This window comes from Notamacropus eugenii, chromosome 6, assembly GCF_028372415.1.
Source record: "Notamacropus eugenii isolate mMacEug1 chromosome 6, mMacEug1.pri_v2, whole genome shotgun sequence".
Lineage (NCBI taxonomy): Eukaryota > Metazoa > Chordata > Mammalia > Diprotodontia > Macropodidae > Notamacropus > Notamacropus eugenii.
The window spans coordinates 195339390-195411478 of record NC_092877.1 but is presented as its reverse complement, the minus strand read 5'-3'; the positions used below and the strand labels follow the sequence as shown (position 1 = coordinate 195411478).

At 39.6% G+C, this 72089-nt stretch overlaps 1 long non-coding RNA gene and 1 pseudogene across 1 annotated transcript; both read left to right on the top strand.

Moving 5' to 3' along the window:
* Positions 1 to 21220: 21220 nt before the first annotated feature.
* Positions 21221 to 46994, top strand: LOC140512543 (uncharacterized). Its single transcript, XR_011969801.1, has 4 exons — positions 21221 to 21563; positions 26033 to 26197; positions 44554 to 44799; positions 46284 to 46994. It is a non-coding gene; the product is annotated as an uncharacterized lncRNA (long non-coding RNA).
* A 3457-nt stretch (positions 46995 to 50451) lies between these two features.
* LOC140512236 (protein RCC2 pseudogene) lies at positions 50452 to 61840 on the top strand (annotated as a pseudogene).
* Positions 61841 to 72089: the final 10249 nt, after the last annotated feature.

Sequence of the window (72089 nt, the reverse complement as noted above, 5' to 3'; positions counted from 1 at the left end):
GCCTAGGAGTAGTCTACAATAAGGAGAAATATGGATATAGGGAAGGGAAGGGAAGGGAAGGGAGGGAAGTGAAGGAATCTAAGGCAATGTACTCCAGGTTAACTTAAGCAGCTCAGACGGCTCACAGTGAGTAAGAATAATATACATACTTAGATGCATATATATGTATATATATATATATGTGTATATATATGTATATATATATACATATATGTATACATATATATGTACATATATGTATACATATATGTATATATATACATATATGTGTGTATATATATATATAATGGTATGGGTATTGATACTTTTGATTCCTTTATCTGAAAACTTTTGTATCTTATGTCACTTCTCACACTTCAGTACTGCCTCTTATTTTAATAAATTTAATACAGTTCTCTGTATGTTATAGAAAGGAGGCCTTTATCAGATAAACATGCTTCACTTTTTTAATTTTACTATTGTTAACTGTATTATTTTCCATCTTGTCCTCCCACCTTTTATACTATTCTCTCCCTCATTTCACTCTGTCACTGAAATAACTTTCTTTCACCAAATTTTTATAAATGGAAAAATTGTTAAAACAATACCAAATAATGAAATTAAGTTCCATGGAGTAACTGAAAATACCAAAATGATTAGAACTGGTCAGTACAGAAGAAGATGTCCAGTATAGCCAGCCTTTCAATACAAGGAATGGTGCTGATGAAGAATACTTCTGCAATCTTTGTAGCAGTACCCTTTAAGATTTTAATGGTAGTTGCTGAGACTTGTGTTTGAGGTCACATGGAAAGATGATTTTCAAGAGATAGTTTTCTACACATTATTTTCATTATAATTTTGTACACTTTCTGAAATGACCCCATTCAGATTATCATGGTGAAATTTACTAGACGTATTCTAAGAAAGTGATGGGCAAAAATCGAAGGTTGCCTTCTTTGCTGAAAAGAGGTTTTCCTCTCTTCCTTTGCGTTCATAGTGGAGTTTCTCCACCATATCCCTCTGTCATCTCTTAATATAGGGATTCAAATGTGTACACACAAAGTATTAAACACGACGATAAAAATCCAGACAATTCTCTAAGGCCGCCGATTGCTCATGATTTGCCAATCTAATGATTAAGTGATGAAGGTTTCATATCTGGGTTTTCCTTCCACTGATGCACGGACAGCATTTTATAACCCTTCACCACCATGCTTGCCTGCGCCTACCAATAAATTTTATCATGAACTCATTTGTTCATATGGTCCCTGCGTTTGCTGGCAAATACACTCCCAAATATCTTACAGTGTCTACCCTGGCTTTAAATGGGATTTCTCTTTCTGTCTCTTGCTGTTGGGCTTTGTTACTAACAGATAAACATACATACATATATATGTATATATATATATATATACATATATATATATATATATATATATATATACACATATATATACATATATAGACAAATAAAGAAGATTTGTGTGGGTTTATTTTGTAACCTGCAACTTTGCCAAGGTTGTTCATTTTTTCAGTTAGTTTTTTACTTGAATCTCCGGAATTTTCCAAGTATATCATCATATCATCTGCAAAGAGTGATAACTTAGTTTCTTCTTTGCTTGTTCTAATTCCTTGAAATTCTTTATCTTGTCCAATTGCTATACTTAACATTTCTTGTTTTTTAATTTTAATTTCCTGATTCCTTTTTTTAAAATTTAAATTAATTAATTTATTTCAGTTTTTGACATTCCACAAAGTTTTCGGTTCCAAATTTTCTCCCCATTTCTCCCATCCTCCCACCCCAAAATGCCAAGCATTCTAATTGCCCCTATCTCCAATCTGCCCTCCCTTCTAACATTCCTTCCTTCCCTTATCCCCATCTTCTCTTCTGTCCTATAGGGCAAGATAAACTTGTATACTCCATTACCTATATTTCTTATTTCCTAGTTGCAAGAACAATACTCAGCAGTTGTTCCTAAAACTTTTGAGTTCCAACTTCTCTTCATCCCTCCCTCCCCACCCATTCACTTTGGGAAGAGAAGCAATTCAATATCAGCCATATCTATGTAGTTTTGCAAATGACTTCCATAATAGTTGATTTGTGTAAGACTGACTATATATCCCTCCATCCTATCCTGCCCCCTATTGCTTCTATTGATCCTATCCCTTCCCAAGAGTGCTCACTCATCCCACTGCCTTCCCTTCCATTATCCCCTCCACTCTGCTTATCCCTTTTCCCCCCAGTATTCTGTATTGTGAGATAGGATTTCATACCAAAATAAGTGTGCATTTTATTCCTTCCTTTAGTCGAATGTGGTGAGGGTAAGCTTCATGTTTTTTCTCTAACCTCCCCCTTTTCCCCTCCACTGGAAAGTGTTTTACTTGCCTCTTTTAGGAGAGATAATTTGCCCCATTCCATTTCTCCCTTTCTCCTCCCAATATATTTCTCTCTCACTGCTTAATTTCATTATTTTAAGGTATTATCCCATCCTGTTCAATTCACCTTGTGCTCTGTGTGTGTGTGTGTGTGTGTAATCCCACCAACTACCCAGATGCTGAAAAAAGTTTCAAGAGTTACAAATATTGTCTTTCCCTGTAGGAATGTAAATAGTTCTACTTTACTAAGTCCCTTATGACTTCTCTTTGCTGTTTACCATTTCATGCTTCTCTTCATTCTTGTGTTTGAAAGTCAGATTTTCTTTTCAGTTCTGGTCTTTTCATCAAGAATGCTGCAAAGTCCTAGATTGCATTGAAAGACCATTTTTTCGCCTGAAGTATTATACTCAGTTTTGCTGGGTCCTTGGTTATAGTCCTAGTTCCTTTGACTACTGAAATAACATGTTCCACGCCTTTAGATTCCTTAAGGCAGAAGCTGCTAGATCTTGTGTTATCCTGATTGTATTTCCACATTACTTGAATTGTTTCTCATAGCTGCTTGCAATATTTTTTCCAGCTGTTAGTATAAACTTCTTAATAATACTCCAAGTCAAACCGTATGATTGTCCTCTGGATTGCCTTGAAACATAAAAGAGCAGTTTCACACCTTAATAAAAGTTAGTTTGCTCCATAATCTAGCTCTTGTGTACCTCTCCAAGTTAACTTCATACTTTCCCCTTGATATCTTCTTATGTCCCTGTTATGCTGGACTAGTAAGTTTCTCTGATCTCATTATGTACACTGCTACCTCAGTGTATTTCTTTTGGCCATTCTCCCATCATACTACACCTCTTCTCTTCTTTCAGAACCAAAGTCAGGCACCAAGTCCTCCATAAAGCCTTTTCTGATTCTCACTGTTCCCCACGCAAAGGTACTGTCAAATTTTCCTAGAACGTTGACTGGATTTTTCCCTTTTTCTCGAACACAGTCTGCACTGCATCATGCAATAATGATTAGGAAGCATTGAAAAGAAGGGTCCTTGGCATAGTGTCAGGAAATACCTGCATTTGAAACCTATTTCTCACTCTGACTGGTTGTGTGACCATGGTAAAATATCTGTAATATTCATGAACGTCATTTTTCTTACCTGGGAAATGCAAATTGTAACTGTAGTAAATTGCTGTGAGGCTCAAATGAGATAATACTCATCCAATCTTAACCTGTTATGTCAATCAACAAGCAGTTATTAAAAGCCAATATCCTGGTTAAGAAATATATGGCAACTATTTATGTCTATCAGTGTATGTCATAGTCACTGTCCCCCACAATTACCCTCTCCCCACACACAATTTCATGTTTCCTGGGACTAGGATTGGTGTGAAGTGTCATGTCTGCATCTTCAGTACTTAACATGCTGTCTGGTACTTAGTCATTTTTAAATAATTTACTCTAGTTCAGTCAACATGTATTGATCCTGAAGCTGTTGCTTGAAGACAAACATGTTACTGAGCAGAGACTTTTATGGACATTCTGAAAGGCACTTCTGAGTATTCTCAAGAGCGTCAGAGCTTAATGACACTGAACCTTTATTAGGTGTGATTCTACTTCAAAACTTTCCTTTTTCTTGGTGCAGACGTAATACTACATCCGTGCTTACCAAGACTGAGACTGTTTTCTAGTTCAGAAATGGAATGATGAGAGGAACAGAAGGAGAAACAGAATTTCCTGAGGTGGCTCAGAAGGATTTGAAAGACAGAGGCAAAAAGCAGTAATGGATGCTTGTGCACAAGTGAGATAAAGCTTATCTTAAGTGAAATTGACTGATCTCTCAGAGGTGAAAGATAGAGGGAAAATAAAGAGTAGGGGAAGAAACATTGTGTATGTATTATTATCCAGGAGAGGGAACAATTAAAGTGGTTGGGAAATGGAGACGGAGCTAGATGGTACTCACCCTGGCCACCAAGTGGTGCCACTAGCCTGGGAAAGCTTAGTTGTAGATTGTCTTGGGGGTGGTAGAGAAGTGAGGGGGACAAGATGGAGGGGAGTGGGAGACCTTATACAACTGTGGGCTTTCAAAAGGATGGGAAATTCACAAATTAAGTAGGAGCACATAGAAACAAATAGCAACGGGCAGAATTCAGCTCAGAGGTTCAAAATTTAGCATTCTCCCAGGAATTCCTTTATAGCAGTCATTGTTTAGCTTGGCTGCTAATATGACCCTAGTCGAGTTGAAATTTCTGCCTCTGTGTTGCTTACCTCTGCTTGGCTTTAACTATCTCATTAATTTAATTTTGTGCGTACTCCTCATTTGGGTTTTCAATTTTGTAGCTGTTTCTTTTTGGTTTTTTTTGTAATATTTCGTTAGAGTTCTTATGAGTAATATTAAGGGTCACAGAAAACAAAATTATGCACCAGTAGTTTTCCATTTACTATCCTATAGCTGATTCAGACTTTTCTATACTTTTGTCAGTACATTTTTTATTTTTCATTTGCTCATGTTCTCTGTTAGAGGCAATTAAAAAAAATAGACCCTCATCGACATCCTGTTCCACAAGGATTTCATCTTTCACACCTTCTTACAAAGATGATTTTTCTATCAATTTGTCACAAAATTTCGTTATCCTCACCAAATGTAAAAATGCATAAAATGAACATTGTATTTGATTTGTTGTGCAATTTGGAAACCTGGTCATTTTTAAAATTTTCCTATCATTAAACAAACCTACACTTCCCGATAACAATGGGGATATCACTTCACTGCATCTGATATAAACAAAACATAGATAATGAAATTAGAATCTTAAACCTCACTTTACACTAATCCCAACTTGAGTCTCTAGAACATAAAATTAATATTGCCTTTGATGCCATTTCTTGCAGTTTCAAAAAATGACATTCCAGATAAACTGGAGGATATTCACAAAATGTAACTATATCCATTAATTTCAAAGCAGAATATAAATATTAGTCCACACAACCAAGTTGAATGTTAGCCAAACGCATCTAAAAGAGATCATCCTTTGATAGGTTCATGATAACACCTCTGAAGTCTTCAGATAAGTGTGAATGTATTTTCTAATTAGAAATGTTAAGCAACCTTTTCTCACAATTAATCAAAAATTCCCATATTTATGGCATTTTATTTTCTCCTTATTGATGAATGTTCAAAGTCATTTTTAAATGAACACTTTTTAAAATACGAACTCTGATGAATAAAAAAATTAGTTTCAGTAGTCTGTTATGTAATAAATATGGTTTATTTTCTTCGTGGACCGTTAATTTCTCCCTTTTATCCCATGTGCATAGGACTTCATGTGATACCTTGAAAAGCTCACTTTTTCTGGAGAAGGGGTTCACCTCTTTTCTTTATTGTTCACTACATCTGGGGCATTAAGCAGATCACTTAACCACCTTGGGCTTCATTTTTGGGTCTCAGTTTTCTCATCTGGGAATAATGAAGGTGTAGGACAACATGACATCTCTTTCCCCTCATGCCTCTACACCCCAGTGTATGTAAGGTATTTTGTAAACTTTAGAGAATTAGATAAACATCAATTATTTATATGATCGTATTTCTAATGTGTAGCATACTTCATGTATGCCTGAAGCATGGCCAGAGATCCACGTTCACAAGCACATTAAAGTCATCAATTATTAGCAAAACAGCATTCCTATAAGATATTTGACTATACTGACGTATGTTATACTCAGCATTCTTATGAAAGGACAAAATATCATTTTTAACCTTAAGAATATTTCAAAACCAACAAGAATAAATTCTCCACATAGACAGGAAAACATACTTCTAGTATACTTTGACTTAAAAATTACTTTTACATGGGTGAATAAGTAAAATTTTTGCCTTAACATTAGATTCAAAACATTGTTAACAAAACAGTACAAAAACCAAGACTACAGGAAAACTCTCAGGCTTTGAAACTTACCTGATTCTCAGTGTCCCTATATTCCATTCACTTGAGCAAGAAAATGAAGAAAGCAAGCAGACAAGCTTTCTTTTGTTTCAGAAATGCAAAATAATTCATCATTTTTGTTGTATCTCTACAAGTAGTTTGTTTTCTTCTTCCTTAAAATTAATATTAATATTCTTTACCCACATAGCATCCTTATTATGTTCTGCATGTACAGCACAGTATATTTCATTATGAACACTTATTTCACATCTCATTCAAAAACTTTACCCACAAGTATACCATAAAGTAATTGACCTTTAAGGATAAACTTACTCATCAATAAATCTTTATATCTGCCTTTTTTACCTTCCTATAAGATGAGTCAAAATGAAAACATGTGATTACTAAACAGCAAAAATAAGTATTCACCTTTTCAAAGCAATGTTAATTAAGGAAAATGCACGTCACCAAGAATAGATGACAATAACGATGAAATTAAGTTCCTCTACGTAAGATTCCAAAGGAACTTTCCTTTTCACTACAAAATGCCACAAAAACATTACGGAAATGTCAACTCACTTGTTTTCTCTTTGCTGCCAGGTATTCCTTCTACACAAATGTCGTAGAAATTCCTCAGCAGTTTACAGAGTGGTCTGATGGGAAAGTCAGGATAGTATTTAGACTAAATCAACGTTCAGCCAAACAAACCAAAGACATATCTTTGTAAAGGAGATATCTATGTAGCTCTGAGCCCATTCGCTAGCTCATTTCTCAAAGTGTTATCATTCCAAGACCTGCCCCCCCCCCCCCAAAAAAAAAAACGACAAAAAAGCAAATGAAAATAAGCTGCCTGAACTACATTTCAAAATACCTCAAGGGATGAGAGTGATTAATAGCCTTGGGGCAGGGGGAAAGGAAACAGCTGCAAGCAGAGGTGAAGGACAGACTTTGAAGATGGGGTTTGGAAAGGAGGTTGGGCAGGGAGTGGTGGAGGGATGCTTCTTAGGGGTTGTTGGGGAAACTTGGAGACAGGTAGTTTGGTGGGAGGCGGGTGTTGTGCAAAGGTGGCAGGCAGTGAGGAAAGGTCAGGTCTGGGAGAGGAAGGAGGAGTCAAGGGGTGGAGGGAGGAGGTAGACAGCCGCTGTTCTGTTTATCTGAAGCACTCACTTCTCGGGGACCTGGAGCGAAATCATTCCCTGCATCTGGCTTCATTCCAGATGGGACCAGAGCAGAACTGGGCTGCGCAAAACTTCATCCAGTGCCCTTTCCGCACCTGGCTTCTCCATCACGGGCTCCCGCCTCCCCTAGAGGAGCCCCAGTTCCCCACTCAGCCACCAAGAAAACCGCTCCAGTTCTCAGCTCCGTGAGAGACATTCCGGTCCCGGCGTGGCAGCTCCCCAGTCTCAGCTCCCCACGAGCCCCTACAGCTTTGGGGCGCACCTGTGGGGAGGGTTAGAGGATCCTTCGCGGAAGTTGGGAGAGCCCCCGGGACAGGCACGCTGAGAGCGGCTCAGTGTGGTTCTAGAGCCTCCCGCCCTTCCTAGGCGGGAGCTCCGCCAGCTGGACTGACACCTGTGCCCACAGACGCTAGTATCCGCGGGTTCTGTCCCCAGCTGCGTGGAGCACTCCCATCTCCATGTACTACCCCTGTACCTGTTGCGAGCAGGACCTCCTGCAGCCACCCAGTAGCCACTTTTTCCAGGGACACCTGGCTCCACCAACCTTTCACGCCCTGTAGCCATCACGCATGTTGCTGTTCCCTCTCCCATTCCAGCCTTTGCCCCAATGCCTATACACACATGCATACACACAAGCGCGCGCACACGCACACGCACACGCACAAGCACACACCGTGCCCTAGTTTTCTCTTTCTGTGACCTGGCCTTTGCACTTTTTGTTCTGTCCCTTAGCTGCTGAAGAGTCAATCCTTGGTTCAAGCCATGATCCCCCACAGTCCTTCACTCAGGCCAAATTGCTCCACAGCTAGGCACAGTCTCTTTTCCCTTTCAGGTCCTGATCTTGGGTAGTAGTGGCACACTACATTTTACTGTACTGTGCAATTTTACCGTTTGTGTGGGTCCTACATTCTTCTGGTGGTCTCTTTTAGAGTGTGGAGCTAAACCTATTCCCAAGAACCTTTCTCAAGCAGCTTTTAGGTTCCTTATTCAGTTTTCTTAAAATTAGGAACAGCATCCTGCCACCAGGAGTCAGCCCACCCATTTGCAGGAGCCTCCAGGCATCATTGGCTCTGGTACACAGCCAGTGGCTTTAGCAGAAGATAGGACATGTCTTCAGATTCAATCAAAATTCATTCCTCTTAATTGGATCATGTTTGCAAGCTACTTTATTACTACTTTTGAGTAGTGGTAAAAGCCCCATTAGCTTTTTATTTTATTTTTATTTTAGGTCTAGGCCTCAGATGACTATCCAGCTCTAGAGAACTAAACAGAGAAAACTTTTCTCTCAAAATCTTAATACTGAATTTTACAATTAGTTTTGAGTAAATCAGTGGGGTATCATGGCCGTTAGCTACATTCTCAAATCCTAGGAAACAGTGTTCCTCTAAAAGAATCTCTTTGAAAAGGTAGGTCAGAAAGGGAGAGGAAATCAAAATAATAATAATAAAAAAAGTGCCCTGGAAGAACCAGATAAAAAGAGTCATTAAATATTGGACTACCTTCAAAGAAGTTACAGGGACTTTACAAACGGATTTCACTTGCTCTCAATGGATTTCCAAAGACAGGTACCACTGAATGGGTCAATATCTAGGACACAAAGAACATGTTTTTCTGTCTGTGTCCTAAGTAGGATAAAAGTAATTATGATTTGTCAGGTTAAGCAAATATGTATTCCTAATAATCATCATGATGATATGGTAACAATGTATCAATCTAGAACATTAATTTAAGAAAATTCGTTCTTCCTGTTAACCACGGTTTAAATCCAAGACTCATAAGAAGCATTACTTTTGCTTTGATGGACTCAGGAGGAAAGACAGGCAAATGCATCATTTGTAGGCATAGCAAGAAAGGATTGATTATTGGCCATAATAATTGAGTATGCACAAGATAGTCTTGTTTTTTTTTTTTTTAACAGCACCCTGGTTGTGTTCAAAATAATGAAAATCCTTGCCAAGTAGCAGATGTATTGCAGGAAAGCATTTAATACTCTAAGGCCTTTCTTCCTTCTCCAAGAACCAGTCCCCCCATTCTGAATAGCCTGTCCTTTGCTGGAGGGTCAGTTGTGTTAACTTGTTCTTTTTCAATCGTATCCAATTCTTCGTGACCCCATTTGGGATTTTCATGGCAAAGATACTGAGTGATTTGCCATTTCCTTCTGCCCCTCATTTAATAGATGAGGAACTGAGGCAAACATGGGTCAGTCACTTGTCCATGGTCAAACAGCTAGGAAGTGTTTGAGGCCACATTTGAATTCAGGAAGATGAGTCTTCCTCACTCCAGGACCTTTACTCTATCCACTGGGCCATCTCCTATCTCTGGAATGAGGGTATCTGAGTCCAACGTTCAACTCTTTCACTGCATGACATCATATAACCTTTCTGGGATTCAGTTTCTATATCTGAAAGAGGAGGGAATGGGACTAGTTGATTTTTAAGGTCTTTCTTAAATCTATAGATAAAATCCTAAGGTGCTCGATTCTTAATAAGTGTATGTTGAATCTACAATGGGGTCATCGCTGAAATTCTGGCATGAGACTATGTAAAATCCAATATTCTGTAAATGTTCTGTTACTCAGACATTCTATTATTTGCACATTACACTAATTTCAAGAAAAGCGCTAACTGGTGGAGCCAAGATGGCGGAGTAGAGAAAGACGCATATACACATAGCTCCGAACCCACAACCCATATACCATGGGTAAAAAGGAACTCACGGCAAATTCTGGAGTAGTAGAGGCCACAGCACAGTGGAGCAAAGGAGAGTTCTGTTCCAGAGGGACCTGCAAACCTCTCGCAAAATGTCCGTTGTGCTGTGGACGCGGAGCCCAGCCCAGCCCTGCCGCGGCCACAGCACGGAGAGGAGCGGATCTGAGAGGGCTTCAGGGACGGGATCTCCAGTGGCCACGCGGGTCCTTCCACCCACAGGTGATGGGGGTCAGTGAGAGGGTCTTCTTGGAAGGTCTAGAGGGGAGTGGGGTGCCCCCATAACTCAGGCCCCCTCGGGAGGCAGTAGCTGATGCAGTGGCAGACCAGGGCTCCCCAAGCAGGCAGGAGCCTGGATCCATTGTGGAAGGTCTCTGCATAAACCCCCTGAGGGAACTGGGCCCATGAGGCGGCCCTGCCCCCACCTGAGCACCTGAATTTCATCTCACACTGAATAGCAACCCCGCCCCTGCGGAAGCCATGAGGCTGGGAAGCAGCATTTGAATCTCAGACCCCCAAGCTCTGGCTGGGAGGATCAGGAGGCGAGGTGGGTATGAGGAGAATATTCAGAGGTCAAGTCACTGACTGGGAAAACGCCCAGAAAAGGGAAAAGAAGTAAGACTAGAGAAGGTTACTTTCTTGGTGAACAGGCATCTCCTCCCTTCCCTTCTGATGAGGAAGAACAATGCTTACCATCAGGCAAAGACATAGAAGTCAAGGCCTCTGTATCCCAAACATCCAGACTAAATATTCTGTGGGCTCAGGCCATGGAAGAGCTCAAAAAGGATTTTGAAAATCAACTTAGAGAGGTGGAGGAAAAGCCGGGAAGAGAAATGAGAGATATGCAGTCAAAGCATGAACAGCAGGTCAGCACCCTGCTAAAGGAGACCCAAAAAAATGCTGAAGAAAATAACACCTTGAAAAATAGGCTAACTCAATTGGCAAAAGAGGTTCAAAAAGCCAATGAGGAGAAGAATGCTTTCAAAAGCAGAATTAGCCAAATGGAAAAGGAGATTCAAAAGCTCACTGAAGAAAATAGTTCTTTCAAAATTAGAGTGGAACAGATGGAGGCTAATGACTTTATGAGAAACCAAGAAATCACAAAACAAAACCAAAAGAATGACAAAATGGAAGATAATGTTAAATATCTCATTGGAAAAACAACTGACCTGGAAAATAGATCCAGGAGAGACCATTTAAAAATTATGGGACTACCTGAAAGCCATGATCAAAAAAAGAGCCTAGACATCACCTTTCATGAAATTATCAAGGAAAACTGCCCTGAGATTCTAGAACCAGAGGGCAAAATAAATATTCAAGGAATCCACAGAACACTGCCTGAAAGAGATCCAAAAAGAGAAACTCCAAGGTACATTGTGGCCAAGTTCCAGAGTTCCCAGGTCAGGGAGAAAATATTGCAAGCAGCTAGAAAGAAACAATTCAAGTACTGTGGAAATACAAGCAGAATAACACAAGATCTAGCAGCTTCTACGTTAAGGGATCGAAGGGCATGGAATAGGATATTCCAGAACTCAAAGGAACTAGGACTAAAACCAAGAATCACCTACCCAGCAAAACTGAATATAGTACTTCAGGGGAAAAAAATAGTCTTTCAATGAAATTGAGGATTTTCAAGCATTCTTCATGAAAAGACCAGAGCTGAAAAGAAAATTTGACTTTCAAACACAAGAATGAGGAGAAGCATGAAAAAGTGAACAGCAAAGAGAGGTCATAAAGAACTTATTAAAGTTGAACTGTTTACATTCCTACATGGAAAGACAATATTTGTAACTTGAAACTTTTCAGTATCTGGGTACTGGGTGGGATTACACACGCACACATGCACGCACACACACACACACACAGAGTGCAAAGAGTGAACTGAAGAGAATGGGATCATATCTTTAAAAAATGAAATCAAGCAGTGAGAGAGAAATATATTGGGAGGAGAAATGGAGAAATGAAATGGGGCAAATTGTCTCTCATAAAAGAGGCAAGCAAAAGACTTATTAGTGGAGGGATAAAGAGGGGAGGTGAGAGAAAAACATGAAGTTTACTCTCATCACATCCCACTAAAGGAAGGAATAAAATGCACGCTCATTTTGGTATGAAAACCTATCTTACAATACAGGAAAGTGGGAGATAAGGGGATAAGCAGGGTGGGGGGGATGATGAAAGGGAGGGCATGGGTAGGAGGGAGATATTTGAGGTCGACACTCATGGGAAGGGACAGGATCAAAAGAGAGAATAGAAGTAATTGGGGGCAGGATAGGATGGAGGGAAATATAGTTAGTCTTATACAACACGACTATTTTGGAAGTCATTTGCAAAACTACACAGATTTGGACTATATTGAATTGCTTGCCTTCCAAAGGGAAGGGGTGGGGAGGGAGGGAGGTAAAGAAGTTGGAACTCAAAGTGTTAGGAACAACTGTCGAGTAATGTTCTTGCCACTAGGAAATAAGAAATACAGGTAAAGGGGTATAGAAAGTTATCTGGCCCTACAGGACAAAAGAGAAGATGGAGACAAGGGCAGAGAGGGATGATAGAAGAGAGGGCAGATTGGTGATAGGGGCAATTAGAATGCTCGGTGTTTGGGGGCGAGGGGACAAAAGGGGAGAAAATTTGGAACCCAAAATTTTGTTAAAATGAATATCAAATAAATAAATGAAAAAAAAAAAAAGAAAAGCGCTAACCCTGAAGAGTTGTAGTATTCAAGTCCTCTCATGGTGAGGACTTATTTGTCCTGTGCCACTTTCAGTGATCCTGACTCACCAAAGATACTTCCCCAAGCCCAAATCACTATAACATTAAAAAAATCAAGCTGCCGCTCAGCATTTGACAATCCTATCCAAGAATGTTTTCAGGCCCCAATGGGCAGTAATTAATCCCTACTTAATGTTTCCATCCCCCAGTGGAGTCTTATGCTGCCTTCAGGAGTATCTTTTTCAACCATGTCTAGACTGGCGTCTGAGCATGTACCCGAATACAGGAGTAATGGCCTCAGAAGTGTCTAAGTGGAAAATGACAAGAGTCTTCACCATCATCACAATAATAGGAAACATTTATGTAGCACTTTCATTTTCAAAGTACTTGACATATCCAATAACCCCCAAGGTTTCAACTATCAAAATCTGCCTTGCTTTTGGCAGAACACCCTCAGGTAAGAGCATGATACCCAATGTGCAGAAAAGAGAGGAGAGGAGGATGAGCTGAGTTGCCCAACTGGAACTAGTCAACAGGATCCCCACTGGATAGCTTAGACTGCTCACAGGTTGTGGTTATCCTTCATTCTTGAAGAGCACCATGGCATCAGGAAGATGATGAGGTGACTTGAAATTGAATTGAATTGAGTGAGGGTGGGCTCTACACAGTCACAAGTCTCACTTTCTCCTGCAGAGTCATCTGAGTCCAGTGGCCTGATAGAGATCAGGACAACTGGAGATAGCCCTGGATACTGTTGGAGACTTGGCCTTTTAAAGCTATGATCTTTCCAAGTTCTCACTTTGAATGAGTTAGAGCCCATTCAGTGATTAGGTCTATTTAAGAAGTGAGTCAAGGGATGACCCCTTGAACTGAAAAAATAAAATAAAATTGGAACCCATTTGATCCTTACAAAACAGGGTCTATCATTCTACCCTTTCTACAGATGTGATGTGTGTGAGGTAGGACCTGAATTCAGGTGTTCCTGATTCACCTGATTGCACCACCTACGTGTCTAAAGCATTATTTTCAGAAATTTTAGTTCGGGATCAAAGTGTACTGGAAAGGTTTTCAGAAAACCTGCCATTCCTACTCTGCTGCAAACTAGCTATAAGAGCTTCAGTGATTTCTTGAAATTTGGAAGACTTCTGTTTCCTCATGTATAAAATGCGGGCTGGACCAGACTAAAGTCAACCAGGGTATTTTTAAAAATAATGTCTCATATTTCCCTAGTCCACCTACAGTGGAATGCTAGATTTGCTTATCTCATCTTTGCCTTTTCATGTCTCTGAAGAGTGCCTCCAAACTGGAATATTCTCCCCAAAAGCTTTTACTATAGAAATCATCCTTTTCCAAACCAAGTGTACTTCTTCTATGAAGCCTTTTCTCGTTTTCTCAGTTATGAGTGATCGATTTCTTCAAGTGTTCTTGTTAGACCTTGTGATTTGCTCTTATTATGTTCAAAAATTTATTTTAAATTTGATTAAACTAGATTTCTAAAATTTATATAATTCATCTTTTCTCCTCTCCTCATCCCCCATTATGAAAGAAACCCAAACCAAACAACAAGCTTATAACAAATATTTATAGTGGAAGAAAACATTTTTTCTGCATTTTTTTTAGTTTGTTATTTTCAAGTCAAAAGTTTTTTGGTTAATCTATTTTCCCCACTATCCAGTTCCACATTTAATGACAACAGCAACAACAGAAAAAACCCAGTCATATATATTTCTGCTATTCAGGATAACAAATTCCCACAATAGTGATATCCAGAAATATATGTATCTTTCTGTATTTTAAATTCATTTTCTTTCTGACAGCTGTTGAGTAGTATCTTTCATCTTCCTTCCTTTGGGCTCATATTTTATAATTTAGTTGATTAGAGTTTAAAAGTCTTTCAAACTTGATTTTCTCTACTATGTTAGTATTGTACACATTTTTATCTTCACTTTTCTCTGTATTGGGTCATAAAGTTGTTCTGAAGTTTTCCACATCATTATTTTTATAGAAACAAAATATTTCCCTACATTATCATATAACCATTTGTTTAAATATTCCCTGTTAGGAAGACATCCCTTCATGTTCAAATTCTTTGACATACATATGCATATTTGTATATATATATGTATATGTATATGTATATATGTATGTATGTGTGCATGTATATGTATAGTATTCTAAGTATACATATATATCTGATTAATATTCTGTTTAACTTTATATTGTATTGATATATTAGAAATATTTTATACATTATACACACAAACAAATATATACAAACTTTGGTGATACCCTGGTGATAGTTTCAAATTTCTGTCCAGAATGACTGGGCCAATACAGTCATTTAACAATAGCACGTTAATCTTTCTATTACCTCACAACTCCTCTAACATTTGGAATTTTCATCTTTTTTCATTTTTGTCAGTCTGATAGATGTGAAGTTACTTTAATTGGTTTTTCTCTAATAGGTAGTGTTTTAAAGTAAATTGAAATTCACAAATTTCATAAATCGTAATAATGATTGTTGATACCTTGGATTTCTTGCTTTGAAAGCTGCTTGTTCATATCTTTGACCATTTGTTTCCTGGAGAATGACTTACACTTACTTATTTGAATTGGGTCTTTGTTTATCTTGGAAGTAAGGTAGGTTGTTCCTAGAAAGAACTTATTGTGTAGACTGTTGACCAAATACTTGTTTCCCTTACATTATTTTTGCGACATTTAATTTATTTTTGGCAAAAACTTTTTAAGTTCACATTTTAAAAATTGTTCATTTTTTCCTATATGATCTCCTCTAACAATTGTTTGATAAAGCCCTCTTGCCCTGCCTATAGGTAAGAAAAATAATTTCTTCCTTGCTCTTCTCATTTTTATGATGTGACCTTTTCTACTTTACTTGCATTATTTGGAGTTTATGTTGGTGAATGTTGTGAGAAGATGGCATAAACCTAATTTCTACCAGACTGCTATTCAGTTTTCCCAGAAGAATTTGTTAAATAGTAACGGTAACATCCTTTTCCCCCCAATAAGCACTTGACTTCAAGAATGCTTCAGTTATGCATAAAGAGCCCTACAGGAAAGTAAACTTTCATGAATATTTTGTTCTTCCCAATCCCAGAGGGAAAAGGAACACTTACAACTGAATGAATCATGTCACAAAAGGCACAACAAAGGCTGAACGCATTTATGGTGAAGTACGGGACAGAATTTCCACTTTGTCCTCTGTCTGTATCCTTCGACTTGCCAGATTCATAAGTTCAGAGCTGATCAATGGAGCATTTCTCCTCAAAGGTGTGAGGGGCTAAGCAATTGAATAAATCTGGGTCATTTTAGAAATTGTCAAGCTGGTAAACTTTCCTCAAGTAGCTCAGAATCTTCTTCAAACATGATTCTGCATGTGTGTTTGTGTGTGACATACTGAAACAAATATTTCAAAGGAATGGATTTTGGAATGGGCCAAAATTCCCTACAATACTTAAGAATGCCTTGAGTTTCTTTCACTGTCATTTACAATTAGTGATGCTGGAAAGGGAGGGAGCTTTGGGGCTGGAGAGAAAGAACTTCAACCAATGAGAGTATTTGGCATGACCTTCACGACCACATATCTCCTTAAAGCTTTAAATGGAAATCAGAATAATTCAGCCTAAGGAGGAAGGTTTTACAAGCTGTAAATTGCCATTGGAAGAATTTGGCTATGTTAGGATAAGATCTTGTATGAACAAAACTTGAGTATGTAGAAAAATGATGCACTTCCTCTATTTTTGAAAAGGACAGAAGAAATATTTTATGGGTGATTTTTCTCTCTAAAGTGTCAACAGATTCCTACACACACACACACACACACACACACACACACACACACACACACACACACACACAACTGCCCCTCCCATGGATTCCTTATTTTCATTCATCAGTTGGGGTTTCTTCGGGGATTTTGATTGCTTTGGTTTAGCATACACTAGAAACAAGCACCTTCCTTCATATTTGGATGAAAATCTTTTTGAAATGTTGAGCAGGAAGAAAATTTCCAATGCTCAGTGCTGTAAGTGGCCTTTGACGCCATTTCACTGAAACAGTAGTGAAAACATATTCAGTCCACAAAATGCATGACAAATAGACATTCAGAATTCAAATGAGCACCTCCAGATATGATGTGATTTTTTTTTAAATCTCCACACCTTCCCCTAGTACTCCTACACCACATTTCAATAGAGAGGAAATCCACCTACACAAGCAATACTATAAAAGAAAAAATGGAGGAAAAAATCAGCAAAGTTGATCAATGCATCAGAAAATTCTCACAATTTGTGCAATATAACATACTTCTGGCCTTCCACCACTATTTTGCAAAGGAGTTGATGGGGGTATCTTTTTATATATCTTCTTTAAAGGCATGCTTGATGTTATAGCATTCACTTTTGATTTATTTGGGTCATTGTTTTCATTTATATTACATTAATCATGCACATAGATGATACATATAAAACATACACACACACACACATATAGATAAATAAATGTACCAATACATAAATTCTTTCACACTTCCCATAGATCTTTCCATACATCTCTGCATGCATGACACCGATCTTTTGTTATAGATTAGTGTGTGTCTGTGTGTTCACCCTTCCTTGGCAAAGAAGACACTAAATGCCATCAGGGAAATAATGACATGACTTGCACTTGAAGTTGTTTTGAGTGAGGGAGGGCTGTGCAGGTCACCAGCTTCACTTCTCCTCCATAGTCATCTGAATTCAGTGACCAGATATTCATCAGGATGACTGTAGATGAGACAGGATGAGGCAATTGGGAATAAGTGACTTGCCCAAGGTCACACAGCTAGTGAGTGTCAAGTGTCTGAGGTGATATTTGAACTCAGGTCCACCTGACTCCTGCAGTGCTGCTCTATCCACTGCATCACTTAGCTGCCCTACAGAACAGTAATAATCGATTAAGGACATATTCTCACGTTTGAATAGGCATTCCCTAGTTAACAGGTCACACGCATTTTTAATTGCATGATTGGATTTTCAGAAGGTTCACTTACCATAAATACATTCTCTCCTAACTTTGGTTCCCACTGATAGTACCAATGCAATATTCATACCACCAACAGCAGTTGTGAATATACTAGCACAGTTCTGAAGCACAAAATATAAAAAAGAGACTCTCCACATGGAAGACAACACCAAAACATTTATTCAAATGCCAGAAAACAGAATCCCAACCCCAGAAAAGCAAATCCTTCACAGAAAAAAAGAAATCTGTAAGCAAATTTTGGAAAACATAGCATTTCAATTGGCTTCCCTTCTACTTTCATCTCTGCTCCTCATGATGTTCTGTATTGTCCAAAGAAGGTACAATTGTTTAAGCTGAGTAATTTGAATTGTAGCAGATTCTTGGTGACCTATTTGGAGATCTCTTGGCAAAGATAATGGGCTACTTTGCCATTTACGCCTCTAAGTCATTTTACTGATAAGGAAACTGACGAATAGGGTGAAATAACTTACCAGGTGTCCCCAAGAAAATAGGTGACTTTAAGTTTCCCTTAGGGGGGACTTTTAATGAATTATTGTCAATATCAGTATAGGTGTTTGCGGTGGCAATTCAAAAAATCCAAAGGACCTTTTTGGAGTGCTATCCCCAGAATATAAGACAGTGCATGTGCAGATGTGAATATGCTTGTGAAGAATTTTGTTTTAGTCCTGTCTAATTCTGTCAAGATGTCTGGAGCTTTCTTGTCAGAGGTACTAGATGGTTTTGACTCATTTGACAGAAGAGGAAATTCTTGAGGGCTTTCAATCTTGATTTTTAGGCTTGTCTCCCTGCATTTAATTCAATGAAAGCCTGTAAGGCTGTGGATGTTAAATTTTTTTCTGCCATTTGAAACTCTCTCACCGTGTCTGGGGATTTCAAAGCAGTGATTCTGGAGGGGTTTTTCATATTATTCTTCAGATCATTAAATATATGATGAAACTGAGCCAAAGAGAGTGAAGTGCCTGCCCAGGTTCTCACTTCTAGTAAGAATTTGAGGCTAGATCGGAACGCTAGAAGATAGCTCTTCCTGAAACTAGATGCAGCACTGGATGCACAGTGTCATGCAGCTAAGAAGAACACCAGAAATCCTCCTTTTTCAGGATAGTCCTTGAGATATCATGTCACCCTAAGTCTCTATTTCCAAGAAAACAGTTTTCCTCCAGTGAACATCGTATGGCATGGTTTTTCATCCACTCTCCATCCTGGTCAACCTTCTAGAAACATGCTGACCAGAGGCAAACCTAACACAAGGAACTCATGTGGTGCCTATTCCATAATGCAGGGCCTCACTTAGCAAATGTAAACACATAAAATGTTTTTCTGACATACTGATATGGACTCAGTGAGCTTCTAGCTCGGAGAACTTTTGCGATATTTTTCATAGTATATATTTTGTAATCCTATTATCGTCATTTCCTCCTGAATCAATAAAATATAGGTGATTTTGGGTTCACATAGAAACTCTGTCAGGGCATTATTGTGGATAGAAGTGTCAGTGTTTGTCGTGGCATTTAAATAAAGCCACAGGTATATTCTGGGTTCTTTCAGTTTTACTTTGAGTGGAGAATCTTCCTCCTCTGCTTCCACTTGATCTTTGCAGAATGGATTTTTTTTTTTTTACTTCAAGTCAAAATTCAGGAATAAAATAACGAATTCTGAAATTTTAGATTTTTAAAGTTTGTCCTAGTTACATTTAGTAACTGGGATGTTTTTGATAGTTTAAAGTTCAGAAAGCTAATTGAAAACAATAAAATGAAGTTCTTGAGTGTTCTCAATCTTGATTTTTTGGGGTGGTATCCCTGCACTTAATGCAATGCAAGTGCACATGTTTTTGTGGTTGTTAATATTTTTTCAGCCATGTCTGCCTATGTCATCCTATCTGCGGCTTTATTGGAAGGTATACTGGAGATGTTTATCTTTATGTTCTCCTGCTCATTTTACATGTGACAAAACTGAGGCGAATAGAGAGAATTGATTTCCTCAGGTCTTTACAGCCAATAAGAGACTGAGGCAATATTTGAAGTTTGAAAGGAGGGTGTTCCTGACTCCAGGGCAAGTAATATAGGCCCAGTGCAATGCAGTAAAGGAGAACACAAGAAATCCTTCTTCCTCAGGATAACCTTTGAGATAGCATCTATCCCTAAGTCTCCATTTAAAGGAAAAGATCTTCCTTCCAATGAAGTTCATACGGCATGATTTCTCATCCCCTCGCCATCCTGCTCACCCTTCCAGAAGAAAACTCAGCAGAGAGTATTCATGGGGTGCCTATTGTAGAATGAGGGCCTCACCTAGCAAAGGTCAACACACAAACTGGTTTTTGGTCAAGATGGTATCTACTCATTGAGCTCAGAGAACTTTGGAGTTATTACTCATAGTCAGTACTGTGTCATACTATTTTCTTCATTTCTTCGTGCATCATTGAAATCCAGGCGAGTTTTGAGTTCATTTAGACTGACTTGGGGGTCAGTGTTTGTCGTGGCTTTTAAAAAAGGCCTCAGGACCATTTTGAGGTCCTTTCCATTGTACTATGAGTGGGGATACTCCCCCCTGTGGTTCTACTTGATCTTTTGAATATGGACAGTTGTCTTTCCTTCAAGTCAAAACTAAAGAACAAAACAACGAATTTGGAATGGTGAGATTTATTTAAATTTTGCCTCAGTTAAGTTCAGTGACTGGGATACTCTTGAGAGTTTAATGTACAGAAAGGTTAATGAATAAAACAAATAAATGAATAAATGATGAATAATAAATAAATAAGGGCAGTTCTTGAGAATGCAAAAGCTTGATTTTTGGTTTGGTATCCCTGCATTTCATTCAATGCAAGTGCCCAGGTTATTGTGGATGTTATGTTTCTTTTTCTGCCATTTGTAACTCTGTCATCATGTGTGGGAATTTCATGGCAGGGATACTGGCGGGGCTTGGCATTTCATGCAGCTGATTCTTGGACAGAAGAGGAAACTGAGGCAAATAGAATGAAGCGACTTGCCCAGGGACTCTCAAGTAAGATTCTGAGGCCAGATTTCAGCTCAGGAAGATGGGTCTTCCTGACTCGAAGCCCAGTGTTGGATGCACAGTGTCATTCAGTCAGGACAAACCACATCCTTCTTCATTATGTTCCTTCAGATATCATAAATTTCCCTTTCACAGAAAGGATCTCCCTTTCAGTGAAGGTCATATTACATGATTTCTCATGCCCTCACCATCCTGTTCAACCTTCCAGGAATATGCAGCCCAGAAGAAAACCTAGCCCAGAGTACCCATGGGAGAGGGTGGGGACTATTCTAGAATGCTAGGTGTCACCTAGCAACTGTAAACACTCAGACAGTTTGTCAGCCATTTCGGTTTGGACTCACTGTATTTCTCGCTAACAGAACTTTTTAAAAATTGTCACAGTAAATATTGCATAACCCTATTTTCCTCATTTTCCCCTGAATCATTGAAATCCACTTGACTGTTTCGTTCAATGAGTGGGACATTTGTGGAATTATTGTGGATATCGGTATAGGTGTTTGTCCTGGCAGTTCAAAAAAACCACAGGACAATTTTCGAATAATTTCTCTATTACGTTGAGTGGGGACACTTCTCCCTTCTGTCCTACTTGATTTCTTGAGTATGGAATGTTGTCATTTCTTCAAGTCAAAACTCAGGAACAAAACATTGAATTTGGAATGGTGAGTTTTCTTTAAATTTTACCTCATTTATGTTTAGTAACTGAGATACTGTTGAGGATTTAATGTCCAGAAAGGAAATGAAATCAATAAAAGATATGTCTTGAGAGTACTCAGATTTGATTTGGGACTGGTATACCTGCATTTAGTTCATTGCAAGTGCACTGGTTCTGATGGATGTTAAGTTTTTTCTGTCATTTCTTACTCTCTCACCATTTCTGGGGATTCCATGGTGGTGATACTGGAGGGAATTGTCAATTCATTCAGCAATTCATTTGACAGAGGAGGAAACTGAAGCCATTGGAGTGAAGTGACTTGCCCAGGGTCTATCCAGTAAGATTCTGAGGAAAATGGTTCTTCCTGACTCCAAGCCTTGAAGTGTATGAAGTGTCCTTCCATCAAGGAGAACAAAACAAATTCTTATTCCTCATTATATTCCTTCAGATATCATGTACTCCTAGGTCTCTATTTCACAGAAAGGATCGTCCTTCCAGGGAAGGTCATATTGCATGTTTTCTCTTCTGCTCACCATCCTGGTCCCCCTTCTAGAAAGACGTTGCTCAGAAGAAAACCTAGCACAGAGTACCCATGTGGTGGCTATTCCAGAAGGCAGGGCCTCACTTAGCAACGGTAAACATACAAACTGTTTGTTTCCCTGGATGTTATATACTCACTGAACTTCAGGCGTAGAGAACTGTTGAGATATTTCTTACAGTCAATATTTTACTCTACTGTTTTCCACATTTCCTCTTGGTTTATTGCAATCCAGGTGAATTTTTGGTTCATTTCGAGGAACTTGGTAGAATTGGTGTCCATATATATGTCAGTGTTTGTCCTGCAATTTCAATAAAGCCACAGGTCCATTTTGGGGTCCCTTTGAGGGACCCCATTACTTTGCGTTGGGGTCCTTTAACCTAGGTTTCGATGGATCTTTTGAATGGGAACTATTATTTTTCTTTAAATCAAAATTGAGGAATAAAACAATGAATTTGTAATGATGCGTTTTTGAAAGTGTACCTTGATTAACTTAAATTTTCCCAAATTAAATTGAAATCAATAACACACAACACTGAGGGTTCCCAGTATGGGTTTTTGTGATGGTATGCTAAGCATCTAAGACAGTGTATGTGCACATGCTGTTGTGGCTATTAAGTTTTCTTTTTCAGCCATGTCTCTGTTATAATTTCTGTGATTTTCTTGGCAGAGTTCTAGTGGGGTTTGTCATTTTGCTCTCCAGTTAATTTGACACATGAGGAAATGATGGCAAATAGGATAGAATGACTTGCCCAGGTTCCCAAAGCTGTAAGGGACTATGGCCAGATTTGAACTCAGGATGATGGGTCTTCCTTATTTCAGTTCCATGCAGTCAATTAGAACACATCGAATACTTGTTTCTCAGAATATTCCTTTCAGTTTTTTTCTCATATGACAAGTACCCCTAAATCCATTTTTCATAGAAAAGATCTCAGTTCTAGAGAAGGTGACATGTCATGTTTTGGAATCTACTCGCCATTCCAGTCACCCTTTCAGAAATGTAATGCCCAAAAGAAAAGTTAACACAGTGTACACATGGACTCCCTGTTCTGAAATGCCAAGCCTCTTCTAGCAGAGATTAATAGACACACTAACTCTCAGTCATGTATTGGTGGACTCACTGAGTTTCCAGTTCAGGGAAATTTCTAGACATTTTTCATAGGAACTATTGTCTAATTCTATCTTGCTCACTTTTACTTGAATCACTGTAATATAGTTAACGTTTGGGCTCCCTTTGGGGGATGCTGTTTTAAGAAGTGAGTCATGAATTCTAGCTGTGCCAAGTCCTGCCAAGCGGATACTGTTTCAGCCGTTTATATCATTTGAGATTTCTTGCAGCTGATTAGATAGATTACCTTGCCTGTCTCCTGACTCAAGAGAAGACAGAATTTCCAAGTTAGTTTTGGGTTCTTGGCAAAGATATGCTTACTACTAATCCTGCAGCAGAGCATCTTCTAAAATGTTTGTGTATGAAAGTAGATTGTTTTCTCTTAACCATTATTCCTATCCCCTTTTATGTTTGGATTTTGGATACTTAGTCATACATACATGATTGTTTTCACACAAAATGCATGTAAACTATATATGGTAAAGAGCAAGGAGAGAGTGTGGTGGAGTAGTAGGGAAGGGAATGGGACAGGGAAAGTCTTGAAGAAGAAAGAATTAGACTTTTGTCCAAGAAACATGATAATGTTGACAAGGGGAGAGTGTTCCAGGCATAAGACAGCCAGTAAATAGAAGAGTGACAAAGCAAAAAGGAGTCAGGTTATGAAAAGGTAGTTAAGGGGGACAGTGGATGGAGATCTGAACCTGGAATCAACAACACAAAGGTTCAGTTCCTGGTTAGGACTCTTACTGGCTGTGTGACTTAACTTTTGTTTACTTATGGGTTCTGATCTGTGCAATGAGGAAAATAATAGTACCTATCTCACCACGGTTCATAGCACAGCATAATGAAATGATTTTTAATGCATTTTTCAAATTCTAAATAATTGTTAGCTTTTCCAAAAGCTTAAAAGGTCAAGAAAAGATATTTTCTATTTGATCTATTTAAGCAGGTAGAAGGTATAACATGGTCAGAACTGCACTTTACTTAAGAAATCTCTGGCTCCCGAGTGAAGGAAGGACTGGAGTGGAGAAAGAATTGAGGCAGGAATAGGAATCAGTAACCTGTTAGAATAGTCCAGCTGTATTGGGAAGAGGACATGCAGAGGGTGACCAATACAGTGGCTGCCTTTTGAGGCATTACCAATGGAATGCAAATTTTCTGAGCTTTATATGCCTCATTTCTAAAAGGAAAACAAGACCACCTGCTCCTTCTTACTAGTCTCCCATGGATGCTGAGGATAATAACAATGACATACCGTGATTCACCTAAGCAGTGTGCTATATAGCTGTCATGTTTGTGGTCTTTTCCTCCATTGGAGGTCTCTATGGATCATGGCGTTGACATTAGGATTTTGAAAGCTATACCCACAGAACACAAGTCATACAGGCTTGGTGATGGTACTGATGGCACTCTTCATATCAAAGGCCAACCTAACTAAATTCCTGGAAGCTCATAACTCCATAAATAGAGCTGGTTACTATTGATTTATTGATTGTTTGAGGGAGCTGCAATACATTAAAGCATCACCTAGGGAGTAGAAAGATTAAGATCTGCATTGATGGCTGCATTACTTAGGAGGGCTGTGAGTACATTGAACTCTTGCCTCTGTTGCTCACTCTCTATGCAACCTTGGACAAATCACTTCAGTTCTCTGGGACTCAGTTTCCTAACCTGTAAAATGGAGTCATTGAACCAAATAGCCCATCTTACAGCTTGTATGGTATGATCAGTTCATACTCAGTGGTGAGCTCACGTATGTCCTGATCTCTGCGTTTAAGACTTAATGCTTACAGGTTGTGAGATCTGAAGATCTACGCCAGCAGAGGGCTTTGATTCTGTTGAACAAAATGTCTCTAATTTAGTATGCGCATATTTTAGTTTACATGTATATGAAAGACAAATTACTTTCTATTCCCTTTCCAACATTCAAAAAAACATTATTTACCACTGAAAGCCCTTGGAGGGCAATGACTGTGTCCTGTTTGTCTTCACTTTCTAAACAACTCGTCCAACATCTTGCACATAGAGGTCCGTAGCAAAAACTTATTGAATTGAATTGAGTTGAATTGAATCAGACTGTCAGTCATTTGACAAGTAGGGGGGATTGGTAACGTTCCATTATAGCATGTAATGTAACAAGGATTGCAAAATGATGACCACACTGGGGTGATAAATTTATGGTATTGTGTCACTTTGTTCATTAGCATGTAAGCTTCTTATATTTAACTGTAAACTCGTTCCTTAGATTGTCGTTTTCTCATTTTGCAGCCCCAGCACTTCACATGGGGCACGTTCTCTATAAATAATAACAATAAATGTTCATGATCAATAGAATCAAGGAATCTTATTCGCCATGATGCTGTTCCATATGCACTAGCTCACGGTCCATTTCTTCAAGTGGCCTCCGTGATAGAAGCCATTGACCATGACGTTTCTCACAGCATCTTGGTTCTGCCATCCAGCAATTCCAGTTCCCCATAATCCACCTGCCATTTTCAGAATCATTCACTCAGATTTGTACTGTCAAGAAAAAGAACATCATGTAAAAGGTATAAGTGATTGGTAAAGGAAAAAGAGGTCAGAGTAAGAAGAGATAGAAGCTTATTCAGCCGAAATTCTGCCTTTAGAACGAATGGTCACCTGGGTGGAATTTGTGGGGCAGGAGCCAGCCTCTATTTCTTTGACAACCTTAGGATCTCTTTCAGTGTTTCCAGTACTGAGGATACTCAGGTAATTTTGACTGCTAGATTTGGCTTGGTTTGTGCTATCAAGTTCCATCCCACTCTGGACCATTTTGCTAAATATTACAACATTGTTGCTTCTTTTACAGGCAGAGTCCATCAACCAACTTGGACCCATGTGTATTTCTTCCTTCTAGCATGGACCCCAGAAGGACACTGCTGATTGAGGGTCCTGTTGAACTGAGAAGAGGCCTGAAGTATCAAGAAAGACATCTGTTTCCGTTTAATGATTTGTTCGTAGTGGCTAAAGTCAAGTAAGTATATGAGCAAATGTCTTTATTAACATGCAATGGGATCTTCTCCTCAAATAGTATTTTGAGCATTTGGGCCTTTGACCGTGGGGACAATGTGACCCCAGAGAAGATTGTTCCACTAAGCAACCCTTCTTTATCATGAGCCTGACACTTTGGTGATGAGAGGCACTTTGTTTTGTTTTGTATTCCTGCATTTTTCTTCTTCAAGTGTGCTCCTTTGTAAGAACAGTTAAGTGAAGGTGTGTTCATTTGTGTTGAGCTTGATTTTGAAATGAACTAGACTTGTTGCCTTGGAGAAGACATTGATCTTCTTGGACCTTGGATTCCTTATCCATAAAATGTGGATACTGTCCAAAGTGACCTGCATTGTTCTTTCAAAGTTTGGAAGGAGACTATAACTGAGCATGACCCCTGGTTTCACTCCTGACCTAATTGGGTTTCTATAACAACAATGCTTCATAAAGCCTTAAAGGATTATTGTTGAGAGCAACATTATGCCTGAAATTCGTCCATGGAAACCTCTTGAAAGACATGTCCCTTTAGTAAAGGGATTACACTGACCATAATTAGATCTTTCTTTGATGATTCTTCAACCTTGCAGGGAATGCCCCTCAAGGTCAGTACTTTCAATATCAATCTTGTATCATGTGTTTGTGGATTGGTGTGAGAGACAGGGCTACATCCTTCCTGACCCCAGGAAAATTTTTTGGAATTCATTATAAAAATTGACCGTTAAAACACTCCCCGTTTTCTCGTCATGTTGCGTATGGTACCGTAGTAAGAAATTTACTTCAGTTACTATTAAGGATGTCTTTGAGAAAGCTCCTGGAATTCCATGGAATCAGAGAAGTGAACTACGAATGCAATTCTTCTTGATATCTAATTATTCACCCTGTGATTCCAACATAAATCAGTTTTCTTTGTTAAGGAAAGCTCCAGTGCCAGTCTCCTTCAGGAGTTTGTAAAGCAATTCTTTCTAGAAATGACTACAGAAGAGGAACACTTTTCTTTTTCTTCACTCTAGCCACCCCCACGAAACAAACAAAAGTGCTTTACTCGCTGTGTTAGTAAGGAGAAATAAAAAATTGGGAAGAGGGGAAGGGAAAGAAAATCTCGACTTAAGCCTAGTAATAAAAACCATAGACCTGAACTGCTTACCTCTTTCTGGTGACATGTGATACTTACTTCCCTTCTGTCTAAACTTCAGAGAAAGTATTAGGTTTATAGAGTGCCAAAAAAAAAAAAAAAACAAAAACTAGATAAAAGTAAAGGTTTTTCCTTTCTCATGTTTGTCTTCAAGTGGTTTCACAGCATAGTAACACTTCAGTGGTGCGGAAAAATAGTGCATCCAGTACAAACCATCTGTAAAATCCTCAAAGTGAATCATGTGTCCTCTCCTTGAAAATTCCAGAGAGAGAGAAAGCTCCCTATTTCTCTAGGCAGGCCATTTTACTCTTGCATAAATTGAGCCTTTTCTTAGAAAGCTTTTTCATACAGAAAAAACAAAATCTACCTTTCTCTTATCTCCAATGGTTCCTCTTAGTTCTGCCCTCTGATGCCAAGGAAAACAAGTCAAAATCCCCTTACACAGAAAGAATCCTTCACATAGCTTTCCACAGTCTTTGTACTGCTCATTAGTCTTCTTGCCTTCTTCAGGTTAAGCCAGGTCAGTTCCTTCAATGATGATTCTTGTAGAATTCCTTTGCATCCTCTTATCATCTTGCCTACCTGAAAGTTTGTTAGCCAGCATTGTACCTGTACAGTTGGGTTTTGGTAACAAAACTATTCAATTTTACAGTAATTCTCACTAGATTCTATTTTATTACATTTGGTTCTTGGTTTTATACTATGAAGCTTCATGATAATTCCATCACCTATCCTGTGCTTTGTGTGTTTTTTTTTATCATTTCATAAGTACAATAACTCACTTATGTTGCTACTAAACTGTTTTATCTCCAAGCATTTATCCAGGCACTGTGCTAAGCCCAGGGAAGGAAAGGCCAGAGTTGGTCCTCTTTATCAATGAACTGATAGACTAATAGTAGAGCCAATAAGGAAAAAAACATGTACAAACAAAATAACGATGGCTTGATGGGAGACAATCTACAAGGGAAGTCAGTAACCTTTAGTATGTACTAGGAGAGACTTCCTGTAGGAATTAGGACTTGATCAGAGATTTACAAGAAGTCAGAAGTCAAGAGCTCCAGATGACAACGAATAGAGACCACATTTGCCTGTGTTCAGCAGGTGGTGTGTCCGGTAGCAACAAGAGATTTTTGTGACTGAATGGTTATAACCACACTCTGCCTCTCTATGCCCTTTGTTATTATGTGATTTGAGTCAAACAGGATGAAGTCCTGATTTTGTGAGATATTTTAGAAAACAACATTAGTCTTGAATCACCAGGTCTTTTTCTTACTGTGACGTCTCACACAAACTTTCAACTATTAACTTGAGCATACTGGTATCCTGTGTGCCTAGAAATACACTGTAGTTGTTCCCCTATGTTCACAAAGTATCCATTTCCCATCTCCATTTGTTGGAAATGTTTAAAATGGCACAGGGAATGATGGGAAATATATCTATACCTTGTCCAGAGAATGTGCATTGATCCAGTGCCCCAGAGGAATCAGACGACCCCACTTTTAAATCTCAACTTTTCCTTTTACTCTCGGTTTGAACATGAAACAAGTTATTTAGGTCCTTTGGGCCTCCATTTCCTCATCTGGAAAATGAGGGTGTTGGACGAAGTGACTGTAATGGGAACCATTCGAGCTCTGAACTCATGATCTTATAATCTTTGTGAAGCCACCACAAAGATCATATGTGGCAGCATTTCATTTGGACAGTACTAGAATGCCTACCCATGTGGATGGAGATGTTATTACAATGTTAGGAGGAATACAGAGGCAGAGAAGAGTATGTGTATGGACTTTTTAGTGATTTCCAGCTTAAACTGGAGAGAATGCATGCATTCCTTACATTGGAATATGTCAGGAATGTGAGTGTTAGTGGAAAAAGCATTTACACATAACAAAGGACAAAGGAATAAATATCAATTTTTTAATTTACTCATTCATTTAACAAGCATTCCTTGATATTTGCTTAAGTCATTTATTATGTCTGTCAACAATTCAGGGCACTAAGAGGGGATTCAAAGAAAACAGAACAAAATATGTGGTCTTCAGCGGTCTCTAATCTAATTGAAACACATTCATTTTTCATTCTTGGAAACGAATGTTCACCTTCAGTTTTCAGGTTTTTCTCCCCCTTTATTATTACCAGGATAGTCAGTTATTTTTTCTTCATATTGCTATTATCCAAATGGTTCTCCCATAGTAGAGACTGGCATTTTATATTTTTCCCACTGGAAAAAGTGCTGTTTTTAAGAAAGGTGATCCCTTCAGAAAAGCACTGCCCCCCTCAAATTATTATCATTTTCTTGTTATTTAAATAGTATTTTACCTTTTCAAAGTATATGTAAAAACATTTTTAACGTTCTTTTATTTTTTTCCTTTTGATTTTCCAATTCTCTCCCCCCCTCCCCCCGCTCCACAAGCACTTTGGTTGTGGACATACATATGCCATTGTGCAAAACATTTTCATACTGCTCATCCTGTCCCATTCAGACTATTGCTGTACTTCCACACTGGACTTCTTCCTTCTAGTCTTTCCTTTTTCTAATCCATCTAATAATGATAATGATTATAACAACTAACACTGAGGTAGTGCTTACTATATATTAGGTACTGTGCTAAGTATTTGAATCTTATTTTCTCATCTGATTCTTATAAAAACCCCCATAACCAAACATAGTTACTCACATTACCCCTATTTTCCACTTGAGGAAACTAAGACAAACAGAGGTTAGGTGATTTGCCAAAGTCACACAGCTGGAGTTCTTCATACGAAAAAAAACAATAAAACTGATAACCCTTTTGTCAATTTGGTTTAAGAAAAGAAAGAAGAAACCCAAATAACCAGTATCAAAAATGAAAAAGGGTGACCTCATCTCCAATGGGGAGGATATTAAAACAATAATTAGAAATTCTTTTGGCCTACTCTATGCCCATAAATTTGACAGACTAAATGAGACAGATGATTATTTTTTTAAAATATAAATTGCAGAGATTAACAGAAGAGAGAGATGAATACTGAACTAATTACCTCCCAGGAAAAAAAATTGAACAAGAAATCCATGAACTCCCTAGGGAAAAATCTTTAGGGTCAGATGAATTTACAAGTGAATTCTATGAAATGTTTAGAGAACAGATAATTCCAAAAATGTACAGAGTATGTGGGAAAATTGGGGAAGAAAGAGTGCTCCCAAATTCTTTTTATGATACAAATTTGGTTTTGATACCTAAACAGGAAGAGCCAAAGCAGAGATAAAAATTAGACACCAATTTCTCTAATGAACATAGATGCAAAACTTTTAAATAAGATTTTAGCAAAAGCAATACAGCAACTTATCACGAGAATAATGCATTATGATCAGGAAGCCTTAGTACCAGGAATTCAGGGCTGGGTCATTATTAGGAAAAGTATCAGCATTATTGACCATATCAACAAATAGCCTAACAGAAACCATTTGATTACTTTGACAGATGCAAAAAAAAAAGCTTTTGACAAAATACAACACCCATTCCTACCGATAACACTGGAGAGCATAGGAAGAATTGGTGCTTTCCATAAAATAATAACCAGTGTCTAAGTAAAACCTTCAGCAAGCATTATATGCAACAGAGGTAAGGTAGATGCATTCCCAATAGGATCAAGGGAGAAACAAGGATGTCCATTATCACCACTATTAATCAATATGTTACCAGAAACGTTAGCTGCAGCAATAAGAGAAGAAAAAGAAATGGAAGAAATTAGAATACACCAAGAAGAAACTAAGTTATCACACTTTGCAAATGATATGATGATATACTTAGAGAATTCCAGAAATTCTAGTTAAAAACTACTCGGAATAATAAACAAATTTGGCAAAGTTGCAGGTTGCAAAATAAACCCACATAAATCTTCTGCATTTCTATATGTTACTAACAAATCCCAACAGCAAGAGGTAGAAAGAGAAATCTCATTTAAAGGTATGGTAGACAATATAAAATATTTGTGAGTCTACCCGCCAAAACAATCCGAGGACTATATGAATACCATTACAAAACACTTTTCATACAAATAAAGTCAGATCTAAGTAAGTGGAAAACCATTAGTTGCTTGTGGGCAGGCCTACCAAATATAACAAAAATAACAATTAATTTAGTTATTCCATGCCATACCAACCAAACTATCACATAATTATTTTCTAGAGCTAGAAAAAAATGATTTAAAAATTCACCTGGAAGAACAAAAGGTCCAGTATATCAAGGAATCTAATGAAAAGAAATACTAAGGAAGGTGGCCTAGCTCTACAAGATCTCAAATTGTATTTTAAAGCACTAATTACCAAAACCACTTGCTACTGGCTAAGAAACAGAAAGGTAGACTAGTACAATAGGTTAGGTACTCAAGACACAGTTGTCAATGCATATAGCAATCTATTGTTTGATAAACTCAAGGACCCCAACTTCTGGGACAAGAAGTCACTGTTCGACAAAAATTGCTGGGAAAACTGGATAACAGTGTGGCAGAAAGTGGGCATACACCAATGCCTGCCACCATACACCAGAATAAAGTGCAAATGGGTACATGATCTAGGTATAAAGATTGACACTGCAAAAAATTAGTGGAGCAAGGAAGAGTGTATTTATCAGATTTAGGGAGAACAGAAGAATGTTTGACTAAACAAGATATTGAAAGCATAATGAAGTGCAAAATGGATGATTTTCATTACATTAAACTGAGAAGTTTTTGCACAACCACACCCAATGCAACAAAAATTAAAAGGAGACAGAAAACTGGGAAAGAATTTTTACAAGCACCATCTGTGATAAAGGCTTCATTTCTAAAATATATAGAGAATTGAGTCAAATGTACAAGAATACCAGTCATTCTCCAACTGATAAATGGTCAAAGGATAAGAATGGGCATCTTTCCGAGGAAGAAATTACAACTATCTACAGTCATATGAAAAAATGCTCTAAATCACTATTGATTAGAGAGAGGCAAATCAAAAGAACTCTGAGATATTACATCACACCTATAAGATTGGCTAAAATGAAAAAACAGGAAGATGATAAATATTGAAGAAGATGTGGGAGAGCTGGAACACTAATTCATTGTTGGTGGATCTGTGAGCTCGTCCAAACATTTTTCAGAGCAATTTGGTACTATGCCCAAAAGATTACAAAAATATGCACACCCTTTGACGTAGCAATATCGTTTCTAGGACTATATCCTCACAAAAATCATGAAAATGGGGAAGGGTCCCACAGGTGCAAAAATATTTATAGCAACACTCTTCTTGGTGGCCAAAAAGTAGAAATCAAGGAGATGACCAACAATTGGGGAATGGCTGAATAAATGGTGGTATATGAATGTAATGGAATACTATTGTGCTATAAGAAATGATGAGCAGGAAGACGTCAGGGAGGCCTGGAAAGACTTAAATGAACTGATAGTGAGCAAAAGGAGCAGAACCAGGAGAACTTTGTACACAGCAACAACCACACTGTGTGAGGAGTTTTTCTGGAAGACTTAGAACTTCATTGCAATGGAAGGACTTAAAAAATTCCCAATGGTCTCTTAAGGCAAAATACCTTCCACATCCAGAGAAAGGATTATGGAATTCGCTCACAGAATGTAGCAGATCATTTTCTTTTGAAAAACGTTTCGGTTTCTTTTATGATTTCTCGCATTTATTTTAATTCTTTGATGCAACATGACTAAGGTGAAAATGTATTTAATAGGAATGTATGAGGAGAACCTATATAAAACTCTATGCCGTCTGAGGGAGAGAGGAGGTAAGGGGTTAGGGTTAGGGGAGGGAGGGGAAAAAAATGTAAGCTACGTGGAAAGGATTGTAGAACACTGAAAACAAATAAAATAGTAATTTAAAAAAACGAAGATTACCTTGTGGAAAGAGCAGTATTATCGTGGCTGTAGATGAGAGCACCATCAGCTGGGGCCCATACCCAAACTTCCTGTGAATAGGGCTATGGTGATCGCAAGCACAAGTCTTCCACCATGGCCCCAAGAAGTGAAAATCCTGGATGGCATTTATACAGAGTAGGTTGCCCTAGGCTACTCACACTCTTTGGTGATTGTGAGGGACCAGAGCGAGACTGAAAATGAAAAGGAAAAAAACAAAACCACACAAAACAAAAAACTCCCTGAGTACAATCCCTGCATCCTTCCCTGATGCTGCAGGCAGCAAGGCTGCCAGCAATCTCTCCAGGCCCCTGAAGGCAACCAACGTTGCCAATGTACCCTGGAACACAAAGAAGGCAGATGAGAAGAGAATATCCTGTGAAAAGGTGGCCAGAAGCTCGTATTTGTTCTAATACCTATTTACTGTACCATTTCCAAAGCTTTTCTGGCTCCCTTTGTCTCATTTCTCCCTTCCCTGACCTCAAATGTTTAATTAAACATTTCATCTTAGTTGACCAGCTAGCATTCCTAAAAAATAAACAAACAAGCAAACATTTCCAAGAATGTCATTATTAAAAACACTCCCTCTTCCAAAATCATCCTCCTCATCCAAGTGGAAAGAGATTCCAGAGAGGCTCTTTGCAACTAAATACACCTGTTCATGCAAGTTTTCCTTTCATATTGACTCCAACATATTACAGGGCTAGCTATTGTGCTAATACCCTAACCATCGAATTTTTATGTATTTTCCTAAGTAGTAAGTTTTATTTAGAACTGACATTTAACCACAGAACTAATATAACCTTTTATGTTTCCAGAGTCACAGAATCAATATTGGAAGGAAAACCCAAAATTCCTCCCAACTACTTCATATAACTCAGCAGCTAACACACTCTTAAACAATACCCTCAATCAATAGTTATCTCAAACTTTTGAAGATCATCACTATGGTGAAAATCACCCATGATGACATGAGGAATCCCACTGCCTTTTGGACAGCCCTCATTATTAGAAAATGTTTTCTTTGCATGAAGCTGAAGACTCTCTCCAATTTATTCCCTAAGGTAAGTGGATTTTGTTTCTGGAAGACCCTGTTTATATGCAAATATGTCTGGGGAAGGGGTGAGTACATTAACACTTGGAGCTAAGTTGAGTTTCTCTGCTTTCTGGATGTCCTCTAAGGGTACATGGTAGGCTGTGGGACATGGGACATAGATCTGGTAAATTTTGATGCCATAAGGCTAGGTCAGAGGCAGGCAAGAGGGGAAGAAAAAGGGAGTAAAGAGGACAAATAACATCTGAGGATACTGTGAAAATCCAGAGCTGCTCATTTGGAAATGAAGTCATGGAAGCTAGGTGGCCTAGTCAGTAAGGGTGCAGAGCCTAGAGTCAGGAAGATCTGAGTTCAAATCCTACCTCTGACATTTACTTGTTGGGTTATCCTGCACAAATCACATAACTTCAGTTTCCTTGTATGTAAAATAGGGACAATAAATGCACTGACCTGACAGGGCTGCAATGAACATCGAATGCAATAATATGTACAATGCACTTGGCAAAAGTTTAAGCTCTACTTAAATGGTAACTTTTTATTTTCTATGGAAAAATGAATTTTCATAAGTTAAATCCCCCTTTCTTATTTATTTGTTTGTCTTATTCACTGATGTGAATAAGACAAATGTACATTCAGATGTACCTTGTCCTTGGTTCCAATTAGTGAAAAATTCAAAATTAATATGTTTGTGAGCAAACACGAGTGCACTAGGGAAGCCACCTGTTTAAAGAAACCCTGCATTGGTTCCTTTAGAAAGGAGGAAATTCCCACTAAATGACTGGTTTGATAAGTCCTAGTTTCCCTGAAAGTTTAAAGGGATCTTTATGGGGTCTTTGATAGAAAAATGGGGACTGAACATTGAATCTCTGCTCTCCAGTCCTTGACTGTTGTCAACAGAGACTGGTACCTGAAGGCCATCCCTACTAAATAACCATTGATATCAGGTGCATTCATTTGTAGACAAGGCAAGTGAAGGAAGAATTGGGTCATATTGTGTGGCTTTCATTCTGCTTTAATCTCTGAGCTGCTCTCTTGCTTTCCTGAGTCCTGTCTCTAGGGCTCAAACCTTGAAGAAAGGTAGAGAAAAATTAATCAATCGTTTTCTAATGAGCCTCAGGGTATCAGAATAGGGGTCCTGCTGAACAATATCCTGTTCATGTGAGCTTCTCAATATAGAGCCCTAATTTTGTTTTGACATTTTCTGAAGAGGTTCACAAATAAACAGAAGTTGTTGGCTAGAGGCTAATCACTTATACTGGGGGTAGGGGCTATGTATCACTTAGTCCTAACTATGTTCATAGCTATCATCATCCATTCAACTGGACTGGAATAAGACTATTCAGATAAGTACTTTTTCCCTCTGTGCTACACTTGAGTGCGGGTATGATGGATGAGGGTGGGGGGTGGGGACTTGAGGATGGGGAATGGGACCATTTCAATAGAGATATGGATACAACACTTACTAAATTCCTGTATGCTTGTGCTAAGCTGCAAGCTATATATAAATTTTAATAATGTGGAGGTGGCTCCAAGGAACTATAGGATCTTATTCCGCAGTACCCTGAGTCAGCAGAAGTCAAATAACTCCCCCTTTCAAATCTAAGCACTATTCCAAATGGATGAAAGGTTCTTGGAGTGTGTCTATCTTTGAGCCTGTGTGTGTGTGTGTATCTTCGTGGGAAATAAGCCCTCTGATTCAGACATCCATAGGGCAAACCTTTAGCTAGATGGAAGCAACTCTAATTTCTGTAGACCTTAATGCTTGGAAAGCAGATTTCTGCCAACAAACATCTGAAGTGGGTAGCCTAAGTTTGCTTGTCCTCTTCTTGGGATTGTATTTAAGTGAGGTAGAGCTGTGCAAAATTGTCACCCTCACACTTTCCTTTAGTCATCAAAGGCAAAAGTCAAGATGAGCAGGAATGACTAAGGAGGCAGGGGATGACCTTGGTCTTTCTAAATTAAGGTCTTTCCCATCCTCAGTTGATCTGAGGTCAGAGCTGGGTAAGAAGTAAGACAAGAGTTGGCATAATTTACCATTCATTATCACAAAACTATCATTCTGAGAGGGCTTAACTAATTTGCTTCAGGGAAAAGGGAGAGGATATGGAGGAGTCCCTCCCATGGTTAGAGCCAGAAGTGAAAAAGATTTCAGAAAAATAAAAATACACGAGGCTGTTGCTGCCATTTGGTGAAAGGAAAATACCTTGCCCTCAATTATAATTGGAGGCAGTAGGCCTGAGTCAGTTGGTTCCCCCTAGTTCTAAGATTCCAATACGAAGGCTTCAGGGATTGGTCAATTTGCCTGTTAGTGTGTAAGTGTTGCCACTGGATACCATCGGAATAAACACAGAACTGAGAGCTTAGAAAGGGTCTGCCTGAGTAGGAAGAGCACAGACTTCTCAGCAGCTCTTTGGGTGGGGGTGGGTGGCAGAAGAGGAGAAAATGTAGAAGAAATAAGATGCTGAGGAATTAGACCTAAATAAATTAGAAAAAAAGGAGGAAGAAGAAAAACGAAATATTGATGGGGAACAGAAAAGACATTTTGAGGATGCCAAGAGGAAGAAATGGATTAGAAAAAAGAAGAAAAGGAGAATAAAAGAAGAAGAGAAAAAAGAAGACTCATTATGCAAATGAATCAGAAAAAGCAAATTGAAGAGGAGAAGGAAAAAGTCAAGAAGGAAAAGAGGAAGTGGAGAAATAAAATAGACTGATGGGGAAGAGAAAGCCGAAAAGAAAAAAAGGAAGTAGCACAGAAAGGTCAAGAAAGAAGAAAAAGGTAAGAAGGAAAAGAAGGTAAAAGATAAAAGGAAGGAGAAAGGAGGAACTGGAAAGAGAGGAGAAAGGGAGAAGAAGAGAAAGGGGAATATGACAAGGAGGAGAAAGATGAAAGAGGGGAGGACAACGAGGAGGAAAAGGAGGAATACAGGAGGAGAAGGAGGAGGAGGACAACAACACCATTTAAAGTGGAAGAAAAATGCTAGCAGGGGGAAGGATTTTGTGGCCTTTGAGCATCCCCCTGCCCTCCTGTTGGGACCAGGAGTTTAACACTCAAGCAGCAGGACTGATTTGGTTTCTGGAGTTTTTCAGACTTGACTTAGGACAGCATTCCTTTCGTTCAGGAAGACCTTGGTCATTCCAGGTGGTAGTGGTGATGGCAGTTGCCTTTAGTCTCTCAGTGTAGCTGAGGTGACCCGGACATCAACGTGGGGCAAGCTTTGTGGTGATCATATGAGTGAGTTATTGACCCCACCATGAAATCCCCTAGAGCTATGGCCTAGGTCTCAGCTAGACTCACAAACAGCTAGCAGTACCTGGAGGTGTGTGTGGGGGGTGAGGGGGCAGGGAGGTGGAAGGGGAGTGATGTGAGTAAGGGAAAGTTAGAAGGGATAGGGGAGATAGTGACAGGAATTTGAGGGAAGTTCTGGTGCCCTAGCTTGGCTGACAGATGGGCCTTGAAATTTGTTTTGGTATTAAGGTATTTATATCCTGTTTTTCTCTTTTAAATAAATGATACATGTTCACTTCTACAGTGTAATATTATGCAAATAACTCACATGTTATCCCTCCCTTTTCGCACTAGAGGTGGGAAGTTATATTTATATGTAATGAATGAAGTTTTATTTATATGTAACTTTAAGATTTTTCAAAGTCATTTACATATACTATTTTATGATAAACATGGCTTAATCCTGTGAAAAAGAAATTCCAAGGGCTTGGGGGTTCATTAGAATAAGTTTCAGTACATGTGAACGAACCCTCAACCAAGTTTAAAAGCTTGCGAGCTGCTAAGGGGCCAATTCATAGGGAGATTTTATGTCTAGTATTTTCTTTTTCAATTCATTGGCATGTGGTGAAAACTCTAGTAAATAGTCATTAAGTTTTGAATAATGTTTTCCACACTAAAATTCTTCTTGATTAATCCAGTTGTTCTGTTGTGTGTCAACATTCTAATGATATAGCATTGTTAATTTCATTTGAATACTGGGCTCACCTTGCTTTGGAGCGTGAAGAGAAGCATGAAAAGGGAAACAGGAAAGAGATATCATAGCAGCCTTATGAAAATTGAACAGTATACATTCCTACGTAGAAAGATATTTGTAACCCTTGTGAATTTTCTCTGTATTAGGGTAGTTGGAGGGAATACTTTATATATGTACACACATATGAATGTGTTTATGTGTGTATGTGTGTGTGTGTTGTGGTGTGTTTATGTATATGTATACACATGTACACACATATATGTATGTACAAATGTATATATATGTATATGTGTGTGTGTGTGTGTGTGTGTGTGTGTGTGTGTGTGTGTATATATATATATATATATATATATATATATATATATATATATATATATATATATTTATGTTATATATAGCCATCAGATCAAGACCCGACTGAGAAGATATGACTGGCAGCCACTACAAGACCAAGGGAGAACGTGTACAACAATGTATCCAACAGACCAAATATCTAGCAGAAAAGAGGCCCAATGAGATGACATGAGTTATTCTAGAACATTACAAGTGTAAGCTGCCTTTCCACATGGAATCCAGCCACACATGTTTGCTCTTTAGGTGGGATCCTTACACATCTCTCCTCTACTCACTCATGCAGTGTCTATTTATGAGAGAATGTACCCTGCTTTGATTGAGGGGGGCTATTATGATTTTTCTTACCATGTGATTTAATTGAACGACTTTCCCTTGAAATAGTTGTGTCCTCAGGGAAGGCACAGAACCTAAACATTACAATCCTGCACTAACAAAAGTACAGAGCTCCTTTTTCCTTGATTCCTCCCTCCCTGCCCGTCCTCCCCCACCTCAGTCTCTCTGGTCCCTTATCCCCACCTCACCTGTTTGAGTCTCCTCTGAGTGCCTTTGAACTCAGTCACCCATTTTCTCACCAGAGTCTGAATGGACAGCAGTGCTGCTGGTGTCACCCGAGTGTGCGGGTGCCTTGGTTTTCAGACAGGTGTCCTTGTGCAGTGACAACAGAGGATAGAATCTGGAGTGACCTGGGCTGGGTCACCTCCAGTCAAGGCTCTACAGCCACTGGCTGGTGAGGAGAGTCATGTGAGGGACCTAAGGTCCCTTCTGTCTTCAGATAGCACATTCACATTCCCTGTCCTGCCTGGGTGCTCTTCAGGGAGTCAGTGTCTTAAACACATAACCCTTCAGTTATGGAACCCAGAGGGATCTCTGCAGAACTGTTCTGCCTGCGATCTGGAAATAAGAATTCAGACACAAGTCGTTCACTTCCTAAATCAATCTTTATCTTCTGCATTCTTTCACTTCAATTTATCCCTATAATCTTTCATTTCCTGCCTGAAATTGTATAATTGTTGGCAATAGTTTTTACTTTCCTTCAGGAAACCAGCTCTCATTTACTTGGTGCAAGATTTACTTTTGTCTTTCTTGCTAGTGACCTGAAAGGACGAGGATCTGATTTTGCCAAGTGTTGACAAATGTGCCAGTTTAGAGAACTGGCTTTTCAACTATGTGACTGACAAAGTGTTGAAAATGGTAAAAAAAAGAAAAAAAAAAGAAAAAAAGAAAGAAAGAAAAAACCTACTCTGTACGTGTAGCTTCAGCTCAGAAAAGCTCTGACAGAAACAGACAACAGTGCCCCTTAAACCAGGGCCTATTGTCTCATCGAGACAGAATGAGTGGGAAGAGGAAGTATGAGAAAGAATCCCACCTAAAGGACGAAATTGTGGGGAACAACAGAGACTATTGTTGAGGTCTTCAGCCCGTGATGGAGTTGTGTTAAGAAATCCTGGTGTGATAGGACGACAGCTGCTCATGGCAATGAGCCTGCCAGCACAATATTTTGAAAAGTTCATTAAGGGAAGTGATGGTCTTTTTCAGGGGTCAACCAGCCTTACCCAAGGAACCTTTGAGTCTCTTAGTATATGTCATTGAAATAAAATCACATCAGCCCAAGAACTGAGGTGGAGAAGCTTAGCACAGAAATTGAAATGTTCAGGAGACTAGTTTCTGATCTTGTATAACTCGTGAACATGGAGCTTCAGTAAATTGTGATTTTGGAATACATGCAGGATTGAGATGGACAACGTAAGGGGTTTTGTGGAGAATACTCAGGAATCTCTGCTTACTTCATCAGTGCTTTTGTGCATGAGGGAGAAATGTACCTTGTGTTACATGAAAAAAATTTGCTTCAGAAGTCGGTGGTCAAAAATGAGTGACTGTGTAGGAGATAAATGTATTGCTCAAAAGATTCGCCATTTCATTATGAATGAATGCCATCACCTGTTAATGGTGAAAGCAATAGTTTAGTTAAAATAGAAAAACAGTTGAATTGGCATTCAGTGACTCTTCCCCACTTATTAGCAGCAAATGATAAATGGGTGCTTCTTTTCATAAGTCAGAGGGGACTGCAAAAAAATGACAAGACCAACCATACACAAATTGGACACATTACAAGCAAACTTTAGTGGGGTTTAATTTGAGGGTTAACCCATGGTCTCCTGCAGATGGAAATGGGCCTTTCAAAGTGCTTTCAGTTCAGGGTGTGAGGCTATAGGTCTGTGGCTATAGGTCTGAGACACACTACTGATCCCTATTGCTATAAGTGCTAATAGCACATTGAAAACTCCCTGAATCTAGTAACAGTCTAATGGTGGGGTTTAGTTCTTTTCCTATATGTAACAAAAATTACAATAGTGATGATAATAATAACTCACATTTATGTAGCAATTAACTATGTGCCAGGCGCTATGCTAAGCACTTTACATGCACTTTGCAATGACATCATTTGATTCTCACAACTAAGGCGGTTAGGTGCTTTTGTTATCCCCATTTTACATTTAAGGTAATTAAGGCAAAAAATACTTGTCCAGGGTCACAAAGCTCATAAGATTCTGGGACCTGATTTGAACTTGGGTCTCTCTGGTACCCTATCTGTTGCATCACCTAGTTTCTGCAACATAATTATTCCTTCCTCATTTAAGCAATGAGCTTTCTATTAGCTTTCTCTACTTTCAGTATAAACTGTAGACCAGGAGACATTACCAGGGTCAACAGGCCAAATTAAAGTTGAACTCTATGGGCCCAGAAAACATTTTTATTTTCCTGTAGACCAAGGAGGGTAAAGGAGGACTTTTCAGATCAGCACCTTATCTTTCAGCTCATATGAGACTGAATCAAACTTAGAAATTCAAAGCTAATGATTTATAAACTAGTAATTAATTTAACAAAAACCATTGCATGAAGAAATATATTTATGTTACTATAACGATATATATATATATATGATACATATATGTGATATGTATAATACACACACACACACATATACAGGAGGTCTTCCTATCTGAACACGATTGGTCTTTGGAAAAGGCCACTTAAAGCAAATCAACAGACAATGGAGGACAGTACATTTCATTGAAATAGTGGGAAAAGTTTGATTGGGACAGTGTATTATAAATTATTATTATATTAGGACACTGGTTCTGGAGTCAGATCATCTCAGTTCAAATCAGACCAGACATTTGCTACTTAGGTGACTTTAGGCATTAATTAATGTCAGGCCTAGAGGCCTGTGTGGGCTACCTGAGTCTTCTTACCTCACCTCCGAGGTCTTCGGCTGGCCACACCGGATGCACATATGAGAGAAAGGACGTTCCAGAGTCGAAAAAGGGTTGAGCTTTATTTCAGGGTCTAGTTACAAGTGCAGGGGAGTCTTCCTTAGGAGGAAGAGGGGAGATATTCTAAGGAGGCTAAGATCTTAAGGGATTGGAAGTAGAAGTACAAGGGGGGAGAGAGGGGGAGGGGAGAGAGGAAAGAAGAGAAGCGGAGCCTACTGTCCTCTTGGCTCCTCACGTGCTAAGAGAGCTTTCAGGCTTCCTCAATCCTACTTAACCTTCAGCCACACAGTTTGCATCTAAATACCGTGCTGTTAGATAACAATAGTGTGCCCAGATCCGGGACAATCTCGAGGGCAGGGAGACTCCACCCATCACGTATCTCCCGGGGAGAGGCGGAAATACCCGAGCTAGCCGAGCTAGCTCAGTCTGACCTTCTTGAATCCCCGCTGTTCATGGAGGGCCTCGTAAGACTCTAAGATTTAGAAGTCCCACTTTTACCCACCCGAGACCGTCCACACGGAATTGAGCTTCCAATCCCAACAAATTAACCTCCTTCAACTTCCATTTCCTCACCTTAAAATGAGGAATAAATGACTAAATTTATGGGGAGACCAAATGAAATTTTAAGGTCCCTTCCAACTTTGTTGTTACAATCCCAAAAAGTGAAACCAAATAGTATGAAATAAATTTATTTTATCTTATATTTAACACAATACTGGCAATAGTTGCAATCCTGAACTAATTCTGAGAATGAATAAAAAAAGTTACCAAAAAAAAAATGATTGGTTCATCTGTTTCCCCAAGACTCCCTTGTGTTCGTATCATTCTCTTCTGGAATACCTACTGACAATTAGGAGGAAAAGGACCAGACAAAGACAAAATAGGATGGCCTTTGAAACATGTTAGTGTTAATTAAGAATGGTGGCAACTAATTGTATACTCATGAGTATATATTCATGTTTCAATTTTGGTTTCCCTCAGTAATTCCAGGGCAGGCAGAAAAGCAGACTAGTCTCTGGAGCAATAATATCTGAGTTGATAGCTGCCAATAAAACGCACTAGATACTTTCCTTCACCTTCCAATACTATTCTAGGAAGTATTCTATGACCATAAATGGTAAGATAATTGCTGATCTTGGGAGTGGTAGATGGTTTCTTACTGGGCATTCCCTAAGCAGCTACCATGAAACAAATGGAGACTCAAACAAAATGGAGCCTCATCAATTTGAGGACTCAAATTATAAATTCTCAAATAATAACTAACATATCTTTATTTTTGTGTATTCATATATATACTCCTTATTCTAATACAAGGTCTTTCTGAGTAAAATAATAAAAACAATAAAGCATTTAAATATATGTATGCATAAATACACACAGATATGAAATTCTTTGGTTCAGTACTCGGCAATGTGTTTACCTATCTGTAATTAATTCTAGTAAATATGTTTGTGTGTGTGTGTGTGTGTGTGTATGAGAAATCATCAATTTCATTTCCCCGCACTTTGGATTAAGCACCACTATGTGCTAGAGAATATACTAATCTCTTAATCAAGATTTCCTTTGATCCACACAACTGTATTAGATAAATATTATTTTCATTTTACTATGTCTTACCCAGGACACACCCAGAGGCCAGGTTTGACCTTAGATAGTCTTGACTCCAGACCAGCTGCCACCTAGTTTCCTTCATTTAATAGAAAGTAGTTTTAACAGAAAAGAAGAAAAGATCTCTTTTACAAAGCAAACTAAAAGAGAAAAGTGATTTTGGTGGGTTTTTTCTCCCCCTTTTGCTAGAAATGGATGGGGAGAAGTATTTCCCTCTTATATTCATCAAAAATGTAGTAAAAAGGAAAAAAGGTCTTGTATAAGGAAACCTCTTTGACTAAAGATGCATACACAGGAGCAGAAATACTGCATTTCAACAATTAGGATGATAAAAGTATTTGTTTTAGTAAATATCCCCTGTTCGATCTTACTGGCAAGTGAATTCAGATTTTTGAATGAATGCAACCACCCCAGGCCCATCGAGTAGTTTTTTTAGGGAAGAGAAGGAATCATTGGAGATTATCCCTGCTGCCAGAAGCCCCATGCTCCCACCCACCCCCCGCAGAGAGGGAGGAGAGTTTAGCAACTGAATATTTATGCTGAGAGAAAGGAAAGCAGGATATGACCTATGCTTTGCACTGCTGCTTTTTAAAGTGCTAGTTGGGTCTATGATGTAAGGGGAATGGGACATTATGATCAAATATCGAATTGTGAAATAACACATTAAGAAGGGAAAGTGTCTCAATACTTCAGAATCTGTCTTGTGCTTGAATTGGGGTCGAGAATCTAAATCCAGGCAAGTAAATATATTTATTCATGTAAGTTCTTTCATATTGACTTCAACAGTGAAATTTTACACGGCGACCTATAGTGCTAATAGTCTAACAAATGAATTTTTATGTATTTTCCTAGGAGTAGGTTTTATCTAGCCATTTAGCCATACAAAGAATATAAGCCTTTGCTAAAGCTTTAAAACCAAGAACTGACCTATGGCAGAAAACATGGCTGCCAATATCCTCTGATTTTAAGAGATGCTGAAAGACTTCTCAACTTAAAATTCACACTCCTGTCAACCAGCTCAAAGATTTCAACCTTTTTTTATCTTTCCAGAGTCACAGAATCAATATTGGGAGGAAAACCCAAAGTTCCTCCCAAGCAGCTGAAATAATTCATCAGCAAAGAGACTATTCAACAATACCTCCTATCACTGGTTGTCTCAAAACTTCGAAGATCACCACAATGATGAAGATCACCCATGATTACCTGAGGAACCCATTGCATTTTGGACAGCCCTCACTAAATAGAAAGCTTTTTCTTTGCACGGAGGTGAAAACTGTCTACAATTTATTCCCTAAGGTAAGTGGATTTTGGTTCTTGCAGACAAGCATGTCTGGGGAAGGGCTGAGTATATTAACACTTGGAGTTTAGTTGAGTTTCTCTGCTGTCTCGTTGTAGCTGAGGGGGACAGGGAAGGCTGTAAATGGGACATAGACCTGGTACATTTTGATGTCAGAAAGTTAGGTCAGGGACAGGGAGAAGGGGAAGAAAAGGGAGCAAATCTGATAAATAACATCTGAGGATATTGTGAAAATCTAGAGCTGCTCTTTGGGAAATGAATGCATGGTAGCTTAGGTGGCCCAGTGGGTAAGGGTGCTGAGCCTAGAGTCAGAAGGCCCTGAATTCAAATGTTGCCTCAGACGCTTATTAACTGGGTTGCCCTAGAGTAATTACTTAACCTCAGTTGGCTTATATGTAAAATAGAAACAATAATTGCAGCTACCTCACATGCTCCTTATGAACATCAAATCAGATAACATGTAAAGTGGGCGTCGCAAAACTTTAAACCCTGTTTAAGTTGTAGTTTGTTATTTTCTGTACATAAACTGACTTTTCATAAATTATATCCCCTTTTCTTATTTGCTCTTTTGACTTCTTAACATAATTCAGAAATACTTTGTTCTTGCCAGCAGTCCATGAAGAATTGTAAATTAATATATTTGTGAGTAAACACAAGTGCACTAGGGGAGCCACCTATTTAAAGAAATCTTGCATTGGTTCCCTTAGAAAGGATGAAATTCCCACTAAATGGCCTGTTTGATAAGTCCTAGTTTTCTTTAGAGTTTACAAGAATCTTTCAGTGATCTTTGCTAGGAAAATGGTGACTGAACATCCAATCACCCTGCTCACCAGGCTTTTGCTGCTATCAGCACAGACTGGTACCTGAAGGTGATCTCTACTAAATAACAGCTGATATCAGATGCAGGCAGCTGTGGACTAGGCAGATGAGGGAAGAAGGGGGCCATGTTGTGAGGCTTTCATCAGGTTTTAATTACTGAGCTGCTCTTTTGCTTAACCTGTGTCCTATGTCTAGGGTTCAAAACAGTGAAGTAAGGTAGAGGAGAAAGAATAATTTTCTAATTAGCCTCATGGTATCTGAACAGAGTTCCTGCTGGCAAATGTCCTGTGTGGGTGAGCTTCTTAATATAGAACCCTGAGTGTTCCAGTCTGGATTAATCTGTCCCTTCACTCCATTCTGTTTTGACATTTTTTGAACAGGTTCACAAATGAGCAGAGGCTGTTAGCTAGAGGCCAATGGCTTATACTGGGGGTAGGGGATATATATCACTTAGTCCTAACTTTGTTCATTGCCATTACCATCCATTCAGCTGCACGGAAATAAGTCTATTCAGATAAGCATTTTTGATTTCTGTGCTACTCTTGAGTATGGGTATGATGGATGGGGCCAGGGTTGGGGGGGATTTGAGAGTCATTAATGGGGAACAGGGACAACTCGATAGAGAGATGAATGAAACACTTACAAAGTTCTTTACCTGTGCTAGACTCCATGCCATAACTAAAGACTGATGGGGAAGAGAAAGCAGAAAAGGAAACAGGAGGAGGCAGAAAAGGAAAAAGGAAGAGTGACAGAAAGGTCAAGGAGGAAGAAAAAGATAAAGAAAGGAAGACAAAAACACAGAAAAGGAAGGAGAAAGCACAAACTGGAAAGAGAATAGGGAAGGATGAAAAAGTGGAAAAGAAAGGGGTGAAGAAGAGAAAGAGGAGTATGGTGAGGAGAGAAAGATGAGGGAGAGGAGGACGCCAAGGAGAAAAAGCAGGAAGATGGGAGGAGAAGGAAGAGGAAGAGGAGGAGGACAACAACACTATCAACAGATCTACAGGGGAAGAACAAGGCATGGCCAGTCACCTCCCAGCAGGGGGTGGGGTTTTGTGGCCTTTGAGAGTCTCCCTCCCCTCCTGTTGGGACCAGGAATTTAGCACTCAAGCAGCAGGACTGATTTGGTTTCTGGAGGTTTCCGAACCTGGCTTGGGACAGCCTTCCTTTTGTCCAGGAAGGCCTTAGTCATCCCAGTTGGGAGAGGTTGTGACAGTCACCTCTACCCTCTCAGTGTATCTGAGGTGCACCCGACATCAACATGAGACACCCTTGGTGGTCATCAGATGGGTGAGTTATTGATCCCACCATGAGCTCCTCTAGAGGTGGGGCCTAGATCTCAGCTAGACTCAAAAAACTTTCAGTCCCAGGGGTGGAGGAGTGGGAGGCTCTAGGGGGCTGGGTTGGTGATGAGAAGAGGGGGAAAGTTAAAAGGGATAGGGTAGATTGTGAGGGGGATGTGAGGGAAGTTCTGGTGCCCTAACGTGGTTGACTCATGGGCATTGAAACCTGCTTTAGTATTATTTTATTTACACCCTGTTGTTCTATTTCAAATAAATTCACCATTTTCACCTCTACAGTGTAACTTTATACAATTAATTATAAAAAGTAACTTACATACTGTCCCTTCCTTATCCCACTCGGGTTGAATGAAGTTACATTTACATGTAACTTTGAAATTTTCAAAATCCTTTACTAATATTATTAAACAATAAATATGGCTTAATCTTTTGAGGAAGAAATTCAAAGGACTTGGGTATACATTAGAATAAGTTTCAGTAGATCTGAACACTCAACCAAGCTTAAAAGCTTGTGAGCAGCTAAGGAACCACTTCATGGTGTGCTTTGGTCTCTGGGATTTTATTTTTCAATTGATAGTCATGTGTGGAAAGCTCTAGTCCATAATCAAAAAGTTTTGAATACTTTTTTCCACACTAATATTCTTTTTTATTATACCAGTAGCTGTGCTGTGTCAACATGCAAATTGCTGAGATAGTATTGTTCATTTCATTTAAACATTGGGCTCCCTGTGTTTTGGAGATCCTGTGCTCTGTAAAAAGGCCCAGTGCTTGGGCTGAACAGCTGGTTCGTGTAGCAGGTGTGCAGTCAGCAAGAGGAAGATATGGTTGAGCAAGTCATGTTGTAGACATTTTGAGGACAATATCAAATGCAAGATGGGATATATGAGTAAATTAAAATAGTATTAATTAACCTTTATTAAATGTTTCGCTATGTATGCATTCCATCATCGGCAATAATTGCAGCTAATGAGAATGCTAGGGAACTATTCAACCCTCTACTGCAATCAGAAGATGGCAAGAAAATACAATGTCATCCTTCTGAGAGAAGAAAAAATCCTAAATCACATGAGAGGTCTGCTAATTGAATAAGCATCACCTTGACAGTTCTTGATTTAGGATCAGCAGTATTCTTTAGAGGGCATGACTCAAAGAGTTACTCTATGTACAGCAAGTGGTGACGTCAAACAACTTTTCCACCCTATAGTCTGTAATATGGTGACCACAACATCCCCAGGAACCCAGCTTCCAAAGGAACAGGACAGAAAAGACTAGAAAATGAAGCAGATAAATTGAATAAAAAGAAGATAGAGAAGACTTCAGATGCGTGAAGAATTGCAGAGACTGAATTTGGGGAGGAGAAATTTAGGAAAAGTTAAGGAACAATTGACTATGAACTTGAGCTGATGGAACAAGAGGTAGACTCCATCTAATCAGGATTCCAGATGGAGAAGTATCCCGAAAAATATCTCAAAGGGAGGAAGAAAAATCAAGGAAATGCAGAAGGTACATAAAATAAGAAAATGAAAGTGAAACACACTGATAAAGATATAAGGAATGTTAAAATTGGATGAGTCTGTCTATATGTTCCTTAGAGAACTCACAGAAATAATTGGATGTGACTGTCTAGTTTTTACGTGGTTAAAAAGTAAAGTGAATCAACCATAAAGGAAACAGAGAACATGGAGGGAAGAGTTGTTAAAGGAATAAATCTGTAAGGAAAGTAAACTTATAAAAGGTGCTATGTGGTGATGCCATGGATAAGGTAGTAGATTGGGAGTCAGTATGAACTGAGTACAGATTCTGCCCCAGGAAATGATTAGTGATGTGACCATGATCGAGTCACTTAAATTTCCATAGTCTCAGTTTCCTCATCTGAAAAACCAGAACAATGCTTTCCACCTTCCACAGATTTTCAAAGGATCAGAAGTTTTTATATATGTAAAGTGTGTGCAAATATTAATTCTCTACATATATGCTAGATGTAGTAGCAGTAGTAGTAATAGTAATAGTAATTGTAGTAGTAGTGGCAGTAGTAGGAGTACCAGTAGTAGTAGTAGTAATAAAAGGGACATGCATGTAAAAGATATATACCCATTAAGCAAGCAAAAAAGTAAATCTTATTAATGTAGTAAAGCAGTAATAAAATCAAAAAAGCATAGAATCTTACTTTGGTAACAGGGAAGATCAAAACATACAAGAAGAAGAAGATAAGAAACTCAAAACTCCTACATCCAAATGTTGCAAGAAAAATATGAATTTGTCACATGCCCTGGAAGTCGTCAAACAGGATTTTGAAAATCAAGTAACAGAAGAAGAGGAAAAATTGGGAAGAGAAATGAGAATGATGGAAGAAAATCATGTAGAATGAGCCAACGGCTTGAGAGACCCACCCCCCAAAAAATACTGAAGAAAATTACACCTTAAAATACCCAAATGGCAAAAGAGGTCCAAAAAGCAAATGAAGAGAGGACTGCTTTAAAAATCAGAATTGAGGAAATGGAAAAGGAGGTCCAAAAGCTCTCTGATGAAAATAATTACTTAAACATTAGAATAAAGGAGATAGAAGCTAACGACTTTATGAAACATCGAGAAACTATGAAACAGAACTAAAAGAATAAAAAAATAGAAAACAATGTGAAATATCTCACTGGAATAACAAACAACCTGTAAAATGGTTCCAAGAGAGATAATTTAAAAATTTTGAGGCTACCTAAAAGCCATGATCAGAAAAAAACAAAAACCTAGGCATCATCTTTCAAGAAATTATCAAGGGGGACTGCCCTGATATTCTAGAATCAGAGGGTACAATAGACTTTGAAAGAAGCTTCACATCACTTTCTTAAAAAGATTTCATAAGAAAAACTTCTAGGAATATTGTAGTCAATTTCCAGCTTTCCCAGGTCAAGGAAAAAATATTGCAAGCAGTCATAAAGAAATAATTGGAGTATTGTGGAAATATAAGCAGGATAACACAAGATCTAGCAGAGAGGCTATAATGTACAAGCTGCCAGATTTGTGTTGCCCTGATTTTATTTCCACACTACTGGAATAGTATATTCCAGAGGTTAGAGGAACTCTAGACGTCAAACCAAGTAATACCTGGGGGCAAAATGTACATTCAATAGAACAGAAGCTTTTCAAGCCTTCTTGATGAAAAGACCAAAACTGAATAGAAAATTTGACTTTCAAATACAAAAATCTACAGAAGAATGAAAAGGTAGCGAGGAAAGAGAAATCATAAGAGACTTATGAAAGTTGAACTGTTTATATTCCTACATGGAAAGTTACTTGTAACCCTTGAGAGTTTTCTCAGTATTAGGATAGTTGGAGGGAATATTGTATGATATTGTATATATGTACATACAAACATCTATGTATGTATGTATGTGTGTGCGTGGTGTGTGTATATGTTCATGTGTACACACATACACACGTGTACATATGTACACGTGTGTATATGTATGTAGCCATCAGATCAAAACCCAACTGAGAGCATATTAGCCATTACAAGATCCATGGAGAAACGGTGCAACAATGCATCCAACAGTGTATCCAATGTATCCCCATACCAAGCAGAAAACATGCCGAATGAGAAGACATCAGTTATTCTGGAACATCACAAGTGTGAGCTACCCCTCCACATGGAACCCAGACCATACTTTCCCTACAAGTTTGCCCTTTAGGTGGGATCCTTACACATCCCTCCTATGCCCACTCATGCTGTGTTTATATATGAGAGTATATGCCCTCGGTTTCTGGGGGGGGTGGGGTATTATGATTTGTCTTTCCATGTGATTTAATTTAATAAATTTCCCTCGAAATACTCATGTCTTCAGGGAAGTCCCACAACCTGACCGTTGCAGTCCTGCACTACCAAACACACGGAGTTCCATTTCTCCTTCTTCCTCCTTCTCCTGCCCTTCCTCCCTGCCCTTTCTCTCTCTGCATGCTTATCCCCACCCTGCCCTCTTTCAGTCTCCTCTGAGTTCCGTTGAAGTCAGTCACCAGTTTTCTCATTAGAGACCGAAGAGACACCGGTGTCATTGGTGGCGCCTGAGTGTCCAGTACCTTGATTTTCATACAGGTAACCCTGTGCTGTAAAGACAGGAGATGGAGTCTGGAGTGAACTGGGCTACGTCACCCCCAGGAGAGGCTGTACAGGCATTGGCTGGTGAAAAGAGTCTTGACTTAAGCTCACTTCTACCATTAGATAGCACATTCACAGTTACTATCCTGCCTGGGGGCTCATCAGCGAGTCAGTGTCCTAAACAGATAACCATTAAGTTATGAAACACAGAGGGATCTCTCATTTGCTTGGAGCAAGACTCACTTTTGTCTTTCTTTCTAGTGACCTGGAAGAATTAGGATCTGATTTTGCCAAAGGTTGCAAATGTGCTGATTTAGGGGAATTGAGATTTCAGCTGTGTGACAGATATAGAGCTGTCAGTGGCATTTACAAAAAAAAAAAAAAAAAAAAAGACTGAAAGAAAAAGTCTACTGTGTAATTGTGGCTTCAGCTCAGAAAACCTCTGATAGAACCAAACCGCTGTGCCTTATAAAACCAGGCTATATTCTCTCAGAGAGACATACCATGAATTGGAAGAGGACCTATGGGTAGGTATCCCACCTAAAGGGCAACATGTGGGGAACAACAGAGATCATTGTTGAGGTCTTCAGCCCATGATGGAGTTGTGTTAAGAAATCCTGGTGTGACAGGACCACACATGAAAACAGACCCATAGGAAGCAATCCAATTACAAGAAGATGGAGATCTATGCAACTTGAGAGTCTACAAGATTACCCGGGATAACAGATGGATCCACACAAAGACAATAAATACCTTGGAACCACCTATTGCCTATTGAGGACATAGCAGACTTCTTTGTGGACAGAGTCAAAGCAGAGGTGGGGAGTGGAGCAAGACAGCCTTGAAGTCAAGAGAATCCCCCAATCGTTGCAGAGAAATGGTCAGGGCAAGGCGATGGTTCAGAAGAGAAAGTCTCACATGAAGATGCAACTAGGTATTGCTGCCCATTACCCAGGGTAGATAGGATAAAATTAAAGGAAGGCAGAAAAATAGACAGAGCTGCCCAGTTATTACTCTCTTTCTTTTTTCTCTGCTTGAAAACCTTTGAAGAAGAAAGGATAGAATGAAAATTGCTAATCAGCAAATTAGTACAAATTAGATCATATATAATATATATTCATACATTTCTACAAATTTATTTCATTAGCAAATTAAGGAAATCAAAGATATCCTTGATAAATTCAGATCACGAAGACTAAGAAAATTACCTCCCTGGGAAGTGACAGAATTGCTAGGTGAGATTTCTGGACCACTCTTGGTGATATTTGTAAGACTGTTTAGCATAGGAAGGCCTTGAGAAGAATAACTACTGTCTTGGTTGTTTTTACAAAAGGATAAAAAAGAATGGAAAAGATCGTGATTGGCCTCGAATATTGTGCTAAATTTATTAAGATTAATTTCAAGATTTGAGAAATAAACTTCTGAGGTAGTATGTCATTAGCAGTTTGCCTGGAGAAAAGGTCTGAGGGTATTAGTGAACTTGTAATGTCAAGAGTGGTAAAGCTTCTGAAATAAGGTGGTGCTGGTCCCCTGGTGAAAGCCCAGATAGAGTCTAGTGTTCATTCCTGAACCCCACATTTTCAGAAGGGCATGCATTAGCAAGAAGGTATCCAGACGTGCAGTTTCTATAATAAATAGCTTGGGGCACATGCTGCCTTGGGATTGGTTGAACAATTGGTTGAATTGTTTATCTTGGCAAGATAAGACCATGGAGTAACAGAATAACTCTCTTTAAATACCTGAAAGGCCCAACAAATGGAAGAGAAATTTGATTTGTTCTGTTTGACCCTCAAGGGCAGACCTGGGAGCAATGTATACATGAAGCCTAAATTTCAGCTTGTTCTAAAGAAAAATGCTCAAGCAATTAGACCTATCCAAAAGTGGGATGACTACCATTGTGAGCAGTGGAAGGTCTTATTGAAAGTCTTGAAGCAGAGGCTGACGGTTAAGTTGCAATGATCACCCTTTATGAAGTATGTAGTTTGAATTAAGTGCTCATTGAGTTTCTTTTCAACTCTGATAGTCACCACTTCTCCTTTGACAATCACTGCTCATGACAACAAGCCTGTCAACACAATATTTTGAGAAGTTCATTAAGGGAAAATATGGTCAGGTTCAGGGGTCAACCTGCCTTTTTCAAGGAAACTTTGAGTCTGTTAGTATATGTCGTTGAAGCAAAATCACATTGGCAGAGAAGTGAACTGAAGAAACTTAGAAGGTTAATTTAAGTGCTCAGGTGAGTAGTTTTTGATCTTGTGTAATTCCTGTAAATGAAGCACCACAAAATTGTATTCTTGGAATACTTGCAGGAGAGAGATGGAGAATGTGAGGGTTTTTCTGGAGAATACTGAAGAATCTCTGCTTAGTTCATCAGTTCTTTTGTCCATGAGGGAGAAGGTACTTCTCACTGTGTTACGTGTGAAAAGGCTGTTTCAGGAGTTGGTAGTCAAAGATGAGTGACTGGTTAGGATATAACTTTATTGCTCCAAAGAGTTGCCATTTCATTATCAATGGATGCCTTCACATAATAGAGGTGAAACTCACTAGTTTACTTAAAATAAAAACAGTTGAATTGGCATTCAGGGCCTCTTCCCCACTTATTACCAGCAAATGCTAAATAGGTGCCTCTTTTGATAAGTCAGAGGGGAATGCAAAGAAATGGCAAAAGAAACCATACACAAATTGGACACATTTCAAGCAAACTTCAGTGGGATGTAATTTGAGGATTAGCCCTTGGTCTCCAACAGATAGGAACTTGGCTCTCAGAGTACTTTAGATTCAGGGTATGTTGCTCTAGATCTGAGAGGGTGTCTGGCATTAGACACACTGCTGATCCCTAGTGGTAAAAGTGCTAATGGCACACAGGAAAATCCCTGAAGCTTGCAACAGACTAATGGTGGGGCTTGGTTCTTTTCCTATATGTAGAAATAATAACAACCCTGATAACGATAATAATAACTCACATTTCTGTAGAATTAACTATGTGCCAGGCACAATGCTAAGCACTTCATAAGCAATTTACTGTTACTTCATTTGATTCTCACAACTGTGGGAGGTAGATGATATTAGGAAAAATTACTTGTTCAGGGTCACCACTTCAGACAAGGACAAAACAAGATGGCCTTGGAAATATGTTAATGTTAATAGGAATGGTGACATTTAATTTTATAAGTGGTCAATTCATGAATATATACTCAGGTTACAATTTTGGATTCCCTCAGTAACTTCCAGGGGAGGCAGTATAACAGACTGGTCTCTGGAGAAAGAAAATCTGAGTTCAGATTCTGCCAGAAAAATGCACTAGACAGTTAACATCACTTTTCAGGCCTCTGAGCAATATTGTACGACCATATGTTGCAACATAATTACTGATCCCCTGAATGGTAGAAGTTTTCTCACTGGGCATTCCCTAAGCAGCTACCATGAAACAAATTCAGACTCAAACAAAAGGCACCCTCAGAACTTTGAGAACTCCCATAATAAACAGTTAAATAATGAGTAGCATATCTTTATTTTTATTCATTCATATATGTAAACCTCATTCAAATACAAAATTTTTCCAACTAAAATAATAGAACTAACAAGGCATTTAAATATATGTATGAGTACATACACATGTATGAAATTCATTGGTTCAGTACTTGGCAATGAATTTATTTACCTCTAGCTAATTCTAGTAAATGTTTGCGAGTGTGTTTATGAGAAATCACCAATTTTATTCCCCCACACTTCGGATTAAGCACCACTGTGTGCTAGATACTGTGTTAATCACTTAACCAATATTTCCTTTGGTCCTCACAACTGTAGGAAATAGGTATTATTATTTTCATTTTCTTGTATCTTGCCCAGGACACACCAGTAAAGTGCCAGAGGCCTGGTTTGAACTTAGATAGTCTTTACTCCAGACCAGCTATCACCTAGTTGCCCTCATTTAATAGAAAAGTAGTTTTTACAGATAAGAAGGAAAGATCTCTGTTACAAAGCAAACTAAAAAAGCACAGTGATGTGGGTTGTTGTTTTCTTCCCCTTTGGCCAGAAATGGGTGGGGAGAACTATTTCCCTATTATATTCATCAATAAACTTGGGAAAAGGAAAAAAAAAGTATTTAATGAGGGAACCTCTTTAACTAAAGATGGCATACACAGGAGCCCAAACACTGCTTTATATAAGTTAGGATGATAAAATTCTATGTTTTAATCAATATCCCTTTTTGGTTCTTACTGACAAGGGAACTCAGATTTTGAAATAAAAGCAATCTCCCCCTACACTATTTTAGAAGTTTTCTTAGGAAAGAGAAGGGATCATTGCTGATTATCTCTCCTGCCAGAAGGCCCCCTTACACTGACAGAGTGAGCTGAGTTTAGCAACGGAAAACTTATATGAATGAGAGAAAAGAAACAGGATATAACATATGCTTTTCACTACTGCTTTGAAAAAGGCTAGGTGGGCCTAGAGAGGGAAGGGTAGGGGACATGATGACCAAATATCTATTTGAAGAATAACACATTAACTAGGGAAACTTTTGTCATTACTTCAGAATCTCTTGTCTTGTCCTTGCATTGGGGTTGAGAATTTAAATCCATGCACAGAAAATATGCATATACACAAACATGTAGGAGACATGCATATTTGTGTATCTGTGTATGTTTATGTGTAGATAGAGATAGATACAGATATAGGTACAGATTAGATATGGATATGGACATTAATATAGATAAAGATTTCAGGCACAGATTTTCTATGGATGGGGATATGAATATATGAATATATCAATACACATACAGATATCATATAGACAGATAAAGATATAAATATAGGTAGAAACATGTATACAGATGTGATATCGATATGGACATAAATATAGATATAGATAAAGATAGGAATAGCTACAGATGTAGATTGGAGATATATGTGGAAATAAGAACATATAGAGATGAGAGAGATATGGATATAAATATGCATATGAATATAGATAAACTGATACAGATATGTACATATAGATTAGACAGAGGAATGGATGTGAATATAGATATAGACAAATATGCCTACAGATAAAGATTGAATATTGATATCGAAATAGAAACATAAGCAGATCAGACAGGGATATAGCTATAGATGCAGATACAGATATATATACACTGTATAGATATGGAGATAGACATAGATACAGATACAAATTAGATATAGATAGGGATATGAATATATATATCCACATATACATATATATATATACATATAGATAGATAGATAGATATACACATATTGTAAGTACTGAAAGAGCTAGGTAATAGGGTAAATAGAGGAAAAAAAAACATTAACACCAAAGCCTTTCAATGCCAATGTCCCAAGGGAAAACACCAAACCTCCTCTCAGTGTGTAGGTACTGAAGGTTATGTGTCTAGCCTCGTCCCAAGCCTCAGCTTCAGGAGAACATGGAGGGTTAGAAACTTGTTCTTCTGCTGACCACTAAAGGTGGCTCACCTTGCTGTCTGGCTCATCTTTGTTGATCACCTCAGATACACGGAGGGATTGGGGCTTCCCTCACCACTACCCCCAACTAGGATGGCGGGGTGTTCTTGGACAGAAGAAAGGTGGTACAAGCACGTCTCAAGCCAGGGGAATCAGGAATCGGCGACCTCTGGGAACTGAGTCAGTCTCGCGGCCTGGGTGTTATTCTCCTGGCCTCAGCAAGAGGGGAGGAGGATTCTCAAAGGCCATCAAATCCTAAACTCCAAGAGGCCTCTGCTGGGATGCCAAAGGCCATGCCATTGTGTTGGGATTGGAAGCTCAAATCCGTGTGGACGGTCTCGGGCGGGTAAAAGTGGGACTTCTAAATCTTAGAGTCTTACGAGGCCCTCCATGAACAGCGGGGGTTCGAGAAGGTCAGACTGAGCTAGCTCGGCTAGCTTGGGTATTTCCGCCTCTCCCCGGGAGATATGTGATGGGTGGAGTCTCCCTGCCCTCGAGGTCGTCCCGGATTGGAGCACACCTAGTTACCTAACAGCACGGTATTGAGATGCAAACTGTGTGGCTGAAGATTAAGTAGGATTGAGGAAGCCAGAAAGCTCTCTCTTAGCACGTGTGGAGCCAAAGAGGAAAGTAGGGCTCCGCTTCTTTTCTTTCCTCTCTCCCTTCCCCCTCTCTCCCCGCTTGTACTTCTACTTCCAATCCCTTAAGCTTAGCCTCCTTAGGAAATCTCCCCCTCTTCCTCCTAAGGAAGACCCCCCTGCATTTGTAACCCAAACCCTGTAATAAAGCTCAACCCCTGTTCGACTCTGGAATGTCTTTTCTCTCATACGTTTATCCGGTTTGGCCAACCAAAGACCTCGGAGGTGAGGTAGGAAAGACTCGGGTAGCCCAATACAGGCCTCTAGGTCTGGCACCATTGTCTTCCCCTGCTTTAACCTCCTCCTCCAAGAATTCCCAGCATCCTTATAAAACTCCTTTTCGATCATCTTGGAGATGGAGCACACCAAGGAGAGGATTGTGAGTGCAGGGCAGGGGCCAGGTAACCCAGGCTCTTTCCCTCTCCCATTATCCCGAAGGCTCTAAAGGCAGAGGGCATCTTTTGATTTTGGGAGCAACCAATTGGAACTTAGTTTTCAGAAAGAGGTGACAACATAGCAAGCTGCTTACAGCAATCTGAGGTAGAACTTTTGGGACCCCACAGAAACGCCTGTTTCTCTGGGGTCTGGGTGTGGATGGTGGTCTCTGACTCCTGTGCTGCTCAAAGTCTCCTCTTCACCACGGAAGGGAAGTGTGGAGCTGGGATCACAATGAAAAGGGGTAAGTGGGACTGTGTGATACCAAGAGAGTGGAAGCCCCGAAACTCGTGGAAGTCCTCAGCAAGGAAGTGATCTTGTCTGCTGCCTGTGGGAGGAACCACACTCCATCTTTGACAGAAACTGGCTGTGTGTTTGCATTTGCAGAGAATAAGTTGGGGCAACTTGGCCTTGGCAACCAGACTAATGCCATCCCCACTCCTGCACAGATAGGTTACAATGGCCAGCCAAATACCAAAATGACTTGTGCAGCTGAATTCAGCATGATAATGGATTGTAAACGAAACCTCTACTCCTTTGGGTGCCCTGAATATGGTCAGCTGGGAAACAATTCTGACTGGAAATTCATTACCCAGCCTCAGAGGACAGAATATGAGTGTAAGCTGGTCCCCTGCTAGTTCCCATCTTCACTGAGAAGACAAAAGCTGGACAGATTTTGCCAGTCGCCAGTGTTGTTGTCTGAAATGTTGCCTGTGGCACCAATCACGCTCTGGTTCTCGACTCTTAGAAATGTGTTTTCTCTTGGGTGTTTGAAGGGGATGGCTGACTGGGCCATGCAGAGTAGAAGGATAATATGATCCCTTGTCTGGTGAAGCTGTTCGATTTCCTGGACCAGGAGGCCAGGCAAATCTTCACTGGCTACCCCTGTCCCTTTGAAATCAGTGAAGTTGGTGGCCTGTTTTTCTGGGGTGCTACCAACATTTCTCTGGAGTTCACCATGTATCTCAAAGCTGTTCAGGGTCTCTGTGACTGGACAATGACAAGCTTAGCTTGTGGTAAGTGTAGTATTATCATGGCTGCAGATGAGAGCACCATCACCTGGGGCCTGTCTCCAACCTTTGGTGAATTGGGCTACTGCTATCACAAGCCCAAGTCTTCCACAGCTGCCCAAGAAGTGAAAACCCTAGATGGCATTTACACAGAGCACGTTGCCATAGGCTACTTATTCTTCTTGGTGAAGGAGAGGGACCAGAGCAAGAATGAAAAAGAAAAGTAAAAATGACTCCCTGAGTATAATCCCCACACCTTCTCCTGATGCTGGGAGCAGCAAAGCTGCCAGCAGGCTCTCCAGGCCCCTCCGGACAGTCCACCTTGACAATGTTCCCTGGAAAACAAAGGAGGGAAATGAGAAGAGATTACTCAGTGAAAGGGTCGCCTGAAGCTCCTATTTGTTAGTCTTCCTGAGGTTCTGTTTTATAGACATATTCAGTGTTAACTACCTTTTTACTGTAGGATCCTCAAGGTTTATCGCTCCCTTTCTCTCTTTCCTCCCTTCCTGGACCTTAAATGTTCAATTAAAATATTTGCTCTTCGTTGACGACTTAGCATTCCTAAAAAAACAAAAACAAAAACAAAAAAACAAGCAAACAAACAAAAAAAAGAAACTAAAAAAATCACAAACCCTATTCTTCCAAGATCATCCTTGTAAAATTTCCACTTCCAAGAACGTCATTGTCAAAAACAGCTCCCTCTTTCCAAACGCATCCTCTTGCTCCAAAAGGAAACAGATTCCAGAGAGTCTCTTTGCTGCTAAATACAGGTATTCTTGCAAGATATGCTTTCGTATTGACTCCAACAATGACATTTTGCATGGCTAGCTATTGTGCTAATAGCCTAACAACTGAATTTTTATCTAATTTCCTAAGTAGTAAGTTTTATCTAGAACAGGGATTTAACCATAAAAATAATTTTAGCCTTTTCTAAAGCTTTAAAACTAAGAATTGACTTACGCCAAAATACACGGCTGCCACTATCCTGTGACGTTGAACAGATGCTGAAAGATGGCTCAGATCAAAATCCATGCTCCTGTCGGCCAGCTAAACAATTTCAATCTTTCATTTTCCGCGAGTCTCAGAATCCGTACTGGATGAAACACCCAAAGTTCCTCCGAAATAATTCATATAACTCACCAACAAAGAGACTCTTCAAGAATTCTCCCAATCGGCCAGAAACGCAGGGAAGGGGGAGTCGCTAAGTTGTCCTGCTTCATCGCTGCTTGTACGGAACCCGCTGCCCGGAATTCCTGGCCAGAGCTGCCCTTAGCCACCTGTTCACCTTCACTTCCACTAAGCAACACTTCTTCCATCCTCCTGTTACCTCTGCAGCCACCTGCTCAGCCGCCCCAGGCCCGCGTCCTCCCCTCCCTCCGCCGCCACCCAAGCCTCAGCCCGAGTCTCCCCCCAGCCCCTGCACAGCCTCTGCCGCCGCCATGACAACATGCTCCCCCTCTCAGGTGCAGCAGACTTACCACGAGGACTCGGAGGCTGCCATCCAGGGCCAGATCCACCTGTACCTCAATGCCTCCTGTGTTTACCTCTCCGTGTCTTACTGCTTTTACCTAGATGATGCGGCGTTGAAGAACTTTGCCAAGTACCTTCTCCACCAGCCCCACTAGGAGAGGGAGCATGCTGTGAAGCTGATGAAACTTCGGAACCAGCGTGGTGGCAGCATCTTCCTACAAGACATCAAGAAGTAAAACCGAGATGACTGTGAGAGTGGGCTGAATGCAGTGGAGTGAGTTCTGCCCCTGGAAACAAGTCAGTCAGTCGTTACTGAAATTGCACAAGTTGGCAAATGACAGAAATGACCCCCCATTTAAATGGTTTCATCAAAACACACTACCTGGACCAACAGGTAAAGTCCATCAAACACCTGAGTGATCACGTAACCAACCTGTGCAAAATGGGAGCCCTGGTTTCTGACATAGAGGAATAACTTTTTGGCAAGCACAGCTTTGGAGACAGTGACAATGAGAGTTAAGCCACACCTGGCTTCTCTCACACCTGGGAACTGTGGGCTTGACTCCTACTATCTTTCAGTGCATGCATATTTGGGTTATCTGACCATAATCTGTATCCAAAAACTGGCACCATTTACATCTGATGAAAAAAAACCAAAACAAACGAAACAAACCAATGCCCCCAAGGTAGGCTCATCTCAATCTTTTGACGATCACCACTATAGTGAAGATCCCCCATGAGGACCTGAGGAATCCCATCACATTTTGGACAGCCCTCAATATTAGAAAGTCTTTTCTTTCCATGGAGCGGAAAACTCTCTACAATTTATTCCCTAAGGTAAGTGGATTTTGATTCTGGAAGATTCTGTTTATATGCAAGCATGTCTGGGGAAGGGGTGAATACATTGACACTTGGAGCTTAATTGAGTTTTTCCGGTTTCTGCTTGTCTCTTAGGAGAATAGAGAAGGCTGTGAATGGGACGTAGACTTGGGACATGTGAATGGGACGAGACAAGGCTAGGTGAGAGTAAGGGAGAATGGGAAGAAAAAGAGAGGAAAGAGGATAAATAACATCTGAGGATATTGTGAAAACCCAGTGCTGCTCTTTTGGAAAATAAGGCATGGTGGCCCAGCAGGTAAGGGTGCTGAGCCTAGAATCAGGAAGACCTGAGTTCCAATCCTGCTAGGTTACACTGGATAATCACTTACCTTCACTTTCCTTGTATGTCAAATTGGGCAAGAGTTGCACCTATCTCACGGGATCTAGCGAACATCAAATGAGATCACCTGTACAGTGTGCTTTGCATTCCTTTAAGCCCTATATAAATGATAACTTCTTTTTTTCTGTAGAAAAAATGAATTTTCCTATGTTAAATCCTCTTTTCTCATTTGTTTATTTGTCTTATTAACATCATTCAGGAATTCGTTTTCCTTGCTTGCAGTTCATGAAGAATTCTAAATTAATATTTTAGTGAGCAAACACGAGTGCACTAGGGAAGCCACCTGTTTGAAGACACCCTGCATTAGAAAGGAGGAAATTCGCACTAAATGCCTGGTTTGATAAGTCCTAGTTTCTTTTAGAGTTTAAAGAATCTTTAGGGGGGTTTTGTTAGGAAATTGGTGACTGAACATTGAGTCACCCTGCTCTCCAATCTTTCTCTGATGTCAACAGAGACTGGTACATGGAGGTCATCCCTACTAAGTAAACAACTGGTATCAGATGCAAACAGTTGTGGAAGAGGCAGGTGAAGGAAGAATGGGGTCATGTTGTGTGGCTTTCATCCTGCTTTCATCACCGTGCTTAACCTGAGTCCTTTCTCTAGGGTTCCAGGCCTTGAAAGAAGGTAGAGAAGAAGGAATCAATGGGTTTTCTAATTAGCTCCAGAGTATCTGAACAGGGATAATGCTGGCCAATGTCCTGTTCAGGTAAGCTTCTTAATATAGAGCCCTGAGTGTTCCAGTCTGGATTACTCTGTCCCCTCCCTCTAGTTTTGTTTTGGATTTTATAAACTGGTTCACAAATGAGCAGAGCCTGTTGGCTACAAGCCAGTTGCTTATACTGGGGCTAAGGGTTATGTATATCACTTAGTCCGACCTTTATTCAAAGCCATTATCATCCATCCAACTGGATGGGAATAAGACTATTCAGGCAAGCAATTTTTATCCATGTGCCACACTTGACTGTGGGTGTGATGGATAGGGTTGGGGGGGGGGGCAGTTGAGTGCCACTGATGGGGAATGGGGACATCTCAATAGGGAGATGGATACAACACTTGCTAAATTCTTGTTGCTTGTGGTAGTGTCTATGCTATAACCCATCTTTAATAAGGTGGGGGCGGCTCCAAAGAATTGTAGGTAACTTATTCCGCAGTAACTTGAGCCAACAGAAGCCAAACAATTCACCCTTTTAAATCTATCCATGATTTCCAGATAGATGAAAGGTTCCTGCAGTGTGTCTCTCTAACTTTGCATCTATATGTGTGTATCTGGGAAGAAAGGAAGTGTATTAATTCAGACATTCATATTATAAGCCCTTTAGGTAGATAGAAACAACTCCAGTTTCTGAGACTTTTAAAGTTCGGCAAGTACCATTCTTCCAGCATACCTCTGAGATGCGTAGCCTAAGTTGGCTGTTTCCCTTCGTGTAGATGATGAAAAAAGATCAGAGAAGTTAAGTCACTTACTGAAGGAGATATAGGTTGAGAGTATTAAAGTCAAGATCTGATGTCAGCCATCACTGGACTCCAAAGTAAGCATTCTTTTTGTTATGTCATCCTACCTCTGTACATAATGGTCGAAAAAGTCAGGTAATGACATTTATGTAGCACTCCCAATGACCCTGTGAGGTAAATAGAGTAAAAATCATCACCCCCATTTTACAGATGGGGACACTGAGGCTTTAATAGTTGAAGGTCACTCAGTTATTGAGTATCTGAATTAGGAATCAAACTGAGCTCTCTGGAGTCCTAGTCTTACCACTATTCCATGTTGCCTAGGCTAATTTATGCCTGATTTTACAAAGAGAAGCCTTCAAAATGATTGCATTGTGACTTTAATATCGTAATTGCTCAAATTAAATACTTGAAAGCTTCCCTAAGGGACCTGTATATTATGGTTTTCAAATCTGGATCTGCTCAGATCTATCCTTCTTTTTTGTCTTTCTTTGCTTCCCTATTCCTCGTCTCCATCACATACCTCAGAAATAACTTTGACAGGAAAGGAAGCGGGTATGTGTAAGAGTGAGGAAGAAGGAAGCAATATTCGTCTGCCTTGGTGACGGTAGGATGGTGTGGCACTTTCATACCTTGGTTCAATGGTATGAGCCTCAAAGCCTTTTAAATAGTTGTATTGGAAAGAAACCTTCATGTTCCTCACATCCTCCTGGGCTGATATAAGTCAACAGCACAGCCTGCGGTGGAAAACGGAATGATAAGTAAAAGCAGGGGAGAAGAGCAGCGCAGGTTAATCAGACAGATATGAATAAGCTCAATGGTGATATATGACATGTAGAAAACCCGGGACTGCCAGAATCAATTAAACACTGAAATAAGAAAAGAATTGCAGGCTGGCAGAGTGTAACGGGGTGGGGAAATGATGAATTGTTTAGAATCCACTCAGTCAATAACCATAAGGAATATGCTAGGCATTGTGCTAAGTGCAACCTAGATATAGAAGCAAAAATGTGATCTCTTCTTTCATGTATCTCCCATTTCGATGGGGGAAGCCAACATGTATCTATCTGTGTATATACAAAGGTATATACAGAGGAGAAGGAAGGTCATCTGAGAAGGCAGTAGAAAAAGGGGGGCAGAAGAATGAAAAGCCTAAGAAGGTGGAGTTTGGGATGAGTCTTGAATCCAAGAAGCAGAGATAAGAGCATTAGACACATGGAGCAGAGTAGGGGAAAAAGGCATGGGGTTCAGAGATTGTCTTGTCTAAGGAGCAGCAAACTGCCTGTAGCTGGATTTTAGACTCTGAAGGGGAATAACATTTAAAGAGACTGAAAAATTACGAAGAGGCTAAGCTGAAAAGACCATTAAGTGCCAGAGAGAGGATTTTTATTTGATTCTTCAGGTGAGAGGGAGGCCCAGTCCTCCTACGTTTTAGAAAATTTAATTTGGCAACTAGATGGAGAATGAATTAGGGCAGGGAGAGACTAGAGGCAGAGAGAACAGTTAGAAGACTATTGTCAAAGTCCAAGCAATGAAGGCCTGTACAGCGGCCAAGTTACATAAGAGATGTTGTGAAGGTAAAATGGCAAGATTTGACAATGTTTATGTGAGGTGAGTGAAAGTGAAGAGTTAAGGATGACACCAAAGTTTCAACCTAAGTGAGTGGAATGATTATTGTGCCTTTTCACATAATAGGAAATAGAGAAACAGAGTTTTGGTGGAATTAGTTGTGTTTTAGAGTTTAAGATGCCTAGTTATAGCTACACAAGAGATGGAGAAGTGGGATGGAAGCTTGAGAGGAAAACTTCGCTAAATGTATAGATCTGATAATTGTCTATATTGAGATTGTAGTTGAACCCATGGGAGCTGATGTGATCGCCAATTGAGTTTCAAGAGGGAGAAGAGAAGACTACAGAAGAGAGCCAAAGACAAAGCAAGAGGGAATGTCTAGGGATAGTGACCAGGATGAAAATCCATCAAATCAGACTGACAAGATGGAACAGTTAGGAGAGAAACAGGAGAGAGTAGTGTGATGAAAATCAAGGGAGGAAAGAGAAATTAGTGATTAACGGTGTCAAAAGTTGCAGAGACATCAAGAAGGATAAGAAATGAGAAAAGGATATTAGATTTGCAAATTAAGAGATATCTGATGACTTTAGAATGAATAATTTTGTTCACTATAAACCTGAACACCTTGTTAGTATAAAATATATGTATATATATATATATATATGTACTATACTGAGACATTATATATAATAATATAAAATCCTATATATATTAGTGTAAATGGAGGAGGAGATAGGAGGGAAGACTCAATGGTCTTATTAACTTAATCGTAACAAGATGGGTAGAGGTATAGGAGCTAGCTAGGTGGTATAATGGTAGAACACTGGGCCTGGAGTTAAGGAAGAGTCATATTCCTGAGTTCAAATCTGGACTCAGACACTTACTGGTGTTGTGACCCTAAGCAAGTTACTTAACCCTGTTTGGCTCAGTTCCTCATCTGTAAAATGAGCTGGAGAAGGAAATGGCCAAGAGAAGCCCAAATGGGGTCTTAAAGAGTCAGACACTACTGAAAAAATGATTGAACAACAGATGGCTCAGTGGATAGAGTGCTGAGCCAGGGAATCAGAAGACTTGAATGCAAATTGGCCTCAGACCGTATCGGTTGTACCACCCTGGGCAAGTCACTTAACCTCCATTTGCTTTAATCCACTGGGGTTTGGAAATAGCAAACCACTCCAGCATCTTTGCCAAGAAAATCCCATGAATTGTATGGTCCACAAGACCACAATTAGACTCAAGTGAACAATAACTAAAAGAGGTCTCTCAAAGAACCCAATGAGCTGAGAAGCAGTGAGCCTGGACTCAGGTCTGGGATCTTACACTTACTAGCTGTGTGACCTTTCTGGCTCTTACATCTGTACTATCCAAAACTGGCAGGCTGAATAAGAGACCTTAAGGACTCTTTCACATATTACAATTCTAAAGTTTCTTATAACTGAACATTCTACGATTTAAGTTTGACTTGGCTGAATTTATATAACTGAGCAATTACATATTTCAGTTCAGGTATTGCCAATTCTCTTGGCTTTAATTAGGTCTAACAACGGTAGGTGTCCTGTTTTGTCTTTAATGGAAGATTTCCCATGCCACCTGTGTCTGCAGATTCCCTTGATTCCCTTTACTTAAGCTCCCTAAGGGAGGAGAGCATTCTTAGGGCATTAAGAATCCTATGCTTTGACCTGCTGAAGTCACAGTAGTTTCTCCTTGGTGATGACGTGCTCAAAGTCTTAAAAAGTTCTTTTCTTTTCAGCCTCAAAAGAGCCTGGAGCCATGTCATTATCGGGTCTGAATCTCTGCTGAATACATGAAAATTTTGCCTCTGAAAGTTTATCCACATTTTATGGCTATTGAGGTATTCTTGGTACATTGTATCAGAGCGAAATATTTCCTGGTTCCTGCAATGGTTGATTTTAAAAACAAAAAATACTAGAAGCTAGAAGAGACCTTGAGTGAGAGAATATATTACATTAGAAAGCAATTTCACACCATAATGTGGTGGAATGAATCTTAGGGCTTATCCAAGCCAACTATTATTTGAAAAATGAAGAAATATGCTATGAAAAATCATAAATTTCAATAGCAAATTAAGATTTGCAAACTTCTTTCCTCCCAACAGCCAGGTTGAGCTACAAATGTCATTGTCTCCATGCTACAAATTAAGAAAATTAAACCTGGGTGTCTGAGCCCACATCCAAGTTGTGCAATCTAGCTCCTAGGGAAGGATGTCTCCAACCCCCACAGTAGAGAAGTGCCTTTCTCAGAGTCACATGGTGCTTCAATAGCACGGAGCCAGAATTCAGGCACAGGCTTCTGATATGCAATCAAGTGTTTTCTACAGTGACCTGCACAACCTTCCATTAACAAAGACCTCCTGGCTGCATTTACTTTGCATAATTAATATTGGTTGAATTGAATCAAATTGAATTGAGTTAAACAAATATTCTTCAGCATGTCTTGCTTCATTCAACAGGCCTCTGATCCACTTCCATTCTTTAGAAGAAAACCATGCAGGCATTTGTCCTAAGGAGTATGTAGATGTACAACGTTTGTAGATCTGAGCAAGGCCTTTGACACTGTTAGTTGTGAGGGCTTATGGAAAATTACGTCAAAATTTGGTGGCCAAAGAAATTCATCAATATTGTACATCAATTTCATGATGGCAAGTTTGCCCCAGTTCTGCACAATGGACAATGCCCAGTAAGTAATAGAGTGAAAGAGGGCCGTGCTTGCTCCGGTGTTTATAGCATGTTATTTTTCTCCAAAAAGACAAATGCTTTCAATAAGGATAAACGTAACATCAAGGTCGACTACCATACTGGTGGCAAGTTCTTCAATTTGAAAAGGCTACAAGGGGGCGGAGCCAAGATGGCAGAGTAGAAAGACGCACATACACATAGCTCCGAACCCACAACACATAGAACGGCTACAAGGAAGTAACTCACGGCGAATTCTGCACCCAGAGACCACGGAACATTGGATTGAGGGAGATTTCTGTTCCTGAGAGACCTGCAAACCTCTTGCGGGGGGTCCTTCGTGCTGCAGACTGGGCGCCGGGACTGGGAGCTGAGTGCAGCCCTGCCGAGGCCCGAGAGGAAAAGATCCGACCAGGCTTCAGGGAGGGGATCACCAGCGGCTGCACAAGTACCTCCACCCACAGGTGACGGGGGTCGGTGAGAGAGTCTCTTTGGTGGGTCGAGAGGGGAGTGGGGTGCCCCCATAACTCAGGCCCCCTCAGGAGTTAGAAGCTGAGGGGCGATGGCAGACCGGGTCTCCCCAAGCAGGCAGGAGCCTGGATCCATTGTGGAAGGTCTGAGCATAAACCCCCTGAGGGAACTGAGCCTAAGAGGCGGCCCTGCCCTGACCTGACCACCTGATCTTAATCTCACACTGAATAGGAGCCCTGCCCCCGCCAAAAGCCCTAAGGCTGGAAGCAGCATTTGAATCTCAGACCCCAAACTTTGGCTGGGAAGATCAGGAGGCCAGGTGGGTGTGAGGAGAATATTCAGAGGTCAAGTCACTGGCTGGGAAAATGCCCAGAAAAGGGAAAAGAAATAAGACAATAGAAGGTTACTTTCTTGGAGAACAGACATTTCCTCCCTTCCTTTCTGATGAGGAAGAACAATGCTTACCATCAGGCAAAGACACAGAAATCAAGGCTTCTGTGTCCCAGCCCACCCAATGGGCTCAGGCCATGGAAGAGCTCAAAAAGAATTTTGAAAATCAAGTTAGAGAGGTGGAGGAAAAACTGGGAAGAGAAATGAGAGAGATGAAAGAAAAGCATGAAAAGCAGATCAGCTCCCTGCTAAAGGAGACCCAAAAAAATGTGGAAGAAATTAACACCTTGAAAACTAGCCTAACTCAATTGGCAAAAGAGGTTCAAAAAGCCAGTGAGGAGAAGAATGCTTTCAAAAGCAGAATTAGCCAAATGGAAAAGGAAATTCAAAAGCTCACTGAAGAAAATAGTTCTTTCAAAATTAAAATGGCACAGATGGAGGCTAATGATTTTCTGAGAAAGCAAGATATCACAGAACAAAGAGAGAAGAATGGAAAAATGGAAGATAATGTGAAATATGTCGTTGGAAAAACAACAGATTGGAAAATAGACCCAGGAGGGACAATTTAAAAATTATGGGACTACCTGAAAGCCATGATCAAAAGAAGAGTCTAGACATCATCTTTCATGAAATTATCAAGGAAAACTGCCCTGAGATTCTAGAACCAGAGAGCAAAATAAATATTCAAGGAATCCACACAACACCGCCTGAAAGAGATCCAAAAAGAGAAACTCCTAGGAACATTGTGGCCAAATTCCAGAGTTCCCAAGTCAAGGAGAAAATATTGCAAGCAGCTAGAAAGAAACAATTCAAGTATTGTGGAAATACAATCAGGATAACACAAGATCTAGCAGCCTCTACATTAAGGAATCAAAGGGCATGGAATAGGATATTCCAGAAGTCAAAGGAACTAGGACTAAAACCAAGAATCACCTACCCAGCAAAACTGAGTATAATACTTCAGGGGAAAAATTGGTCTTTCAATGAAATAGAGGATTTTCAAATTTTCTTGATGAGAAGACCAGAGCTGAAAAGAAAATTTGACTTTCAAACACAAGAATGAAGAGAACCATGAAAAGGTGAACAGCAAAGAGAAGTCATAAGGGACTTACTAAAGCTGAACTGTTTACATTCCTACATGGAAAGACAATATTTGTAACTCTTGAAACATTTCAGTATCTGGGTACTGGGTGGGATTACACACACACACATGCACACACGCACACATACATAGAGACAGAGTGCACAGAGTGAATTGAAGAGGATTGGATCATATCTTTAAAAAAATGAAATCAAGCAGTGAGAGAGAAATATATTGGGAGGAGAAAGGGAGAAATTGAATGGGTCAAATTATCTCTCATAAAAGAGACAAGCAAAAGACTCATTAGTGGAGGGATAAAGAGGGGAGGTGAGAGAAAAACATGAAGTCTACTCTCATCACATTCCACTAAAGGAAAGAATAAAATGCACACTCATTTTGGTATGAAAACCTATCTCACAATACAGGAAAGTGGGGGACAAGGGGACAAGCAGGGTGGGGGGGATGATAGAAGGGAGGGCATGGGGAGGAGAGTGCAATTCGAGGTCGACACTCATGGGGAGAGATAGGATTAAAAGAGAATAGAAGTAATGGGGGACAGGATAGGATGGAGGGAAATATAGTTAGTCCTATACAACACAACTATTATGGAAGTCATTTGCAAAACTACACAGATTTGGCCTATATTGAATTGCTTGCTTTCCAAAGAGAAGGGGTGGAGAGGCAGGGAGGTAAAGAAGGTGGAACTCAAAGTGTTAGGATCAACTGTCGAGTAATGTTCATGCCACTAGGAAATAAGAAATACTGGTAAAGGGGTATAGAAAGCTATATGGCCCTACAGGACAAAAGAGAAGATGGAGACAAGGGCAGAGAGGGATGATAGAAGAGAGAGCAGATTGGTCATAGGGGCAATTAGAATGCTTGGTGTTTGGGGGGGGAGGGGAGAAAAGGGGAGAAAATTTGTAACCCAAAATTTTGTGAAAATGAATGTGAAAAGTTAAATAAATAAATTTAATATAAAAAAAAAGAAAGAAAAGTCTACAAGCCAAGACCAAAGTGGAGCTAGTGTTGGTGCATGATTTTCTGTTTGCAGATGATTCTGGATTGCACTCAATGCAGCCTCTGAAGCTGAGATGCAACGAAGTATGGATCAATTCTCTGTTGCATGTGCTAATTTTGGACTAATAATTAACACCAAGAAAACACAGGTGCTCCATCAGCCATCACCACACCATCAGTTATAACAAATGGAGAAGTTTTGAAAACTGTGGATAAGTTCACTTACCTTGGTAGTGTACTTTCCAGGGATGTACACATTGACAATGAGGTGGATGCACACATTGCCAGAGCTAGCTCAGTGTTCGGGAGGCTTTGAAGAAAAGTTTGGGAGAGGAGAGGTATGAGACTAACTACCAAACTGAAGGTCTACAGAGCCATTGCGCTGACATCATTGTTGCATGCCTGTGAAACATGGACGATCTACCAGAGCCTTGCCAGGAAACTGAATCGCTTCCATTTGAAGTCTTAGGAAGATTCTGAGGATCATCTGGCAGGATAAGGCAGCAGACACTGAAGTCCTTGCTTGAGCTGAGCTGCCTGATATTCAAACTATGCTTCAGAGAGCTCAACTCTAATGTGCTGGCCGCATTGTTCAAATGCAAAATATATGCCTGCCAAAAAGACTATTTTATGGAGAACTTCCATTGGGGCAGGCAATCACCTAGTGGCCAGATGAAACGATATAAGGACACTCTCAAGGTCTCTCTCAAGGACCTTGGGTTTGACTGTGCAACACGGGACACACTGGCACATGACTGTTCAGTATGGCATGCCCACATCAGAAAGGGTGCTATGCTCTTTGAGGAAAATAGAAATGACACAGCACAAAGTAAACGCAGGATGCCCAAATTTGGAATATCCCCCCCAAATATTCACATGCACTATCTATGCCTAACCTGTGGTAGAGCATTGCGAGTTCATATTGGTCTGATCATTCACAGTCAGACACACTGAAATTTCACTTTATCATGATGATGTTATTCTAGTCCTCTTTGAAGACAAAGGATAACAACCAATTAGCCAACCAACGCTGATGTTGCCAATTGCTGGTAAGTGAATACCCTTTTTTCAAATCCAGTGTGGACTGAGAAATATCTAACTGGCTTAAAAGATGTCCTGTTGAATGAGGCCTTAGTTCTACTGGAAGGATGGGGGGAAGGGGAGAACTTGTGAGAAAAAGATGATACTTCTCTCTAAGTTCCAATGAAGAAAGAATTTTCATATATATTGAAAGTCCATGATGGGCATAAATGACTTGAGCATTTGTGGCCTGTCTACTTTCCTGAAGTTCCCCACCCTCAGACCAACAGAAAAATTATACTGAGACCTCCCTCTATTCATGCATTATAATAAGAGTTCACGATTACATCCTTTAACACTTAGAGTATCTGAACTCATGGGTATGGGTTCTCCTCTCTTTCATACTTTAGCAGATGGTTTCATGTGACAGTTTACTATGAAAAAAAGAAAAAGAAAGAAAAACTATTCTGGTAGCCAACCAACATCCTTGTAATGAACCTCCCCAAACATGGTTGGGCTGGTCCTCAAATAACAGAAATGCATCCTACTCAGAACTCAAGATTTTCCATTTTAGAAAGATGCCTGCCAGTATAGCCACAGGCTTTGGGGCCTCAGTTTGCTTCTCTGTAACCCAGAGACAGTAGTACTTATCTTGGTCACCATCAAAGTTGTGGTGAGGATTAAATGAGAGGAATGTTGTGAAAGAAGGCAATATAATACCATGGAAAGAGTATTCTCTCAAAAGTCAGGAGCCCAAATCTTGCCTTTGACATTGACTTGGAGAAATAATTTTTCTGGGCTCCAGTTTCCTCACCTGTGTAATATGGGAATTGCGGGTGAGGATTGAGTTTACCAGTTGGATTCTGGTTTTCCTTATAACTCTAGAGCTATAAAAGAGCTTTGGAAAATGTGACAAGTTCTACATATATAAGGTCTTGTTATGTATAGTACCACTAACTTACAGAATTTTTAAATTAATTTTTAACTCTACAAATTATCCATCTTATTTATTCATTCATCAGTTTATTCAAACTATCTTTTGTTCATCTTTCTCTGACCATATGACCACAACTGAACTTTACAACTTCCTTCTCAATGTGCTCTTCTTGATGAAAAAATATATTAGATCCAAACCCCTCCAGTATTCATTG